At 37.9% G+C, this 72089-nt stretch overlaps 2 protein-coding genes across 2 annotated transcripts; one reads left to right on the top strand and one right to left on the bottom strand.

Moving 5' to 3' along the window:
• The first annotated feature begins 47895 nt into the window (after nucleotides 1-47895).
• On the top strand, nucleotides 47896-48656 carry LOC145033790 (uncharacterized). The gene is made up of 3 exons (XM_078982326.1): nucleotides 47896-48142; nucleotides 48277-48396; nucleotides 48481-48656. The coding sequence occupies exons 1-3, from the start codon at nucleotides 48070-48072 to the stop codon at nucleotides 48651-48653; spliced, it is 366 nt and encodes a 121-aa protein (XP_078838452.1). The 5' UTR covers nucleotides 47896-48069; the 3' UTR covers nucleotides 48654-48656.
• Nucleotides 48657-51159: 2503 nt separating this feature from the next.
• On the bottom strand, nucleotides 51160-52273 carry LOC145033791 (putative B3 domain-containing protein At3g49610). Its single transcript, XM_078982327.1, has 2 exons — nucleotides 51323-52273; nucleotides 51160-51227 (listed from the first exon to the last, which is right to left on the bottom strand). The coding sequence occupies exons 1-2, from the start codon at nucleotides 52182-52184 to the stop codon at nucleotides 51169-51171; spliced, it is 921 nt and encodes a 306-aa protein (XP_078838453.1). The 5' UTR covers nucleotides 52185-52273; the 3' UTR covers nucleotides 51160-51168.
• Between the last annotated feature and the right edge of the window lie 19816 nt (nucleotides 52274-72089).

The following is a 72089-nucleotide window of genomic DNA, read 5'->3' on the forward strand; positions in this document are numbered from 1 at the left end:
ATGAGCGTGCATAAAAAGAACGCCCAAATCTGACTTCGTATGAGGAAGTTATGATTTTTCGAAGTTTCGACTTAGCGGTATGCAGCCCGAATGCTCGATTTGAGACCGAGCGGTTTTTAGCCAAAACAATCTAAATGAGAATTGAAAATCTCATTAATTGTAGTAAAACGATAAAAAGATAGGCGAAAACGGACGTCGGATGAAGAAGTTATGATTTTATAACGGAGTTTTCCTGTCCGACCAACTAAAAATAAATAATAAAAAATAAATTCAAAATTAGCCAACGGAGTCTAAACGAAAGTTGTAGATCGTAGTCTCACCTACATGGGGATATAAAGAGCGTCGAAAACGGAGTTCGTATGAAGAAGATATGAATTTTTGAAGTTTATTTAATAATTTCGATATTAAATTTAAATAAAAATTGGCTGATATTATCCATGGGGGGAGTCACCGGCCTTATCCCCGTTACGCCCCGCGTAAGCAAAAATTACGCCCCGCGTAAATCGCAGATCCAGCCCCTATAAAAGGAAGTCGAGTGCAGCCGATTCAGTTGCTCATTTCTTCCCGTTTTCTCGCGTTTTTGCATCGTTTTTCGTGCAACAAATATCCCGAAGCAAGTCCCGAGATCCCGAAGAACCCGAGAAGTGCGATTCCCGAGCCGAAGCTCTGCCCTTGAGAAGCCGATTTTTGTGAATATCTTCCAGATCTACCGAAGAATACTACTTCTACAAGTCGTAGTGCTGTCCGATCATCTTCTGATCAAGTGAGTGTATACTACCTTTCATAAACACGATAATAATACAAGTATGATTTTAGTGTATTAAGTATATTGTTGTTTATATGTGTGAATGTGTTGTTACTTTCTTCTAACGCATAATTATGAAGTATTTTATACGAGATACGTATTATGTGTATATTTTGTTGTTATGTGTGTGAATGTATATTCACTTTCTTCTATCTTACAGATCTGATTATTTCTATATGAAATACGTGTTATTTCTATAATGATTTAATATTCCCGAAAAACCCTATATGCTCACCAGGCTCCCAAGCATGACCCACTCAGTTTTATTTGTATTACAGGAAGTGGCACAAGGGCGTAAGATGGATGAACCATCAAGCTGTTTTGTTTACAAGTCTGTATATGTATATATTTGTTGAATGACTTGTAATGTTATCGTTTATGCTTATTGGTCTGTATCGGAACATGACACCCCGAGTTTTGATTATATAATGAAAATACATTTCTTTTATGAAATGCTTTGGTAAACAATGTTTTATCATGATTTGTTTTTGGGAACAAGTTCCATAACTCTTTCAAATCAAAAGGATTTACTCTGAAATTATTTAAAAGCATAAATGAAAATCGGTCTTTTCTTGCCGAGATTTTGGGGATGTCAGAGAGAGAGAGAGAGAGGGTGGGACCCTTTAATATTAAATCATTATATTTTTTTTTCTTTTTTTTTAAATAAGGCAAAAACTTCATAAATGGTCCCTCTAGTAGTGAAATGACAGAAATGCCCTTCACTTAACGGCCAAAAGCTGACAGAGTTGGCGAAAATGACCATTTGTTAAAATTTTTGAAACCACATGAACCATTTGTGAGGTTTTTTGAACTTAGGGACTAAACTTGATATTTTTGGAAACCACAGGGACCATTTTTGAAGTTTGGTCTATATATATATTAATATATATATATATATATATATATATATATATATATATATATATATATATATATATAGGTTCAATAGAGAACCATAATTAACCAATGAACCAATCTATTTTTCAATTTTTAGAACTTATTTTTTATCAAAAAAAAAAAAAAAAAAAAAAAAAAACTAAAAATACCGAAATTCATAACTTTTTATCCTTTTTCCAATAATATCAAATTCGATTTTTTACGCCAAATTCACAATGTAAATTTTGAAAATTCACAACGTGAATTCGGATTCACACGGTGAATCCGAAAAATATTTTTCACATTCACAATGTTAATATATGAATTTAGATATTTTTAGATTTTTTTTCGATATAGAATAAACTTTAGAAATTGAAAAAAAAAAAGATTTGATTCCTTGAAGAACCGATTATTATGGTTCTCTATTGAATTATATATACATAATCATGCGTTATAAGCTTGATATTTTTAACCTAAACAGTTATAATTGTTTATTTGGCCCAAAAGCATTTAGATTGACCATTTTAGCCACTTTTTCTTTAAAAATGGCACTTTCAGTCCCTTTTTATGAAAATTGACATTTTTGGTACTTAAAATATTTTCGTGACATTTTCCACCCAAACTTTATTTGAATAAGAATTTCAATCCAAAACTATTGCATTTGTCATTTATAGCCTTTATTTGTAAAAACTTTACATTTGTGGCCCAGTTTCCGTAAGTTTTACAATTTTGACCCCAAAATCAAAAACTTTGCATTTTTAGTCGAATTTGGTAATAAAATCATTTTCAACTCCTAAAATAGTTTATTTCCATTTTAGACTCACGATTTCTTAAGTTTTATATTTCAGTCCCTTGAAACTTCATTTTTTCGCAACCTTGGGCCCAAAAACTCATGAGGCCCAATTTATAGCCCAATAAGCTAAAATTTATGTTTTTGACCCTTTGAAAAGTATTGTTTTCATAAAAAATCAGCTTTTATACAGATAAACACCTTGTAACCACCATAAAACAGATAATTTACAATTTACACCTAATCTTTGTTATTTTTGCAAAAATGACACTTGTAAGGTTCTTTGGCTTTGTTTTTCACTTTTTAAACTCAAGGACCCTTAGATCTACAATGTATGTGGTTTATTATGTTTTGTTTATGATTATTTCACCCTTTTTGCTATAGATCTCGAAATATCTCAAATATTTCATATTATCACAACCAAAAAGTAAAGAAATCACACATAACATGCAAACACACATAGATCATCACATAATACTTGTATTCTCCCCCCCCCCCCCCCCCCCCAAAAAAAAAAAAAGACAAGTAAAACCCGAAAACATGGGTGTATGAACTCACCTTGCTTAGTTGTTTCGGTTTTGAAGAAGATATGAAGAAGATTTTTGGTCCTAGCAACACCTTGATGTGGATCTCGAGCTTATGGAGCTTCTAAGGTGTGATCATGGAATAAAACTATGTAAGGAGGAGTTCTTGGTGTTAAAATGAAAGAAGGTGTTGGTTTTTGATAATAACTTACCAATAATAGTGATTGTGGTGAAAAATCCCCTTGGAAACACTCTAAATCTCGAAATTTTGAGGAAATGAAGGAGTTTATCTTGAAAACTTGAGAGAGTTTTGGAGGAAGTTTGAAGGTGTGTGTGTGTGTATTTTCCTCTTACTCTCAACCAAATAAGAAAAAGAGAGGGGGAAGGAAGAGAGTTGAAGTGATGGGTGTATGGATGCATGAAAAATGCATGGTTATTTGTTGTGTAATAAAGAGGTGGCAACATAAGTCAACTCTCTTAATCTCTTATATATATATATATATATATATATATATATATATATATATATATATATATAGGATATAGATCCGGTAAGAAATTTTTTTTGGTAGGAAGGTAAGAAGTTTTTTTTTCTACATATTTTTTTGACGAACAAAATAAATGAATCACTAGATGATTCATTTGTAAGATGATTCACAAGAAAAAATTCCCAAAAAAACATCTTTATGATTCATTTTTAAGTAAATTAAGAAAAAATTGATTTTTATGACAATTTTAGTGAATAACAACAAAATCATTGTATAAATGAATCATCGAGATGTTTTTTTGAGAATTTTTTCTCGTGAATCATCTTAAAAATGAATCATCTAATGATTCATTTTGTTTGTTCGCGAAAAAAATATGTAGAAAAAAAACTTCTTACCTTCTTACAAAAAATTTCATTCTTATTTGATCTTGACTATATATATATATATATATATATATATATATATATATATATATATATATATATATATAGTTGCACCGAGAGGGAGAAATGAGAGAAGTGGTTTGGGCCTTTAGTGCTTGAGTCGGATAATATGAAGCCTAAATTGTTGGTTTTCGGTCCATTGGTCCCTTAGGTGGGTTTACGGCCAAATGTAGCATGAAAGAATGGATTTGTGGCCCATTAGGATAAATTGGATTTGTTATGGGCCAACAAGGCCCATTAAGGTAAACCAATTCATTTGGGGTCCATTATGGCCCAAAATGTTAAGTTTCATAAAAGTGGATCCAATTAGGGCCCATTTAAGGATCCGAAGCCCAAAATAGTCAGATTGGAGGCTTATTGTTCCATTAGGCCCAATAAGGAAATCCTAGTCCATAATGGACTTAAACCGGGATTTTTAGGGTTTCCTATGTTTTGTTGACCATTTGAAGTGTTGTATAGAGTGTTTGATGGAATTTTGTTGTCACTGAGTAAACATCATGCATACTTTCAAGTTTTAGCCACAGATGTTACTCTTGTTAATGTTTACAAAAACCTTAGAATTCCTAACTTTGACATCATCCCCCCGTTAGAGGGAATTTTGTCCCGAAATTATTTTTGAAGCTAGATTTAAGAATGCAAGAATAGGTGAGGGTACTTTTGCTTCATCTGGTCTTCGCATTCCCATGGGAATTCCGGTCCACGTTTTGCGTTCCACCGAACTTTCACAATCGAAATGCGACTTTGCTTACTACGCTTCACTTCCCTATCCATGATTTCAACTGGTTCCTCGATGAACAGGAGATTCTCGTTGATTTCGATTTCTTCTGATGGGATGACGAAAGTTTCATCGGATAAGCACTTCTTCAAATTGGAAACATGGAACTCGGGGTGTTCACTACTAAGCTCGGCAGGTAGTTGCAATCTATAAGCCACTGGACCGATTCGGGCAAGAATCTCGAATGGTCCAATAATCACCCTTTTCCAGGGAGAGACTTTTAACAACACCCGATCCCCGACTTGAAATTCCAAGGGCTTTCTCCGTTTATCAGCGTAGCTCTTCTATCGGTCTCGTGATGCTTGAAGTCAAGCTCTGATTTGAACTATCTTCTCTGTCATTTTGCGTATGATTTCTGGTCCTGTTAATGCCTTTTTTGATGTCTGTCCTCTTGCTAGCTGAGTGTCACCTACCTCAGCCCAACACAATGACGATCCACATTTACGCACATATAATGCTTCAAAAGGAGCAACTTTGATGCTTGTGTGATAACTGTTATTGTATGAAAACTCAATTAAAGGCAACTGGGTATCCCACGACCTTACAAAGTCTATCACACATGTGCGAAGAATATCTTAAACTGTTTGAATGGTTCGTTCACTTTGACCATCCGTTTGTGGGTGGTAAGCAATGCTCATGTCGAGTTGTGTTCCCATAGCTTTCTGAAGCGATTTCCAGAAGATTGAAGTGAATATACTATCTCGATCTGAGATGATAGATATTGGTACTCCTTGGAGTCTCACAATTTCCATGATGTAGATTCTTGTCAATAGTTCTATCTTGTATGATTCCTTTATTGGCAGGAAATGAGTGGATTTTGTCAACCTATCCTCTATTACCCATATGGCATCCAATCCATCAGTTGTGTTGGGTAATTTGGTCATAAATTCCATGGTAATCCTTTCCCATTTCCACTCGGGTATTACCGGTTGTTGTAATAGTCCCGAGGACTTCTGATATTCTACTTTCTCTTTAACGCAAGTGAGGCACTTGCTAACGTAAGTGGAAATTTCTTCCTTCATGTTAGCCCACCAATAATGTTTCTTAATATCCAGGTACATTTTATCTGAACCCGGATAGATGGAGTATCGTGTTTTATGGGCCTCATCTTTGAGCACCTCTCTGAATCCCCCAATTTTAGGAACCCAAATTCGGTTCATGAAATAATGTGTTCCATCCTCCTTGACTTCGAAGTTCTTTTCCATTCCACGTAACGCTTCGCTTGTTCTGTTTTCTGTCTTCATGTCATCAAACTGGGCTGCTTTGCTTTGCGAGGTGATGAGTTGAGAACTCTTAGATCGATTAGATCTTCAATAGGTTAAACTCTCAAACAAACAAATAAATACTAAGAACACAAGATAGAATCAAAATCTAGCTTAATGATTCAAGAATAGCCACGCCTCAGCAGAGCTCGACGAAGAACTTCCACTGTAGAGGCGAGCTAGGTTTTGTAGTACAATACTCAGGAATAATAAATAAAAGTGATAATTGAAAAGGATGCATGCATACACGTTAAATACTAAAACCCTAAACAAAATAAACACCATTGGACAGGCCCAAACCGGTAACAAAACTGGGCCAAAGAGCGAGCCCCAGCCGCAACATATCGGGTCCCAACAATCTCCCCCTTTGCGTCAATTTGGGGCGACACTTCACTTTAGTTGATTTGCAGCAACACGCTTCACCACTTTGAACAGCTTGGGAATGATAGTGAACAAGACTTGACGAAAATTGATATACCATCTAATCATGTCAGGGAAATACTTCTTGTAACCTTCACTGTTTTGATTGCACCTATGAATGATATCTAAAACATGTTCCAAGAAAGCTATAGTGAAAAAATGTTTGTCAATTAGAGAGAACAAACACTTTTGACCCCCGCCTCTGGTGAACATCACAGAGTTGAGCTTCGGGTAAACCTTCCCCGTCGTCATTATGTTGATATCGCTAGCTGAACCAATGGGTAACACCGTTGGCTTCCTTTTAAGGATCGAAGCAATTTCTTGATCCGTCTTTGCCCTTTCTAGAATGTAGCACACCAACATCCTCTTGAGGTGATCAATGATCGGCTCACATTCAACTGGATTGGAGAGCAAAAAGTTGTATAGCAAAATCAAGTCGTGGGGATTGAGATTTAGTATATTAGCCAGAGAAATTGTATACTCAGAGTTAGTCGAAGCTCTGGTCACCTTGAATTTGACATTGATGAATTTCCCTGCTGCAATTGGTTTGAGAACCTTGACAGAAGTTATCTTTTGAGCGCTCCATGTAAGATACTAAGAGTGAGCGAACTCAAGATAAAAATTAATTAGATCCTTGTCGACTTTTGGATCAGGATGGGGAACTTCAGCTATAGGAAGGAAGCAATGAAAGATAAATGCCTTTCGGGTTATAGGCATGTCAAACTATGAATCTCAAGAGTTCTCACAGTCTAGAGACATAACCGGCTCAAGACAATGTGTGCTTCGACATTCAATGGTTTCCTTAATCAGCTTTTCCAACGACCAAAGAGGAAAAAGCAATTTCCTACTTTCCAAAAGATCGTGAGCTTCTTTCATTTTTCTCTCCTTCTCTCCTGCTTCCCTAGCAGCCTTAGCATAGAGATCAAGTTCCATATCCCTTTTTTTTCGCTTCAAAGCATCTGCAATGGTCTCTTATTCTTCGTGACTATCTACCAGAATTCTTTTTCCCTTGTCGTTCACACTAGGACCCGAAGCTTCATTACCCTTCGGTCCTTCAGTGGTGACTTTCGGTGGAGCAGTTGTGCGTGTAGGAGGAGGCTGAGTAGGACTAGTAATTCCTTCTCCCCCTTGTTTCGGAGGGACAATAGTCTCCGAAACACCCTCGATGCGACTTAACAAGTCGATGGTTGGGCGAAGCTTTTCACCAAGAGAACGTCTGACAGAAAAAGTGAGAATTACTGCGTGAGTTTCCAGAATCTTGGAGACAAGGTCATGAACATCCGAAACATAACTCTTGATGACAGTCCTCTCAGAGCGAAGGTTGTCAATCTTCTTGTTCTCCTGAGTAAGTTGTAGGGAATTGGTCTTTAGCTGAGTTGTTTTGAGAGCCAGTACAGCCATGATTTTGTTTTGCATGGCTAATTCGTCTTGAAGCTTCTGGAGACGCTCATTGATAGAGGTTCGCAATGCAACATTACCTATCTGGATAGTCTGATGCGTGGTGGAAAAGTGCTGCTTTTCTGTCTCAAGAGACACAACAAGATTTTACACTGTGGAGTTCATTTTGTTTGCATTCGACTCCGTTGCGCCCTGTAATGACTCTAGAAAAATGTTAGCATAATTAATTAGTTTTTCGACTTTTTTGGTCGCTTCTTTGCAGGCCTGGGTGGAGGCATCTACAACAGAGATTGTCTTAGAGATTGAAGCTTCATGCTCTTTTACAAAGGTGGCGATCATAGCCTTCACTGCAACTTCTGAAAATGTGTGTTGTGAAGAGGAGGAAGATGCCACAAGCTTGTTAAGCTTCTCGTGCAAATCCTTGAGGTGCCTCTTAGTTACGGGAGCATCATCATCATCATCACTCTACACCTTGTAAGGAATGTAGTAGAAGGTATCAAAATCGACATCCTCACCACCAAGAACGGTATTGGTTTCTGTGGAGTGGGTAGGGGATAGTGGTTTGGAAGTAAGATGGGTTTCGAGTGCTGAAGTAGGAACCTACGTATCAGATACGTTGGTCTGAAATCTAGTAGTGGTTGTGGTTGTAGCTTTAGAAAATATAGGAGTAAGAATGGTAATGGTATAGGAGGGTTAAGATATGATGATTTGATAAATAGGAGGAATTGAAATAGGTATGGAAATAGTTGGAGGAGAGGGTGATTGGGAGCGAACTGATACCTCTAGTGTAGGTGAACGAGGTGGTGTGTCTCCATGAACCGAATCTTCATCATCTGAGCTTTCGCTTTCAATGATGGGTGGATGACCAAAAGGCACGTACCCTATGTCTGAATCACTGGATAATGCAATAATAAGCTTCCTAACTGCTTTCTTGACCTTCTTCTATTTAGGATGGGAAGGAGCCGCCGTCTCAAACTTTTACTTCATTGGAATCTGCACCTGTGAGACTTTAACGCTTTTATCCCCCTTTTTAATTGCTTGCTTTTGTGCCCTCCTAGTAGGTTTGTCTACTTCTTCAATAGACCTCACCATATTTGGAGTGAGTTCCCTTGGACCAGATGAAGGGAGCTTCTTGTACTCCCAAATGATTTTGCTTTCAGCGGATACACAAGTGTACATTGACTCTGGAATAGAGCCAATGAAGAGATACTTCGAGGGATTACTAACAATTATCTTCATGGTGTGAAATGTAGAGATGGAGGAGATCAAGGAATCTGCCATGACCGCAACATGAAAATGGTACATTGTCCAGTGAGTGACAATGGTCCAAAACCGGGCACATGAAATGTCTGTGTGGCAAGAGGAAGATGACAAACTTTGTACCAGTTGAAGCCATAAAACCGAACCATAATCAAGGTTGATACCATGGTACAACCCATAAAGCAGAGTCATGAAAGACCTGCTAGCACCATTTGAGTCTGTACTGCATTCTGAAAGACCTTTGAAAAGTAGGGTGAACAGTCCATTCCATTGAGCAGGAATGCACGATTTCTTGACCTTGGTTACAGTAATTAGGGTTTCAGTATACCTCATGTTGTAGAACATCGAAAAGAGATGACATGTGGAGATGGAATCAGGATTCACCATGGATTCGTCATAAGAAAGCCCTAGTAGCGAGCATAATAGATTCTTTGAAAGTGAAGCCTTGTGGTTGAGAATATCAAAGTAAATCTTTTCTGCAGCTTTGTCGTAAGTAGCGGTGGAGTAGATTGTTGAAAGGCACACCATGGGAACGACTTCGACAGTTGATAGAGCATTAACAAGTGTGGAATATTGGAGACATTCCACCACTTGAATCATGTAAGTATCGTAAATGTAAGGTGTGAGATCGATCAACAAGTTTTGATTGGGCTTGATTGAGAGAAGAGTGAAGCGGGCAGAGGTTTCTTGAGCTAAAGACGAATCTGCCATTGCTGGAGCTTGAAGAAGAGGAAGATGAACCGTAAATGTTGAATTGCCTTATTTGCTTGAGAGAGTTGAAGAGTGATGAAGAATAAGATCACGGCAAGCAAATCTCTTATATACAATCCTATGGAGAGAGAAAAATCCGGAGCAATGATTCCACCTTTATAGGAAACGACGCCTAAAATGACGGGATTTGACAATAAGTAGCGCCACTAAAGTATGGGTGACGCATGACTGGGTAACGGTTCAAATTCACGCGTCTTTCCATACATATCCTCCTTTTCAAATTTACACTCGATTGAACTTCTTGCTGACTCAACCCTTGTACCTTTAATGGAATCGTTGATGCCATAATTAACCAAGGCAATATGCTAGCCCATCCCTTCATTTGAAAATAACTACATTACATCCTTAGGAACCAAAGCTACATATTTAGGAATAGCTTGTGAGTAACCAAACTAGACTTTTGGAAAATCCAAGATTTTCGTGCAAGATGGTGTCAAAGATAAAGAAGTAAATCAAATTATTTGTGGGATTTTATGATGTCATTTAAGACATAAAGCAATGGATCCCGAGCACGAATCTCTTCCTTTAAAGTTATGATAGACTTCAAAGTGCTTGTATGGATTCCCGTTGAATTACGATAAAATACTTGTTAAGAAGAATTGAAAGGCATCTTTTATATATAAGGCTATTAAGGATGGCTTCCACTTCTATTCAGGATTCGGTACTTGTCATAAGACCAAAAACTGAACGAAGTACTTGTGAGACTGACGTAGCCTTATAAACAAGTAGGTTTGGATAATTTTAAAGTAACTAGGTGATTATGAGGAATCCCCAAAAAAATGAAACTGGATCTTCTGTGAAGAAACGTCTTAGTGGAAGACAATTTCATAAAGATCACTAAAAAATAAAAGGAGATTCCATCTGGGTAAGAAGTAACAACTTGAACATTGTAGTGTTTACCGTCAATTCATTCAAGGTATTGGATTTTGCATTTCACTCAGCACGTGGTAAACGTATCTAAGATCATGAACACAAAAGTTGTACGACCATAAACCTCAGTGGTAATTGCTGAGAGTCTCAAGGGTTACAATTGTGGGACGAAACATGATGGAGAAAAATGAGGTTGTTAAAGAACGAATGTACCCCTACTATAAAATTGGACTGAGCAGAAAAACTCTTAGCTCAATTTGGAGAAGAGCAAGGTAGCTCATGATTAGAGTGAATTTTACAGCCTAATTTGGAAGATGTTGGGTATTTAGTGTTGCGTCATGGGCTCACTTTTGTATATCTGGATTGGGCCTATCTATTCGTGGTTTTAGATTAGGGTTACATTATTTATAGTGCATGCATGTATGCCTTAGAGACGATGGTCATTATTTTTCTCATTATTGCTTTGTAACCCTAAACACCTCTACAGTCGAAGTTCTTAATCGAGCTCTTCTGAGATCTTAAAGTTTAATCATTTGACACCGGTTAAACCATTCCAGTCTTCTTCATTGTGTTATCTATTATGTCGTCGTTCATTATTCTGCTTGAATCTATCGATCTTTAAGGAATATCATTCCAACAATTGGTATCAGAGCAGGAGATTCTGTTACTCATACACATTCCTTCTGTGTGAAGAATTCTATAAGGTTTCCACTTTTGTAAAATATATTAAAGTCGTCTTCTTCTTGTCGATGGTATTGCTAGTGTTTGATAAAACTCTAATCTCAAGTTTACAAGTCTGATTTTAGCATATCCAAGGAATAAGCTCATCATGTAACACGACGATTCTCAAACCAATCCCATTAACATCTCAAACAACATTGGATCCACTATAAGGGTTCCTATTCTCTACATCCAAGACTACAAAGTATGGGCGCATCACTTTGAAGACTACGTAATTGGATCTGAAGGTAATGGTTATCTCGTCTGGGAAGCTATCACGGTCGGTTCATTTATTCATGTTGGAACAAACCGGAAAGTGAAGACTCAAAAAGAATATAATCAGCTTTTAGTGGACGTAGATAAGATACCACAAGACGAAAAAGATAAGTTGTTGTGTAATCTCAAAGCCTTGAGGGTGATCAGATTTTCCTTACAAGCCAATACTTTCCGTTTGGTCAGTTCATGCACTACTACTAAAGAGATATGGGACAGGATGAAAGAGTTGTATTCAACCAACGAGGATCTAGAGCATTTGATCCAAACCTTATTCCTCTCGGATTTTGGAGCATTTTCACAAAAACCTGAAGAAACACTGCTTCAGACGTTTGATCGTTACAATCATCTGCTGAGAAAAATGATGAAGCATGGTATTGAAGGGAAGGAGATCGAATAGAAAGTAACATTCTTGAATGGTTTGAGACCTGAGTGGATGGCAGTGGTCTCAACAATAAAGGCTCATGAACAATTCAAATCATACTCTCTGGCAAATTAAACTGATGGGTATCCTAAAATCACATGAAAGCACAATAACTAAAGAAGCGAAGGTTGTGTCCGGTGTAGGTTCTCTGGCTATGCTTTCAAACAAAAAAAATGTTATTGAAGAAGAAGAAGAATCTTACATGTCATAATGTGATCTAACCAATAAGGAGTACGCATTGATGGTGTCAAACCCAACGAAGTTTGCTCGAAAGAAGTTTACAACCAATAAGAGCCGAAACTGGCAAGGAAGCTATAGTTCTGATAAGGTGAAGGAATAGAAGAAGAATAATTCTCAGAAGGAATATGAAAAGAAAGAAAGCAAGCTTATGGGAGATTCTAGATATGATTGTAACTATTGTGATGGCAAGAGCCACTTTGCCAAGGACTGTATGTTGAGAAAGATGGCTGAGAAAAGGGATGGTGAAGATGATGAAGCTTATTACATGCGAAAGTTGGAAGAAATAAAGAAAAAGAAGTCAACTAATGTTTCAATGTGTGCCCTGATTGTCCAGGAAAATGTTAATGGAGATGAGTTCGGTGGCGTTGAAGTCTGGTCGACCGATTCTGAGGATGAAGAAGTGAGAAAACCCTCACATGGAAGAGCATACGTGGCAAGAGAGGAAGCTACTAGCTCGGCTGGAAAATGTCTAATGGTTACTGCTGGAAGATCATCCGAAGATGAGCATAAGGAGCCGAATCTGATTGAGGGTAAGTGTTTTGCAGCCAATCCCGTGAGTGAAAGGATCAGCGACAGCGAACGGTTGATCAAAAAGGTACAAACGATCCTTGAATCACTTAAAGTTCCTGTTACTAATTATGAAAAAGAACTAAACGAACTAAAATTTAAATTTTCCAACTTAAGTGATAGTCTCATGCAAACTCACCTAGCAAATTCTAACCTAACTGACCATCTCAACAGGGAATCTTCCAAGAGTGAGGAAAGGAGGGCATGGAGATAACTGAAGGAGCAGGAGTTAGTTATAACTAGGAATAAGATTATTTATTTACAAAGAGACAACTTAAAGTTTTTGAAACAACAAAGTGTTTTTTGTGTGATTGCAAAACGCTTATATACCAATATAACTTAGTTGTACCTAGATTGTGAAATAAGGAAAAAGATTCATAAGATGATTTTACCCTTCTTGAATTTAAGGAGGATGAAGTCACTGCTGAATGTGAATCAATAATGTCCTCAGATGAGATTTCGGTCACTTATAAATATGGACTAGACAAGATTGAGACCTTCATTGACTCCAAGGAGCACAAATGTATGCTTAAAAATGTTTTGGATGAAAATGATGGGTTGAAAATTAAGTCCGAGCTATACAAAGATTTGACTCATCAAATGCCAAATTATGTTTAGATCATAAAATAAATGTAGAAAAAACGTCTGAAAGGAATAGGTACTGAACGTGTAACGCCCGTGTTTCTGGGCTTGTCATTAATAGCGATGTAATAGTCTAGGTTAACCATTTTAACCCATCTTTAAATAATAAAGATGTATTATTTGAGTATTATGTGTTTTGTGCTTAGTTGTGTGACTTACATAAGTTAAGGATAAAAATAAGCGTCAAGATGAAATGTTAGATAATACCGATATCTATGAAGGATGTGGTAGTGGTCGTAACGAGGTTTCCGAATATATAAAGAATGCTGAAATCCGAGTTATAACGAAGAAGTTATGACTTGTCGAAGTTTCGCGACAGAACAGGCACGACACTGAATGACATAAAATATGAATTTAAGATAGAACGATATATAGCCTTAGTAATATAAACAAAATTCATAGAATACGTTAAACTGAGAGCGTACATAAAAAGAACACCCATATCTGACTTCGTATGAGGAAGTTATGATTTTTTGAAGTTTCAGCTTAGCAGTAGACAGCCCAAAGTTCGAATATGAGATCGAGCGATATTTAGCCAAAACTTTCTAAATGAGAATTGAAGATCTCATCAATAGTAGTGCAACGACAGAAAGGCAGACGAAAATGGAGTTCAGATGAAGGAGTTATGAATTTTGAACGGAGTTTTTCTGTCCAGCCTATTAAAAATAATATATTTATACTATGTTAAAAATAAATTCAAAATTAGCCAACTGAGTCTAAACAAGAGTTGTAGAGTATAATCTCACCTATGCGTGGATATAAAGAATGTCGAAAATGGAGCTCGTTTGCAAAAGTTATGAATTTCTAAAGTCCAGGGCGTGAACCTCAAGGATGTGTCAGAGCTCACGAGGTGAAAATATGTAGTTCACGAAGTTAGCCTAGCTCACGAGGTGAGCATTAGTGGCTCACAAGGTGAACAAATGATGGACGTCTTTCAGGGCAAGTGGCCATGACGAACGCAATGATGTATCGAGCTCACGAGGTGAGCCTAACTCACGAGGTGAATATTAGAAACTCACGAGGTGAATCCAGAAAATTCACCCTATAAATCGAAATCAAGGGTCAGTCAATTTAGGTTGCTACTCACTTACTCTCCCATTCCCGATACTCTCTTTAAGCCCTATTTTAACCCCCCGAAGCCCCAATATCATCCCGAGACCCGAAGCGAATCCTGAAGCCCGAATATCCCAAGAAGAAAAGAGTTTCCGAGCCGAAGCTTTGCCTGCGAGAAGCCCGGTGTGTGAAGATCTTCCAGATCTACCGAAGAATACTACTTCTGCAAGCCGTAGTGCTGTCTGATCATCTTCTGATCAAGTGAGTGTATATTCCTTTTCTTCTAACACATAGATATAAAGTATCTCCGAGTGAATACGTGCTATGTGTATATAGATATATATTATCTGTTACCTGGAATGAATCTGTATATTTGGAACGAGTATTAAATGAATATCTTATCAGTTTTTAAGTTGCATATGTATGCATATGTATATTGTTATCTACAAAATTTTGGGTAGAACGTGGGTAGATAGTTGATGTGTTATAAACAGATGAGAGGCCTCGATGTTGTTGTTGTTGATCTAGTTATTCAGCAGAGTATGGATAACGACCACAGAATCTTTCTAGACAGTTATGTGCAATGCTAGTAGGTTCATAACCTTTAGGTGTTGTGAACGATCTGTTCACCGGTGTACTCTATCCCCCTCATGGTTGCCTTTAGGACATCTATTGTTGAGGAAACCCCTAGATTAGGTCCCTTGTTGAGGTGTACTCTATCCCCCTCATGGTTGCCTTTAGTATAGATAACGACCACAAACTCTTTCTAGATAGTAATGTCCTTCCCGATGAAAATAATAGATTAGGTCCCTTGTAATAGATGTTGCTTTAGGGACGTAAAGTGAGGATAACAGAAATGAGTAATCGTGGTATTGTTAGTTGATGAAATTAAATATAATTATTTATTGTGGGTTGAAAAACCTATATGCTCACCAGGTTCCCAAGCCCGACCCACTCAGTTTATTTGTATTACAGGAAGTGGCGCGAGGGCATAAGATGGATGAATCATCAAGTCGTTTTGTTTAGGAGCCTGTATATGTATATAACTGTTGTATGGCTTGTAGTATGTCGTTTATGCTTTTTGGCCTATATCGGAACATGACATCCCGAATATTGTTATATAATGAAAATGCATATCTTGATGAAATGCTTTGATAAACTTTATTTTATCATATTTTGTTTTGGGAACAAATTCCTCAACTCTTTTAAATCAATGGATTTACTCTGAAATTATTTTAAAAAGCATAAATGAAACCGGTCTTTTCTGGCCGAGATTTTGGGGATGTCACATTTGGCATCAGAGCATTAGTTTAAGCGAACTAGGAATTTGTAGGATTTCTAAACTTAAACTTAGAATGCTAAGTGGAGATTGTGAGATGTGTGTCTGTTATATTAATGACACGAGCACTAGTATATTTTAGGAAGCTGCATAAAAATGCTTTTATATGCTAAATGTTATATGTTGCCATATATGATATTATTTGTTTGGATCTATGGTCTGTTGCCAACCGGATCTTGAAACCTTATGTGTGTAGGATTCTTAGCGTACGTCTACGGTTTTAGAACTAACATGTAAACGTTTCAGAATGATAAGGATGATTTACTTATCTATCATGGATGAGGATCTAATTTCACCTTATTCGATGTGTAGATCAAAAATGGTAAGAACAAGGAGTGGAGTTGGAAACGTGGACAAAAATAGGAATCAAATACCTGTAATAGAGCAAGTAGCTATTGCAGCAGCGACACTTGAGCTAGTGACAATGGCTGGGGTGCAAGCCATGATTCGGGCTATGTTAGTCGAACAAAGGGATGAAATGCGAAAAATGTTGCATGATAATAGGGATGAACCTATCATGCCCATTGAGGAACCTGAATTGATTCTCGAGCAATCGGAGGAAGGGAACAATAGTCACATTATGAGTCAAGTTGGGACTCAAGGAGAACGAAGGGAAGACCCGAAAAGGGGAAACAACAAGGATGGGAGAATGTACAAGAATTTCTTGGGTGCCAAGCTGCCAAGTCTTTCTGGAAGCCCAAAGCCTTTTGAGATTATGGATTGGATCTCCTAAATGGAGATGGTGTTTGAAAGTTACGAATGTAGAAACAAAAAAAAGACTGTCTTTGCAGTTAGACAACTGAAGACCGGAGCCTTGAGTTGGTGGAAGCTGTTGGCAGATACTATGCCACGAGGAGAAGCCCTGAAAATGTCATGGGAGGAGTTCTTGTAACAATTAAGGGTGCAGTAATGTTCAGAGATAGATCTAATTGATCTGAACAATGAATTCTAAAACTTAAAGAAAGGGAAAATAAGCATAGAAGACTATGCTACTGCATTCTCTGAGAAAATGAAGTTATTTCCGTACCTAGTGCCAATGGAACTCTCTAAGATTGAGAGGTTCGCTAATAATTTAAAATTTTCAAAAATAACTATTATGTTTGGAACATGACATTTCAAAACGAACTTCAGGATATCGATATCGATTAAGTATTTTGTAGTAGCGTTCTGGAACAGTCAATTTGTTTTCTCAATTTTTTTTCTGTGTGTTTAGATATGTTTTGGTTTTATAAAATGTATATACTAAAAAAAAGAATAGTGTTTGATAATTTTTAAATCTTTCAAAACTAATAATTACAGAAAGGTAAATATCTTTTAAATAATTACATAAATCTAACAAAACTAATGATTTTTAAATATACCAAAACTAATAACTAGTGTTTCACATGTTTTAAATAATATTACATTGTTCAAATGGAACGCTATTTTTTCTTGTTTTCCTAAAAAAATATTCAGCAACTCGCTTGCGATATGTTGTTGCTTAGGTTTCGGCTGAACCCTCTATCTTATATGATTTCTCTGCGATCAAGATCTCAGTAAACAAACAAAAAAATAATCGACAATCATCTTTACTGTCACACTGTTGTGGTTTGCATGTGCCCTTTTCAAGGGTGAGTTTGAAACTCTTTGGGGTCAGTATGTCAATGGGTTTGTTACGCCAATAGTTGAAACCTACTAGGAGCTTGTGTACACAGGCTCGTATAGGTGAAAACAAATATGCATTTTCTATTCATAACCATCCACCTAGTGATTATCGTATATAGTCATTTTAATTGTCTTCAAATCCCGAACACCTAAAAACCAGTGAGAACTCAGTATATATTGATATGGATGTAAAGTTGTACAAAAGTTTTGAATTATGTAATGATCAAATAATATTTTATTATAAATAACTATTACATTGGCCATGTAATTGAAATAAAATTATACCTCATTACACTCTGACCAAGTTGGGTAAACGGATGAATCAGCCTTGTGACTCCAGTCATATAAATCTGTTCTGAAAGTTGACGGCACAAGCGTCCATCGAGCATCATCCGGTCTAAGCTCTATCAACAATGAGATCCACATCATGATGTGCTGCCAATCAACACATGTATACAATAAAGTAAGTATTGTTATCAGAGGTGTACTACGTAATGATTACAAGTTACATAACTTCAACCACATTCCAACCAGCCTAATTCACTATCCTCATATAAGTTCGTCCAAAACTCAATCTTTGGTATACCAGTAATATAAGTGTGTGAAAACAACAACAAATCATCCTGTTCTTTATATAGAATGTGAATGGCAGGATCTAAAAGATTATCCAATTGTGTTGGATGTTTTAGTGCAACACATTTGTTCTTCATCTATATCCATGGGGACTTACACCATGTGAATATAACTTTTTGGCATAGAATATTCCTATGAGGTGTTGTAGGCATTTTATATTCTTCCTAGGGAATCACTTTTATATGCGACGAGTCATTTTATATCGATATATGCTCGGGTCCGTCATTTGACAACTTTCACGCTAGAGAAAACCCTAGTCTCCATTATTGACCTTGTGAACTCGTGTGTTGGTTTTTGGTCCTTTGAAGTAGAATAAGGTATCTTTTGTGAACCATTCCAACAAGAAAATGTTCTCCTCATCATCTTATGTTGTTTCTAGACTCTTGTAAGTCCTTAATCTTCTACTTTTTTGTTCAAGCCTGCTAGATCTAGGATTTTATGCACTTCTCCATGTTTGGGACCGTTTGAGTAGATGGATTCCCTAAATTTGGCAACTTTTGACCTAACCAAGTTCAATACATACATCGGACACGCATGTACATAAAAAAGGGTTTTATGAAGCTAATGAACGTTAGGAAGCTTTCTAGAAGAGATGGGAGTGTGGCTTAATGGATTAAGGACTTAATCCATTAAGATGTCCAGAAGCAGTTCCCACGATGTGGCTAGTGGGTGGCCAAGACATGGTGGCTAGCTTTTGATCGTTGACTTTTTTTACCAAGTTGATTTTTCACCAACTTGAGGGTTTTTGTGTTGTAGATTAGGGGTGTTGATCGAGTAATTTTTTCGGGTTTCGTGTTATTTGGGTTGGGTAATTCAGGTTTTTCATGTTAAAAAAAATACCCATTACTCGACCCAAATTAAATTAAGGTAATTCAGGCTTAGGTAATTCGGGTAGTGGGCCGAGTTTGGGTAAATCGGGTATTACCCGAAATATATATATATATATATATATATATATATATATATATATATATATATATACACACACACACACACATATATATATTTGAATGGCACTTGAAAAAATTTAATGAAATAAATATGTCGTGCTCTATTAGTTTTGTTTATATAAACAAACGATGCATAAACGAAGTTACTCAAACTTTGAACATTGAGAGTTTTTAGTCAATAATACTTGAGATATTAAGTAATCTTTTAACAGATTAATCTAATATAATAAGATGATAAAAAAAATACTTAAAGATCTTAGTTTAAAAGTTTAAACTGTTTAAGATAATTGTATCCATAAGTTTTGCCATGTTCTCAAATTTCGTCAAGAATGAGTTTGTTAGTTACAAACATATATAATCTAGAAAACAGTTAAGTTTTAAAGAAAATGGTGATTTGTAAACAATTTCTTTTGATAGTTTTTTTTAATAAAGAACATGATGATATATATGATGTAGTCTTAGTAGAGCAGTCCAAGTGTATTGTGGGCCTTACGAGGCGATTTAGCCAGACTGTAGTCTGATGTGTGCATGCGTTGTATGTGTATTATTGTGTGGGGTATTTTGAAGGAACTCACTAAGATTTGGCTTACAGTTGTGGATCTAAATGTTTCAGATACTTTAGAGGATCGGGGAAAAGCAAAGATGTGATCGTACAGATCATCCTATTGATGTTTTCTTGAGATATGTTATTGGTACTCCGATTGTTTTATTATGTTTTGAAACAATGATTTGGATAATTTATGGTTTTTATAGAAATGTCTTTTGAAAATGAAAAAAAATACTATGGTTTTTAGGACATTACAAGTTGGCATCTGAGCCTTTGTTTGAGGGATTTCGATGAACAACCATGTGATTCCAAACTCAAACTATGGATCCACAAAATATTTTTCATAAATAATTTCTAAATAACTATGAAATAAGGTTGTGATGTGTACAATTAGTCGAAGCTCAAGAGAAAGTTATCCCCTAAGATTGGCACACTTGTTATATGTATATATTTGATATGCTAAGTGTCATATGTAGGGCTGTAAATGAACTGAACGTTCGATGTATTGTTTGTGAACTGTTCGGCGGGAAGTTCGTTTATGTTCGTTTATTTAATAAATGAACAAACATGAACAAAAATTATCGTTTGTTTAGTTAAATGAACGAACATGAACAATGGTCTCGTTTGTTTATTTATGTTCATGAACGTTCGTTTATGATGTTTGTTTACGTTCATTTATGTTCGTTAGTTTAAGTTTATTTATATTCATATATTTTCAATTATTCTTTATTATATTGCTATATTATATGTTCGTTTATGTTCATATATGTTCAATTGTGTTTTTTTATCTTTGTTCGTTTATGTTCGTTTAGAATGTTCACGAACATAAATGAACGAACATGAACAAAGTAATTTGTTAAACGAATGAACATGAACAAGAAAATCTCGTTCGTTTATCTGTTCATGTTCGTTTGTTGTTCGACTAACTTAAACGAACGAACATGAACAATACCTGGTTCGTGTTCGTTTGGTTTGTTTACAGCCCTAGTCATATGTCTCTGGCATTATGTATGATTACCATATGCAAGGAGACTGCAGTGTTAGTTGAGGTTTCATGAGTTGGTGTGTAAACGTTAGAGTGCTAGTAGAAGTAAGGAATTGGTAGTTACTCTTGAGAGAGTGGTTGTATGGTGTATTCATACCCGAGTTTCTCTACACCTAGTAGCCCATGATTTTTGCAGTGATCCTCTGAGACAAATATGGGTAGGTGTGGAAGGTAGTATGTGGTCGTACTACTGAAAGAATAAGACACATACCTGTATCAAGGAGGAAAACGCATTTGAAGTGATGAGTAGTCGAGTAGAGATGTTTTAAGGTATAATGTGATTTTTTTTGACTTGTTCCAATTTATTTTCAGTATAGTGACTACGAGAGGTTCATGATCAGGTGTTGGTGGCCTAGAGGGGTCAGGGTTGGGTGATGACGAGATCTATGAGTTCATCACTACTCAGATGACTTTGGCAATTAGGGAATCGATCCCAAAGGTGTCTAGGTATTTCAAAACAATTTTGATAGAGATTTTCAATGAGCGTTATGTTTTCGTCCTTGAGGCTGCTGCCACCACAACCACTACAGCCATCATAGGTGTAGTACTTCATGGAAGAGGGTCTATGCATTACTGGGAGTTCATAAATACGAAGCCACTAGAGTTTCATGGGTTCAAGGACCTGATTATCGCTAAGAGATGGACATCTGATGTTGAGGGGTGTTTTTACAGGTGTTCATGTCCAGAGAACCAAAATGTGAAGTTGACATTGAACCTTTTTTGCCTGGGGGCAAAACACTAGTGGAAGTTTCCCACTTAGGGATTTTCTACTACGGAGTAGGCCGTTGTGACATGGGAGGTGTTTACTGAGATGTTTTACACTGATTATTTTCCACTAGTAGAGAGAGAGAGAGAGATTAAATCAAGTGTTTCTGTCCTTGAAGAAGAAGATAGAATCTGTGATGAAGATCACCAATATGTTTTATTAGTGAGCCCTCTTTTTCCCCAATTATGCTGCTTCGGACCAGGTTTAGATGTCATGATACTTGAGAATGCTCAACATGGAGAGTCGAGAGTTTGTGTCAACTATGTAGTATCATTCCTTTTCAGAAGGAGATTGAGATTGAGACCCAAGCAATAGAGAAGAGGAAGGCTTCAGTCTAGAATCAGCCTATAGCTAAGCGGTTCAAGCCTATTGATTCCTAATCTAGAGGACAGAGAGGCAACACTTATGGCAAGTGCGGGAAGGTACACGAGGGAGTTAACAACCGGGTGCTATAAATGTGCCAATAACAGCCTCTTTCTCATAGATTGTCGTCAGCAGCAGCATCCCCAACAACAACGCACTCGAATTTGTTATCATTGTGATCAGGTTAGCCATTAAAAGACATCTATCCATTGCTTGCTTCTAGGCCCATGTAGGAACATCCTCCTACTACTCTTCGGATCACTGATGGCCATCATGGGAGGCCTGAGGCCCCACAGGTCAGAGGTTGTGCATTTCAACTGATTGCAGAGGAGGCCAGGGCGACTCTAGACCTCATTACTAGTATGCATTAATTTATATTTTGTCAAATTAATTTCTATATGCTTACATTTATTTTTATGTTAGGTTCCTTCATTGTGAATTCATTTCCGGCTTTGGTACTTTTTGACTCGGGTGCTAGTCATTCTTTTGTGTCTCGGTCTTTTAGAAGGGATTTTGATATGACCCATGGGGATTTGCAGTGTCTGTTGCGATTTTCCATCACATACAAGTACAAAGTTTTTCACTTCGAGCGTCTTTTATGGATTTACCTTAAAGATATTTAGGGTGCCTTACCCATTTGACCTGATTCCTATCCCTGTGAGGGATGTGAGCGTGAGTGTAGGGATGAATTGGCTGAGCAAATTTAGAGTTATTATTGACTATAAAAGGCAACTAGTGGTGGTTGGAACCCCAAGTAGGGGAGAATTAACTATGTATGGTGAGGGTACTAGGGTTGGTTCAACTTTCTATTATGCTATTAGGGTTAGGCAGTATCTGCAACATGGGTGTTCAGGTTATCTCGCATATGTGGTCGACACCCGAGTTGAGGAGAAGAACTTAGTTTTGGATGTGTCAGTGGTTAAGGAGTTTTTGGATTGTTTTGTGGAAAATCTACCCGGTGTACCTCGAGTGAGGTAAGTGGAGTTTAGAATCGATTGGATCCTTGGTGTGTCCCTAATTACTAAGGCGTCGTATCACCTCACACCAATTGAGATGCATAAGTTATCCTCTCTACTCCAAGAGTTGTTGGGCAAGTAATTTATCTAATTGAGAAGTTTACCTTGGGGAGCACCTTTTTTATTTGAGAAAAAGAAGGACGGTTCCCATCGAATGTGCATAAATTATCATGAGTTGAAAAAATTGTCTGTGAAGAACCGTTATCCATTTATGAGGATTGATGATATCTTCAATTAACTACATGGTACATCTTGGTTCTCCAAGATTGATTTGATGTTGGGATACCACTGGATGATATTCAGAGAGGAGGATGTGGAGAAGATAGCTTTCCGAACTTGATATGGCCACTTTGAGTTCGTAGTGATGTCGTTTGGGCTAAATGAACTTGTAGTATTTTATGGATTTGATTAATCATTTATCCAGGATGATGCTTGATAGGTCAATCTTTGTGTTCATTGATGATGTTTTGGTCTACTCTAAGAACAAATAGAAGCATGAGGAGTAACTACAAGAGTTACTTTGAGTGTTGAGGAAGGAGAGGTTGTATTCTAAGTTCTCCAAGTGTGAGTTTTTGTTAAAAGAGGTCCAATTCTTGGGGAAAATCATCAAGCTGAATGGCATTCCGGTCGATTCGGCCAAAATTGAGGTTGTTATGTAGTGGGAGGTCCCGAAGCTTCCATATGAGATCCAAAGTTTTCTTAGGCTGGCAGGTTACTATCGGAGGTTTATTTAGGATTTCGCAAAGATTGTTATTCATCTCACTTGCTTGATGAAGTAGAGTGTGTATTTTTGTTGTGGGGCCACAGCAGCAGGCTACATTTGAGACTTTGAGGCAGAGAATATGTGAGGCCTCGGTATTGACCCTTCCAGAGGTGTTGAGGACTTTGTGTTATGTTGTAATGCTTCAATAATTTGTTTAGAGGTGATGCTCATGCAATAAGGTAGGTTTATTGTGTATGCTTCTAGGCAATTGAAGCCTCACAAGGCTAGGTATCCGACGCATGGTTTGGAATTAGGGGCATTCACAATCTTTATGGTGTACGATGTACATTATACACGAATCACAAGAGTATGAGATATCTTATAGACCAGTCGAACCTGAATATGAGGAAACGTAGGTCGATTAGCGTGGTGAAGGATTATAGTTATGTGATCCTTTACCATTCGGGGAATTCCAATGTGATCGTTGATGCCTTGAGCCGTAAGATGGCTGCTGCTCCTATCTGAGACTTATGTTTGAGGATGACCATTAGTTCGCCACTTCAAGATTTGACCAAAGAGGCTAGAAAAGAGGGAAGCAAGAAGGAGAACTTGAAGAAGTAGAAGATCATGGGGCGATTGACAGATTCATCACCAACGATCATATTTTATTGACCCAGCGTCGAAGAGTTTGGGTTCCAGTTTCTAGTGGAGTCCATTAGACATTGTTAGAGGAAGCACATAAGTACATGTTCTATCAATACTTAAGGCTTAGCTATAGGTGGCATATCGGTTAGACCTACTTGAGGAGTTGAACAAAATTCATAGCAATTTCCATGTTTCTGAGGATTAGAGCAAGATTCCACCTGAGAAGTTATCCCAGATCCAATTATAGCACCATTGGCAAAATCTCCTTACCAATAAATGTAACGTACGTAGATTCGGTCTAGTCAATTAAGAGACAATAAGCATAAAAATGAGTTTTTTATGGAATATTATTTAGAAGTATTAATATTAACCAAGTTTTTGTATATGTTACAAGGGTTCTATACATATAAAGAACGCCGAAATCCGAGTTATAACAAACAAGTTATGACCCGTCGAAGTTTTTAGGCAAAACCGGTACGACACCGAGAGACGTAAATAGTGAATTTACGATAGAGGACTTTTTAGCTTTAGTAATATAAACAGAAGTCGTAGAATATCTTAAATTGAGAGCGTCCATAAAAACAACGCTCAAATCTGACTTTGTATGAGGAAGTTATGATTTTTCAAAGATTTAACATAAGAACACGCAACCTGGAAATTTGAATTTTAGATTGGTCGGTTTTCAGCCAAAATAATATAAACGAGAAATGAATATATCGTTATTAGGAGTTAAATGATAAAAAGACAGTCGAAAACGACGCTCGTATGCGAAAGATATGGACGCAACTTAGTGTCTACTTTTCGAGCGCGGCGAATTCGATATCGTTTTGTAAATCTAAGATAGAATGAGAATTAGCCAACATGATCTAAATGAAAATTGTAGTACTCATAAATACCAATGCGTGGATATAAAGAACGTCAATAATAGAGCTTGTATGTTAGATATTTGGACAAAACATAGTCTCTACTCTTCGAGCACGACGAATTCGACTACATTTTTGTAAATCTGAGATACAATTAGAATTAGCCGATGGGGTGTAAATGAAAGTTGTAGTACTTGTAAATACCAATGCGTGGATATAAAGAATGCTGAAAACGGAGCTTGTATGCGGAAGATGCGGATGAAGTTTATGGACTACTCTACGATAAAACTCCTATAAATAATAGATGAACTCTTCATAATTTCTTCACACCATAACCTTTCTTTATCTCTCTAAATTCTCTCTAGCCTCCCTAAACCCCTCCCAAGTCTAGGGAACCTCCCTAGCATGAGAAGGAAGTCCCGGAGCGCCCAATGGCTCAGAAAAGAAAAGCTTTCGACTCGGAAACGTTGTTCCAGCGAAGGTCGGTTTTTATTAAAAACCCACTGTAAGTGAGCTACGTCTACACTATTTCTAATATAGCTTTTATTTAAATATAGTAATGTTATTAGGACCTTATAATAATTATTTGGGCTATAACTATGAGTTATATAACTGTCGTTATAATATCTTTTTAACCACTCGCGATACGGAGAATCTGGTTTGGAGGGCTGCTTGGGTTGCTGGATTTCAGAAGTGTTATATGCCAAAATGATTATGCCCTCCGGTGTTCCTTGTTTGGCCCCTGTCTGTACATAGTGGGTGAAAAGTATTGTGTTAACGCTTATATAATAGTAATAATAGTTAGACTATTAATTAGTCTCATTGAGAATTAGACTAAACTCTAGTCGTAATGATAGTAGGTTATGTTAAAGGAGTTGTTTTTAGTAAACGAAGTGTCGTCTGAGTACCGAGTCACCATCTTATCAAGTGAGTGCATATTTACTTTTATCTTACATGTAGATATGAAGTATTTTAATATAAATTACATGCTATGTGTGCATATTTTTTGAATACTTGATGTCTATGCTGGGTGAAAGATTTTTATACATATTTTAAATGATTTAAACTATATATGTATTTGATATCTACAAAATGTGTTGGGTAAATCATGAGTAGATAAAATAGTTGTTGTGTGATAACACGATGAAAGATATCAATGTTGATAGTGATCCAATCATCTAGTGGAGTATAGATGACGACCACGGACTATACTAGACAGTCCAGTGGAATGCTAGCAGGCTCGTAACCTTTAGGTGTTCTTGAACTAGGTGCTCACTAGGTATTTTGAACTGAGTGTGGTCACTAGAAAATTTTGAACTAAGTGTGTTCACTAGTTATTTTTGAACTAAGTGTTCACTAGATGTTTTGGACTACGTGTTCACCAGTTGTAATCTATAAACCTTGGTAACGATGGACTCTGTGCCAATTCATTAGGATGATCCTTAGGAATAAATGAACGTTGAATAGTTGATTCTTAGGGTAGATCCTTAAGAGTAAAGAAGATAATGGGGATGGGTAATTAGGTTGATTAACTGTTTGAAGATTAAACATAATGATTATATTATTGTGGGTTGAAAATCCTATGTACTCACCAGGTTTCGCAACCTGACCCACTCAGTTTTATTTAAATCACAGGTGTTGATATGAAGTCACATTACACAAAGATATTAAGGAAATATAGATTACTTGTAATAACGAAAATGTAAGTTCTGTTTATGCTTATGTTTTTATATTGACGATGACATCCCAAATGTTTTAAAATGAATAAAAATACTTTTCTTCGGAAATGCCTTGATAACGTATTTATCATGTTTTACTGGGAACAAATTCCGCAATATTTTTATTAAAAAGGTACTCTGATTTTTATAAAGCATAAACAAAATCGTTCTTTTCTGGCCATGAAAATGAGGATGTGACAGTTGGTATCAGAGCATTAGTTTAAGCGAATTAGGAATAACGAATTATTTCTTGACTTATACATAGAATGCTAAGCGATGATCGTGAGGAGTGTGTCCAATATATTTTAGTGCACCTAAATAGACACAAGCAGTAGCTTAATTAGGGAAGATGCCTAAAATGCTTTTATGTGCTAAATGATTTGTGATGCTTTATTCTATTGTTCGATCGGATGTATGGTCTGTTGCCAACCGAATCTGGAAATTTTATGTGTTCAGATTTCTAAACGTTTAATTACGGTGTTAGAACTGGCATGTAACTTTTCGAAGTAATAAGGAGGAATACGCATCTAAATCTTCCTCTATCTATATTCTCGTCTCGATACATCGTACACCTGCTTTGGTGTGCAGAACATCTTGGTGAAGACTCGTAGTGAATTGAGTGAATGGAGGAAATGAGAAGGCTTACAATACTGAATGGTACCTATCGGAAGATATCGTAAGAGTAATATCATGCATTTAGAATGCGTCTAATAAATAATACGTCTAGTTTGGGAGACGTACACTTTCATTAGTAGAAACAAAGATTTTTGTTTAATCCATGAAGTTATCCCATCGTCTGACATTTCCATCACCAACCGAGTTCAAGTAGAATTGATGATTGAAGATATGCATGGAAGAAGTCCTAGTAGAGTCTAGAGAAAATTATATGATTGTTTGGACACATTTGTATGTGTTAAAATTGTTTTTGTAATAACGACTTGGAAAACTGCGAGACAATACTTGGGACGAATATGAGTAGGTGTGAAGGTAGTAGAGGCCTATACTACCGGAAGCACAGGACTCGCGCTTGGATCAGGAAAAGTTACAAGGTTACCACGAAGCTAGTAATTGATTTCTTTTTATTCAAGTATATCGTTACCATCATTTCAGTAATGACTAAGAAGATGATTGTTATTCCGACCCTAGTGGTCATATCAAACTGAGTCTGACTACGACGAGTATGTTACATCGTTCCGATGACCAAGTTCGATGTAGCACCTGACTTAAGCCAGAAGAATTAATCAAAGCTATCAGTAGAGGTATCGTGACGGTTGCTTGTCGCTAGAAATGCTACCTTTTAAGATGAGATTAGAACATGAAGGAAAGTATAGTTTGTTCTGGAAGACTCTAAGAGACCTGTGTCTAAGCGTTGCAACATACAGTGATACGTCATTAGAATATGACACGTTGTTCCATTGTAGTAATAAAAAGAACTTATCTTAAGTTTGTATCCAGTGAGGATCGAGATTATGACTTGAAGGGTCATAATTTAGAGTCTAACGTGAGATAGGGAGTAAGTGCAAGATCGAGCACCACCTGCAGTCAAGGAGTCCAACAGTTAGATACTCATTCGAAGGAACAAAGAAGTTACGATTATTACCTAGGATAAAGAGATAACGTATGGAGTCATTATACTGCCCTGTTTCATTGATGATTCTGGGACGTAATTATCCTAAGGGTGAGATAATTATAACGTCCGCAGATCCGGGTTAGTCAACTCAGAGACAATAAGCATCAAAAAAATGAGTTTATGATAGAAGATTATTTAGAATGATTAATCTTAACCAAGTTGTTGTATATGTTACAAGGGTCCGTACATATAAAGAACGCCGAAATCTGAGTTATAACAAAGAAGCAATCACCCGTCGAAGTTTTTAGGCAAAACCGGCATGACACCGGGAGACGTAAATAGTGAATTTAGGATAGATGACTTTTTAGCCTTAGTAATCTAAACAAAATTCGTAGAATATGTTAAACTGAGATCGTCCTTAAAAAGAATGCCCAAATCTGACTTTGTATGAGGAACTTATAAAAAGACAGTCAAAAATTGAGCTCGTATGTGAAAGATATGGATGCAGCTTAGTCTCTACTTTTCGAGTGCGACGAATTCGATACAATTTTGTAAATCTAAGATAGAATGAGAATTAGCCTACGGGATCTAAATGAAAATTTTAGTACTTATAAATATCAATGCGTGGATATAAAGAACATCGATAATAGAGCTTGTATGTTAGAGATATGGACAGAACATAGTCTCTACTCTTCGAGCGCGGCGAATTCGAATACAGATTTGTAAATCTGAGATATAATGAGAATTAGCCGGCTGGGTCTAAATGAATGTTGTAGTACTCGAAAATACCAATGCATAGATATAAAGAACGTAGAAAAATGAGCTCTTACACGGAAGATATGGACGAAGCTTAGGGTATACTGTACGATAAAACTCCTATAAATAAGAGATGAACTCTTCATAATTTCTTCACACCATAACCTTTTTTTTTTTTTTTTATCTCTCTAGCCTCCCTAAACCCCTCCCAAGTCTAGGGACCCTCCCTAGAACAAGAAGGAAGTCCCAGAGCGCCCGACGTCTCCGAGAAGAAAAGCTTTCAACTCGGAAACGCTGCTCCAGCGAAGCCCGGTTTTAAATAAAAACCCGCTGTAAGTTAGCTACGCCTACACTATTTAGAATATAGATTTTATTCAAATATAGTAATGTTATTAGGACCTTATAATATTTATTTGGGCTATTATTATGTGTTATATAAGTGTCGTTATAATATGTTTTTAACCACTCGCGGTACGGGGAATCTAGTTTGGAGGGCCGCTTGGGTTGTTGGATTTCAGAAGTGCTATAGGCCAAAATGATCCTACCCTCCGGTGTTCCTTGTCTAGCCCTTGTGTGTACATAGTGGGTGAAAATACTGTGTTAATGCTTATATAATAGTAATAATAGTTAGACTATTAATTAGTTTCGCCGAGCATTAAACTAAACTCTAGTCGTAATGATAGTAGGTTATGTCAAAGGAGTTGTTTAAAGTAAACGAAGTGTCGTCCGAGTACCGAGTCACCACCTTATCAGGTTAGTGAATAGTTAATTTTATCTTACACATAGATGTGAAGTATTTTAATATAAATTACGTGCTATGTGTGCATATTGTCTGAATACTTGCTGTCTATGATGGGTGAAATATTTTTATACATATTTTAAATGATTTAAACTGTATATGTATTTGATATCTACAAAATGTGTTGGGTAAAAAATGGGTAGATAAAATAGTTGTTGTGTGATAACACGATGAAAGACATCAATGTTGATAGTGATCCAGTCATCTAGTGGAGTATAGATGACGACCACGGACTATACTAGACAGTCCAGTGGAATGCTAGCAGGCTCGTAACCTGTAGGTCTTTTTGAACTAGGTGCTCACTAGGTATTTTGAACTGAGTGTGTTCACTAGGTATTTTTGAACTAAGTGTGTTTACTAGTTATTTTTGAACTAAGTGTTCACCAGATGTTTTGTACTACGTGTTCACCAGTTATAATATATAAACCTTAGTAACGATGGACTTCGTGCGAATTCCTTATGGTGATCCTTAGGAATAAATAAATGATGAATAGTTGATTCCTAGGGTGGATCCTTAAGTGTGAAGAAGATAATGCGGATGGATAATTAGGTTGATTAATTGTTTGAAGATTAAACATAATAATTATATTATTGTGGTTTGAAAACCCTCTGTACTCACCAGGTTTCCAACCTGACCCACTTAGTTTATTTATATCATAAATGTTGATATGAAGTCACATTACACTAAGAGATTAAGGAGATATAAATCACTAGTAATAGTGAATGTGAGTTCTGTTTATGCTTATGTTTCTGTATTTACGATGACATCCCAAATGTTTTTAAATGAATAAAAATACTTTTCTTTGGAAATGATTTGATAACGTATTTATCATGTTTTACTAGGAACAAATTCCGCAACATTTTTATTAAAAGAGGAACTCTGATTTTTATAAAGCATAAACAAAATCAGTCTTTTCTGGCCATGAAAATGGGGATGTCACAATAAGCCCCTTTGGACTTTCAAGAGCTGTTTGGCCAACTTGAAGAAATTATGGATAAGGTCTTCATAATACCAAGCTTCTCACCTTAGGGTCCCCACTTTTATTCATCAAGAAGATGGATGGAACCTTCAGAATGTATATCGATTACTGGGAGTTGAATAAATTGACAATCAAGAATAGATATCCACTCCCAAGGATTGACGATCTATTCAACCAACTATAAGGAACCAGCTTCTACTAAAAGATTGATTAATGGTCTAGGTACCGTCAACTTCGAGTATAAGAAGAAGACATCCCAAAAACAATGTTTTGAACTTGCTATAGCCATTATGAGTTCCTAGTTATGCCTCTCGGTTTAACCAACGCTCCAGCAGTCTTTGTGGATCTAATGAACCATGTCTGTAAACCATACTTGGACAAATTTGTGATTGTTTTTATTGATGATATATTGATATACTCACGAACCAAGGAAGAACACGGTCAACACTTGCATATCATCGTGGAATTGTTGAGGATAGAGAAATTATATGCCAAATTCTCAAAATGTGAATTTTAGATCAGAGACGCACATTTTCTCAGACATGTGGTTAGTAGCAAAGGCATTCACATAGACCCTTCTAAAATCAATGCCATAAAGAATTAGGAAGCACCTACCACGCCAACGAAGATTCACCAATTCTTAGATTAGCAGGATATTACCAGAGATTCATCGATAATTTCTCTGAAATAGCCAAACCCCTTACAACACTGATGCATAAGGACATAAAGTTCATATGCGAGGAGAAAGAAGAATATATGTTCCAGAAACTGAAAAACACGATATGTAGTGCATCGATCCTATCACTTTCAAAAGGATATGAGGTTTTTATCCGTCTATTGGGACGCCTGGCACTAGGGTATGGGGTGTGTGCTTATGCAAAGAGATAAGGTCATCCTCTACGCTTCACGCAAACTTAAGGTTCATGAGAATAATTACACCACCCACAACTTAGAGTTGGGAGCCGTAGTTTTTGCCATAAAAATATGGCTACACTACCTATATGGCGCCAAATGTACCATATAGACCGATCAAAAAAGTATTCAACACATTATCAACCAAAAAGAGCTCAACATGAGACAATGAAGATTACTAGAACTACTGAATGAGTTCGAGTGCCAGATTCGATACCACCCGGGCAAGGCTAAAATAGTAGCTGATGCCTTAAGCAGAAAAGAACAAGACAAACTTCGTAGAGTAAAGGCACTCACTCTAATAGTTCTGTCAAAGCTTCCTTCCCAAATTTAGGAAGCACAATTTGGAGCACTTAGGGAAGAGAACAAGGCAGATGAATGGCTGCAACGTATGCATAAATAGTTCGAGTCTAAGGAAGATGGAACTTTACGTTTCGTGGACCGAATTTGGGTGCCAAAATTTGGAGACCTCAAGGATCTAGTACTGCACAAATCTCACATGACAAGATACTTATTTCACCTAGGATTTGATATGATGTTCCTTGAATTAAGGAAGAGGTATTGGTGGCCAAACATGAAAGCGGTAATCGCCACCTACGTGAGAAAATGTCTGACCTGTGCAAAGTTTAAGGTAGAATACCAAAAACCCTCTAACCTACTACAACAACTAGAAACACCCGAGTGGAAATGGGAGCAAGTCGACATTGGCTTCTTCACAAAAATAGCCAAAACAACTAGCAGTTACGACACGATTTGAGTAGTAATCATTCGTCTGACTAAGTGTACCCATTTCCTACCCATCAAATAGACAGAAAAAATGGAAAAGATAGCTAGGACTTACGTCAAGGAGATAGTTCGGCTACACGGAATACCGACTCTATGATCTCAAATAGAGATAATAGATTGGCATCTTAGATTTGGCAAACTATTTGATGAGGATTAGGAACCCAACACGATATGAGCACAACCTACCACCCACAGACAGATGATAAAAGTGAAATGACCATACAAACACTAGAGGATATGCTCAGATCATATGTGATAGACTTTGCAGATGCTTGGGATACTCACCTACCTTAGGTTGATTTCTTTTATAACAATTCACACCAACATAAAGGTTGCACCCTTTAAAGCACTTTACGATAGAAAGTTTCATTCACAGATATGTTTGGTAGAAGTCGGTGATACCCAACTAACACAGAAACATGCATAGAGCACTTTGCTAGTTGGACCAGAAATTGTTCACAAAACCAATAAGAAGATCGTGCATATCAAGGAATGATTAAAAACAGCTCGATATCATCAATAGAAATATGTCGACTTTCAACGAAAACCACTTGAACTTCGGGTTGGAGATAGTGTCATGCTAAGAATATCTCCTTGGAATAAAGTTATAAGATTTGGAAAAAGGGGAAAACTCAACCCGAGATCCATAGGACCTTTTGAGATCCTTGCTAAAATAGGCTCGGTATCCTATCGACTTGTAAGTCCCAAAAATTGCTTGTGTATCAATCAGATCCAACTGATGGTGCGGAATCCCAATCAATTGGATGATGTCAGATCATATAGAAGTAAAGGAAAAGAAGAATTAAGATGAATCTATGATGTATTGATGATATTGAATGATGCTCCTTACAATAGATTCTCTCACATACACACTTCTTCTCTCTAGCTTTCTCTCTCTCTACACTAGCTCTCTTCTCCAACCGTACACTTATATGTACTCCTCACCCTATATATATGAGACATGGGCCACCAGCAGCACACGAGTGTACAGCTGCACACGCGTGTGCGGCCGCAAACACATGTGCAGCCGTACATAGCCACAATATTACATATTATATTATAGAAAAAAATATATTTTCCTAGAAAAGCAAAGTATAAACCAATAATTATGACCCAATAATCTCCCCCTTGGTTTATAGCTTTCTTTTCTAAATGACCCAACAAGCTCCCCCTAAAAAATAGCTAGCTTTTCTTGTTAATCTTCATTGGGAACTTGGGTTCAGCATTAATCTTCAAATTCTTCACAGCTTCAGGATGAACATATGAATCTTCTATGAATGACTTCATCTTGAGCGGTTGGTCATTTCTTCAAGAATTTGATATTTAACGCACATTGGGTGAGGAGGCTTGTTGTACTGATTCTTGAAAGATAGTGATTTCAGCATGAGAATATTTAGAGAGAATAGAGAGAACGAATCTTCTGGATCACTTCAGCAGGTACAAAGATAGCAGCAGACTGATTGAGGAGGATTCAATGCAATCTGTCACATATTCTTCGATTTCAGCTTCACCTTGCTTCTGGGGTTGAAGGATGGAATGTCAAAAGAATAATCTTCATTTCTTGCTCCTCCGAATGCAAATTCTTCGATGCTCACAGATGAAGCCTTGGCTCAGAAATCTTCAACACAAACTTCATGAGTCTTATCTATACCAGAAATCACTTTTCAAGACAAAACAAAACTAAAAGAAAAATTAACACACAAAATAAAAATAGAAACAAAAATATTTTTGGATTTTCTGATTTTTCTGAACAAGAAATAACACTATTTTTTGGATTTTTAATTTTCTGATTTTTGTTTGATTTTTGAATTATTTTTAATTCTTCGCCTAAAATTTATGCATAGAGGAAAACTATGAACAAATTTAACAAAAATAAAATAATATCTAACTTTAAGGATGATTTGGGATCAAAGTTTTTAGACAACCTTTATCCGCTTGTCGGTACCTTCTATCTTCTCGTCTTTGTCTGGTCGATCGCTAGTATTGTTGTCCACTTAAACACGAAAAATTGTGACAAAATAAGGACATACTATAAGTGACAAGACAATGTGATCCTAAGTTCCTAGATATTATATCTGATCCTAAGTTTCTAGATACTATATCTTAAGGACCATTCAGTTGACGACGACCAGGGATATTGTTGTCCACCTAAATTGAGCAGCGAGATCTATAGACAATCTTTGAGTGTTCAATTTTAATTGTAGTGGAACATGTTTCCCGCTTCCAGATATGCCCCCGTAATCAAAGACTTCCAGAGTACTCCTTACATCGGATGAGCAGACCATCATTTAGGGGAGAAGGTAGATTCAGAGTATTATCACTTACAGTGCATATGCTGTGTACCAGGTCGGATTGTTAGTCACGCAAAGGAGACAACATATGGCTAACAGATAAGAGGAATTTCATATATGTATATGTATAATATACAGAGAAATAGAGTTGCATATGTTACAGTCCAGGTCGGATCTCTTCCAATCACGCATAGGAGGCAACATATGACTAATAGTAAGAAAGAAAGAAAATGATTTTCTACAGACCTAATTCATCGGAATTTACCAGTCGCCCCATCAATACCGGAATTAAGGACAGAATCCGCACATCGAGGAAAAGTTAAACCATGGTTCCAGATACGGGTTCATTTAATGTGACAAGTAGATTCTCATATATCTCTCCCTGCTCAACCTATCTGAGCGACGTATTGTCAGGCTAAACGGAACTATCTAGATCAAGATTTGTCAAGTTATTTGATTTCCTAAGCTCAATTCTGCCTAGTCATGTCCATTTGGATTTCTTTCGTGCCTACCGACACATCGAACCAGAGCATAGACCCTTCAACTTTAGGTACGTTACGTAGACTTAGATTGTCTGTTATCACTTAATAATATCACTTCCCAAAACATCTCTCGCAAGCACATTCCATGACCAACATATTATTTTTTGATTTTTTTTTTTAAATTTTAAAATTTTTGTTTTGTTTTTATTTCTCTTTAATGCGAATCAGCTTAAGAAAAAGTCAGGAGTATAGAGAAGAAAACTCAAACTGTAAGTCACCCATTGAATTTGCGTCAAGAAGGTCTGAGAACAGCACGCGTAATCTCAAAATAGATCTGAAAATTCTTCATGTCATTAAGCACAAACACCATGAGTGATCACTTCCTTTCTTCCTTTCCCGCAAGGACACATACTCTCAAACAATGTTTAGAGTGTTGTACAGTTGAGAGATGCCTCCTATCATGTGCCTGGAGCAACCACTATCAACAAACCGAAGTTTGATGACATGCCTCCATAGCTGATCCAGCACAAAGCGGGATCAGTTGGTCTTTGGAACCCAGTCCATTTTGAAGCTGGGTCGACCTTTGTCATCAGTGCAAGGAACCCTCTCCCAAGACATATCCTGTTTATCACAAACAGAAGATAAAGAAACGTTAGAAGCATTAGGAAATTTGGGAGATTGAACCTTTGGTACCCATCTGTAGTCAGGTTTAACCCATTTCTTTTTCGATCTGATGGGTGACTCAATACTTTCTTTCGATCTTGATGTCAGCCGTTAAGATGACTTTGATTTTGGCTTCACGAGAGCATGTCTTGGATTTGGCTTCTTGGCCGACATTTCCTTCTTGACCTTGGGAGTTGGTTTCTTGGCCGTGGGAGTTGAACTCTTGCCCTTCGTATCATTCCAGTTGCCATTACCTGAACGTGACCTGGAGGGGTTCCTTTCAGAAAATCTCCCTCTTGGCGCGTTCTGCCAGCCTTGTGCATAGTAGGGAACGTATGCGCGATTAGGAAAATTTATGGCAATGTGTCCAGGTGTTCCACAGTGAAAACATGTCTTTTTCTTTACTGTGGAGTTGTTTCTTCCTGCCCCTGGTGGCGTATCCTTGCCTTGTTTCTGATTGTTCCCACACGCACAGTTGCAACAGGTCGGCTGTTTCACTTGAAATGGTGGCCTGTATTTCCCAACAACAGGTTGATCAGAAGCTACTGAGTTTGAAGCAACAGATCCAGAGTTCAAGGAGATGTTGGTTTGTTCAATGGTGTTCTCCTTGTTCTCATCCTCTGCTACTTTACCTGCACATGAAGTAGAAGCATTAGTATCGTTCAGCTCAACATACTCAGTTGGCCCTAATTGTTCAGTCTTAGCTGAAGCTGGAGCAGTGTTTTGGCCATACTAAGCAGGCATTTCTTCCTTATTGGTCTCAAGGGTTGGGTTATAATTGTGATTAAAAGGAGGTGACACACTGTGATACCCTAGACCCTTGGTTTGATTATCTTTAAAACTCAATTGATTTTCTACTAAGGACTCGACTGTCTTACTTGATGCAGTATAATTTTTGAAACTAACATTTGTTTTTCCACACTTTATTTTCAAAGAATCAAGTTCTTCAGTTATAACAACAAGTTTGCGTTTAATGTGATCATAATTTTCACACTTGTTGCTGTAATCTTCTTGGAGTTTTCGGAAATCCTTGATTTTGGTTTCTAATTGAGCTTTTAACGGTTTCTGTCCTTTCCTAAGAGTATATCCTTCGTATTTGAGGTCCTCATTTTCTCTTTTTAATAAATCGATTTGATCTCGGAGAAATTTAATTGTAGCTTTACAAGATGGAGTACATGAAATTTCATTTACCGGAATTGATGTGGAACTCATTTAGATATATATATATATATATATATATATATATATATATATATATATATATATATATATTATTTTTTTTTGTATTTTTTAATTGCCCTTTGACTTAAAAACCGAGAAAGTCAACCTTAAAAGTCAAACTCAAAAGTCAAACACAAAATCCAAATTTGAAAAATTAAAAGTCAAACGAGAAAGTCAAAATTTAAAGTCAAATGTCAACCTTTAAAAGTCAAAGTTAAAATTTTAACTAAAAAGTCAAAAATAAAAGTTAAAAGTTAAAAACTAAAATTTTTGGGTTGAAAAAGTATTTTAAAAATAAAGAAAATTGATTTTTGGGTTGATTTTGTCAAAATGCGAAATTAGACTCGAACAACACGAGTTATATTTAAAATTTCGGAAGAATGAAACAAAGATCCTCCCAGACGAGTTGGTTAAGGCGTGCTTGTTAATGACCGGGACGTCCAAGTTTCGATTCCTGGCACCTTAACTTCGTTTCCCTTTTTTTAATGAAAGGGTTGTTGTGCGAGGTTGCTGCTTGCGAGGACTAGAGCTGCAAAGCGAGGACGAAGCCGCGAAGCCGAGACTGATTCTGCTGAGCCGTGAACCAGATGCGAGGCATTGAGCCGCACACCGAGGCGCAAACTCTGAGCCGCACACACCAAGCTGTATACTCTGAGCAGCACACCTTCAACCGGGCTGCTCACCTTCAACAGATTCGTGAAAAAAACGACGTTTTTCACCCTTTTTTGCTCTAAAACTCGATTAAAAACTCATTTTTATGAAAAATGCAAAGATGTAACCCCCCTTATTTTTGCGAGATCTATCCAAAAACACTATTCTCTTTTCAAAATAAGATCAAATAAGCTCCAGACCTGACAAAAATGATTGATACAACCAAGCTCTGATACCAATTGTAAGTCCCCAAAATTGCTTGTGTATCAATCAGATCCAACTGATGGTGCGGAATCTCAATCAATTGGATGATGTCCGATCATATAAAGAAAAGGAGAAGAAGAATTAAGATGAATGTATGATGTATTGATGATATTGAATGATGCTCCTTACAATAGATTCTCTCTCTCACACACACTTCTTCTCTTTAGCTTTCTCTCTCTACACTAGCTCTCTTCTCCAACCATACACTTACATGTACTCCTCACCCTATATATATGAGACATGGGCCACCAACAACACACGAGTGTACAGCTGCACACGCGTGTGCGGCCGTACACAGGGTGTGCGGCCGCACACACATGTGCAGCCGTACACAGCCATAATATTACATATTATATTATAGAAAAAATATATTTTCCTAGAAAAGCAAAGTATAAACCAATAATTATGACCCAACACGACTCGCATTGCCCCAAGAGCTCAGTAGCATACAAATTTTGTTCTATGTATCGAACCTCAATAAAAGTCTCTCCGAGGACATGTTAGTTATACCTCTCGACGAAATCCAGATTGACACAAAACTCAACTTCTTCAAAGAACCAATTAAGATCATGGATCGTGATGTCATGAGACTTAAGCAAAGTCGCATTCCTATATTCAAGGTACGATGGAACTCTAAGTGAGGACTGGAGTACACATGGGAATGTAAAGATCAAATGAAAATCTAGTGTCCCCACTTGTTTGAAAACACCCCTACTACAAGCTAAAATTTTCAGGATGAAATTTCTTTTAACGACGGGTGGATGTGAAAAAGTAGAAAATACGTCATGGACCGACGTTAGTATTTAATGATAAAACACAAAAATGTGGTATGGACAATCTTGTAACCATCCAATATATTTCAATATATTAAAATTTTCGTCCTTTATTTCGTCAACCTTTAGGCTAAAAAATAAGTTTTCAAAAAGTCGCATCACTTCGAGAGAAGGTTAGTGTTTTTAGATTATATAAGCTACCGCGATCCCAAATATAAATTTCACATAGATTCAACTCGGTATGGATGATATATGACTCTTGTAGTAAACAATATCTATCATACGTAAGAATTTGCAACGGTGAAAACTATGGGGAAAATGCTTGAGTTTTGGAAAAAGTCACCAACAAGACAATTGTAGTACTACTCAAAGTAGGAATGTTGAGACAAAGGACACCTACACTGGAAATCATATGAGAAAGCTATGTTTTTTGTAACACTGTAAAATTGAAGACAATTTTTCGCATTTTAAAACACTAGAAATCGTATGAGAAAGCTATGTTTCAACCTGCCTCTCGGGAGGCACACTCGGTAACTCCTCCGGAAATACATCCGGGAACTCACGCACTATCGGAACCTCATCAACAGACCTCGGTCTCTCTGAATCAACCCTCGTATCCATCACATACGCTACAAAACCCTTACAGCCTTCCTGTAGACTCTGCCTCGCTCTAGCGGTTGAACAAAATGCCGACCCAGAACGCGTACCCTTATCATACACCGTAAGAATTTCCCCCCACTAGGGTCTCATATGGTCACCAGCTGTCTCTTGCAGCCGATAACTACTCCAAATTTGCTCAACCAGTCCATGCCCACTATGACACAAACATCACCCATCGCGATAGGAACTAGATCAATCGGAAACTCAATGCTGAAAATCTCGAGTACACACCCTTGGATCACCTCGGTGGCATACACCGCTCTCTAGTCAGCTATGGAAACTCTCACGGGTCGACTCAACGCCTCTCGACTCATACTGATGTGCTGACTAAAAGTCAAAGATACAAAATACCGACTCGCCCCCGAGTCAAATAACACCAAGGCAGGTACGAAACTCACAAGAAAAGTACCAGCCATGACATCGGGCACTGCACAGACCTCCTCCTCAGTCAATTGGAAGGCTCTCCCTCATGCCTTCGGTGCCTCGACCTTCACGGGCCGACTGTGTGTAGCTCTCACTGCAGCAGGGGCAGACCATTGAGATGCTCCCTAAGCTGTCCCTCGCAACTGTGGACTCTGCCTTCTGGTGTCCGGTCTGGTTGCAGTGAAAACATACTACAAACCCCTTGGGGAAATCCTTGGCCATATGCCCCTCCTTGCCACATTTGTAACAAGACCCTATTCTGCACACCTCATCGTGACTCTTGTCGCATTTGCCACAAGTGTGGCCCTTCTGGCTCCCAGATCTCGAATCAGCGGGTTTGGCCCACTTAGCTGTCAGTTGGGACTGAGTCGGCCGCCGATCCCTCCCCTGAGACTCAGCCTCCTCCCTAGCTTGGGTCTCCAACTCTATCTTCCTCTTCCGGGCATTTTCCTGAAGCTCAGCAAATGTCCGGTACGTTGAGTTCGCCACGAACTCTCGTATATCCCTCTTCAACACACTCAAATATCAGCTCATACGTGCCTGCTCGAAGGACACGTGCTCTGGGAAAAACATTTCCCTCTCATGAAACATCCGAGTAATCGCTGTAACAGACTCGGTACCCTGCTTGAGGGTCAGAAACTCCTATGCCAATCGCTCCCTCTCCACCTGGGGAACGTACTCGTCTCAAAACATAGCAGTGAACCTCTCCTAGGTCACTGCAACAAGCTCAGTAGGCGTGTAGTGTACCGTCACAAACTTCCACCAGTCCTTCCCTCCCAAGAGAAGCTGGTTCAGCGCAAACCGGACTCTCAAATGATTAGGAGATGAGCAAGTAAAGAAACACCCCTCTATGTCTGATATCCACCTCATTGCTGCAATCGGCTCCTGGGTCCCATCGAACTATGTCGGTTTTGTGTTGCTGAATTCTTGGAACAGCAATGCATCACCACTCTGCGGCCTCGTCGCAGCTATAGCTGCAGTGGCCACAATAACAGCAGCCTCAGAAAGAGCAGCGTATCTCTCGTCGAATGTCTCGATCAGGGTGGTCTTGATAGACCCGAATGTCTCTAGAATCTCATCGCAGATGGAAACAGCCACCTCATCATGTATCATCTGGCGGAGCTCCTCGTCGCTCACATCCCCTCCACTGGTCCCTGGTCTGTGGCATGTTCCTACCATGATGCCTCTCTGAAATACAACATAAGATATCAGTAATTCGGTTGGATGTACACACACTCGATATCCCAATCCTACTTGATCTTTGGTACCCTAAGGATTCTTACTTGGACTGCGTATTAACCCGGTATCTTCAGTATTACGGGCCCAATACTACTGTCCATACCGCATCGGCATTCATCCCAAGTCCTCCTCCCAGAGTCCCAAATCCCAAGTACGCTACTCTATCTAATCATGTGCTACTCACTAGTAGATCTCTCATAAGCTCCTCACTGCTATCTAAACACTCTCAAGCATCTCTAGCAGCAAAACCCCTAGGCTAAGGCATCATATATCAGGCCACTCTAGTCCTAATAAGAATACCTAGTCTACTCTAGCATGCATAACATAATTCATCATATAGCATAACATAACGTATCTTTTAACACTTATTGTAAGGGTATTTTAGGAAATCACCGTTTGGCCCTGGCTGATCGTTCACACGGCTCTCCTCTATTTGTCTCAAAACTCTTTTTACTCTTTTAAAAATTTACTTTATTAATTTTCCTCAAATCCTCAGTTTGAGTTCAGATATGCCCGACGATGCATCCGAATCCCTCAAACCAAGGCTTTGATACCAACTTGTAACACCGTAAAATTTAAGACAGTTTTTCGCATTTTAAAACACATTTCGAATCACATTTATTAACAAAATCTCATTGTATCATATCTTGGTTTCACAAAACATTTCTGAAGATCAAAATACATAAACTTGTATGGGTATTTTGGGGTACTTACTTGAGCTCGGTTGATTGCATGCACCACACCTCTTTTTCTTTCTGAATTCTTTTTGCTTTTTTAAAACCGTTTTCTTTCTCAAAACTCTTTTTTTTTTAATAACAAAACTATCTTTCTATTTTGAAAACTTCTTTACCAATTCCTCAGTTTGAGTTCAGACACACCCGAGAGCATGTCCGAATCCCTCAAACCAAGGCTCTGATACCAACTTGTAACAACCCAAAATTTAAGACCAAAAATTTCTTTTAATAAATCATTACCTAAAGTAAAGTCATCATTCCAAAACATAATATGAGTATAAGTTTTCAAAACACATGTTCATTATTAGAGTAAACATTCCCAGGCTATCTAATCTATGGTGTGTGCCATGCGATCACCCCGAGCTCTTCCCTCCGCTACCGGAAGTACCTGAAACCAAAACTGAAAACCGTAAGCACAAAGCTTAGTGAGTTCCCCACCCTACCACATACCATGCATAACCACATACTGCACATACTGGGCCACGCCCACTATCTTGGGCCTCGCCCCTACCTCGGGCCTTGCCCGCTACAACGGCCCCACCGCTCCAGGCCCCGCCTGGCTTCGAGCCCTGCTCGGTTACATATCTGTTTTACTTAGGCCTCGCCTGCCACAGGGCCTCGCCCACCAACAAATAATAACACATAAACATTTCACAACACATAACTAACATATGCAACTAGTTATGTCCTAAGACCTCGCCTATCCTGGGCCTTGCCCATGTCCTGCTACTGATGAGTCATGGGACCCCGTCCACGCTCCTAATGGTAGTGAGGTATGGGCCTAGCCCACTCTCACTCCTGTTCTAGTTTGGGCCTCGCCCCTATTCTGCTACTAATGAGATATGGAACCCCATCCACACTCTTCTATTGGTGAGATACGAGACCCCACCCACACTCATCCCCTACCAGGCACATACATGTATCACACAGACAACAAGTATAAACTATCATATAAACAATTCCTTGGGCACCCGCCCGCTATGACTGGACCTCGTCCTGAAAATCATACTAGCATATTGTGCCTTGGGCTAAGCCCCGAGTCTTCTACTCATAACTACATGGGCCGGCATTGTGGCCTTAGACCCATTCACACAAAGGGAAACTCACCTGCACTGGCTGAACTTGCTGATGATCTCACTAGTTGCTGCCCGACAACTCATGGAACTCCTGCTCCCCTTGCTCCCGAACTACCAATATCAATGCAACACTGAGTCTAACTAACCCCCGAAAGACAACCAAGTCAACCCTGGTCCAAGGTCAAAGTCAACCTTCCAGGTCAACCCTACTCGCCGAGTCACCCTACTGACTCGCCGAGTTCTAAATGATCAAATTCCTTCCATTCGCGACCCGACTCGCCGAGTCAGTCCATGACTCGCCGAGTCTACCGATCTCTGAGTCCAAACCTGTCCAACTCACTGAGTCTCCACCCGACTCACTGATTCGAGTATCAACTCGAAGGGTTTGGGGTTTCGCGACCTGACTCGCCGAGTACAAGGCAATCTTCATACGACTCAACGAGTTGTTCATCCCACTCGTCGAGTTTCTCCACAACTTCATGCTACTCGCTGAGTCCACTCAAAGGACTCACCGAGTCCCTTCAGTTCTCCTTACATGCAGAGGACTTTTGAGTCATGCATGGATTCCAAATTGTAGATCTACCCTTCCCAAGCCTATTCCTCACGTAAAGTTGCAAACTTTACGTGTAGAGAAGGAGATCTAGGCAAAATATGCTATAAACTAGGGTTTAAGGCCAAGGGGCTTCAAAATCAATTCAAGGGCTGATACTTTACGGGGTTTTAGATTAAAATAAGCATGGATCTGAGGTGACAACCTCAGATCTGAACCCCTAGCTCGAAAGGTCACTCTAATGCCATGAATGCCCAAATACACACATAGATCTAGGTGCAAATGAGGGGAAATAGCAGCTTGTTACCTCCAAGATGAACACCACTGAAGTAGATCTCGAATCTACACCTCCTCCTTGAAGCAACCTTCTTGATCTTCAAGTTCCTTTCCCCAAAGTTCCTTCCTCCAAGCTAATCCTCTCAATGATGGAAGCTCTCACGAAATCAAGGGTGCACTGGCTCTCTAGGGTGATATGGGGGCTGAGGGAGGGACATAACACCCTTTAAATAGGATACAACTCCCGGGATTCGGGTTTTCCTTGTTCAGACCAGACTCGCCGAGTCACCTTGGCCGACTCGCCGAGTCGGCCACTTACACCTTGACCCGGATCCCGCTCGGACTCACCGAGTCGACCCTTAAAATTAGGGCTTTCTTTCCTTTCTTGGCCTTTAAAACTTTGGGTGTTACAGATTGAAGAACCCTTTGGAGACCTAAAGAACCCTAACCTTTGATCTTTTGAAGACTCAAGGCGAATTAGGTTACATTTTCCACTTAATCTTAGGATTGAATCATGTTTAGCTTAGTCCAATTCGTGTTTGAGCTTGTTTTCACTGTAATTATGAGCTAAATTCATATTGTTTCTGTTTAGGAAGAACCAAATTACTCCTATGGTTTAATAATTACTTTTGTTAATTGTTTATTGGTGATTTTATTAAATTAAGTTTGTTAAAGAACCTTATGCATTAACCATAACTATTTTCTGTTAATTGGAAGACAATTAAGATGCATGGACATCTCTTAGTTGTTAACCTCATATGTTTATGTGACCACTTTATCATATGTCTAGGAATAATGAACATGAAACTAGAATTAATGAGAGAATGGGTAAAAAAATTTGTGAGCTTGTTTGAGAAACCAACAAACAAGAGGTTAATTGAAACACCCACTTAATTAACCAATTACAAATCTTATTTAATCCAAATAATTGAACTAGGGAGTTAATTAGTTTAAACAATTGGCCACTGCTTGAATTGATTAATTGTCTAAGGGTTAGTTTGGGTGAACATGAATCTAACCACTATAGTTGGTAACCAATAACAATTAATTTATCATATTATTATACAAATAACCATAGGAGTGAATTGTTTGGACCTAAACATAAACTCTTTATCAAATTTGGTGAATTTTTACTTGTTTTAGTTTTTAGTTAATCACTTGTTAAGTGGTGTGTTTAAGTTTCTAGTCTTGTAAAACTAGAGAAAACCTTTACTTTTATTGCTTGGTTAGTTAAAATTAGTTATTAGTTTAATTTCCGTTCCTTGAGTTCGACACTGTACTTATCCAGCTATACGACTAAAAGACAGGTTCACTGCCTTTATGTGCTAAATTTATAATTTAAAAGTAGGATTAAAACCAATGCATTTTACACACATCAATATCAAATCACAGAAATGACTAACACATAAACCATAATCACATAATGAGTCAGCCTTGGTGCCTTAGACCCATAGGTATGGTGAGAAGACGCATCTCTGTCTGCTGAATGCGAAAACTGCTCTCCTAACAGTCCGTAACCTTTCGAGCTAAATAATAATATTAATCAATGTTAGGACTTTACTTCAGCAAAAGGGAACCCAACCCTAAGTCCTTCCAAAAAGACCTAATTATCCTTTCTGTAACATCCCAAAATTCATGTCCGAAAATTTCATTTTGAATTAATAATTTTTAAAACATTTTACCATAACATTGTCAATAAATCCACACATTACAAAATCATAATATTGTGTCCCAAATCACGACATCAAAATAATGAAAATCAGAGTGCAATTTCTGAAAATCCGATGCGGAATCATGTGTGTGTATGTGATGCGATGCTACGTTGCCGGCTCCTTCCCCTTAGACAAAGAGGTACCTGAAACCAAAACAGAAACCGTAAGCGCAAAGCTTAGTAAGTTCCCCCATCATACCAGATACCATACAATATCATTGGTATCTTTTAATCGGTAATCATCATCGGTATCTTAACCGGTAATCATCGTCGATATCTTTCAACCGGTAATCAGCATCGGTATCTTTCAACCGGTAACCATCATTGATATCTTTTAACCGGTAACTGGGGACTATTCCACCCCTACCTCTAGCATACTACTTCAAGATATAAACATACAATCAGGCATATCCGGGTACTAACCTACCTTTCGGTCTTAAGGACCACTATCAGGGAAACTGATCCTTACTATACACATAACATATCATAGAGATAAATCTCATAACCAAGGCACATAATCAGACCAAGATAATTATCACAAAGACAATCATCTCCTAAATATTCCTCTTTGGTGAGATAACATTGTGGTCTTAGACCCACCCCTACTGGAAGGTAGCTCACCTCGTACGAGTAGCTGCTGATAATCTGCATGGCAACGACTCGACGAGTTCCCCTTCTTTACGAACATCAATGAACCTTCATACAACTCATCGAGTTGTATGAGCAACTCGTCGAGATCACCTTCATTTGATGAACAAGTCCTGACCTTGACTCGCCGAGTTGTATGAACAACTCATCGAGTTCATCTTCAAACATACGAAGATTGCCTTGGACTCGCCGAGTCTGTTCTAGCACTCGTCAAGTGTCATGAACTCCAGGTCTAAAACTAAGTCCAATGTGTTGGGTCACTCCTTCTGTCTTACTACAACCCTTCTAATACCCAACTGAGTTCATTTGACCCTCAACAGATATGGGACTCAAAGCCTTAGAATCATCGAGTCCCAAGAACGGACTCGCTAAGTCAATAACATCCACACCCTAAATCCTCGATTTCTTATGTACAACACTTGTCAAAATAATAGATCCAAGCCCCTAAGCTCGATCTAGCACGTAAAGTTACGAACTTTATGTGCATGCATGAGACTTTTGAGCCAAAAAGGCTCTAAAATCGCTCTTTTGTTGCATGGGGCCTTCCTTGGGTGCAAAAGCAACCAAAATTTGTCTTGTGACTCTTCCCAAGTGCTAGATCCGAAGTATTGACCCCCAACCATGTTTGCATATCATGGTTGGTCACCTCATATGGCTTAAAAGCCCCAAATCTTCCCCAAAAAGGGATCTAACAAATAAACAAGCAAGGTACAGACTTTATACTTTTCAAAGACTGCAAATGATGAACCAAACTCGAATCCTTCAGCCTCCTCTTGATCCTTCTATGCGCTTCCTTCTTCCTTGAGATCAAAACCCACAAAAATCACTCAAAATCCTTAGATCTTGCACCAAAACACTTAGGGTTTGCTATGAAGGGTCTTTGGGAGCATTAGGGACGAGTGGTAGCTGAAAGAGATGATTAAATAGGGTGCAAACCCTCATATTAGGGTTTTGTCCAGTCAGAGCCTACTCGTCGAGTCTGGATGCGGACTCGACGAGTCCATCACTTAAGTCCCGTGTCCAATCTCACTCCTACTCGACGAGTTGGGCCTTCAACTCGCCGAGTCCCAGGCCAAAAATGCAAATACAAAAAAAATAAATTACATATCAAGAACCTAGTGCTACACCAATATCAACAAATAGTGGTGCCTCTAACATCGTCATCTTCATCTAATGGTAGTAGCACCTCTGATTTAACATTTCTTTGATTTTTAAATCACACGGATCCTGGTGGCATCGACGGATGAAGTTGACAAAAAAAAAAAAAGAATTGAAAAGAGGAGTTGTTTGCAGCAGGTAGCAATTTATTACATTTCAATACTCGATTTTTGTTCTTGCTATATTTTTGTTGCTGTTAGCGATGGAACAAGTAATCTGATATATCTCATTTTTCTATTATTTCTCGTTTTCACTTGCTTAATATGTGTTCGGGTGTTCTAAATCTTTGTGTGTGTGTTTGATATGTGAAGAGTATGAAACAGGTTGTGACTTTTCAAGGCGTGAGTTACGCTAATTTCATAGGTTCCCACTTTTGGAACTTCCAGGTAAATCTACACCCTTGCTTTTTGTGGATCTAATGATACATTCATGAAACATTACCATCGATCTATTCAACTATGTAGCTTCTCTCATCAATGATTTTTCTGAAGCTTCTCGTTTCATTTTGTTGTTTCCCTTTTTAAGGATGGATTGTTGTGTCATTCAAATGTGGTTTATGAATCTGTGATTCATTCTATTTCTCTTCCTTTTCAGATGAAAAGAATCGGTCCTAATGGTGAATCGTGGAATGAATGTGGAGCCATCTATTTATATGAAGGGATACAAATTATATCATGGAAAGGGAGGTAAGATTTTGTTACTATCCTCAATGGTGCAATGACAACACCATCATTAGTGGGTATATTTTTGTCCAAAATCAGTAAATTAATTTTTTTTATCATAATTGTATTGTTTATAATATGGTGATTTATTAATCCAGGTAGACAATTTAAGAAATCTTTGCATGAAAACTTGCAATTTTTGACCCCTGAAATGGAACATGATGTGGAAGACTTGAAAGCCATTGAATCAGTTATTGTGCAGGGATCTCTTGGATCTGGTATGCAGACATGTTTGTTTTGTGTTTTTTAAGCACATTGACATATCCTTTTTGTATTGATCTGTTTTCTTGTTCTTGAAATAGGTATTGTAGATACAAAAGTGTTAGGTATTGTAGATACAAAAGTGTTGGTAGAATTGTTCTCAATGTACGAAGAATGGCAAGAAAAGTTGGGTGAAATAAAATCCAAAGAACTTTTCATTATAGAATTAAGGGATTTAGAAAGAGTAAGAAATATGTTTTTTTTATCTCTTTGAAAATATTAGTCGTATGTTTGGATACATACAAGTATATACTTGATTATGTACCAAAAATTCTCTAATTTAAATTGATTCTATAGGATCATGTTATGCATTGAATTAAGCCTTAGACTGTTGGTGTATGTGTTTATTTGGTTGTATTTCAAGATTTTATTTTTAGTTATACTGATACTTGAAGAATGTGAAGTGATTGCCTCCTTTTTCTAGTTGTGAATTGGAACCATAATGTATTGGCATTACCGATTTAATAAAAATGTCAAAAAAGTTAAAAACAGTAAAAGGACCAGGTTATATGTTAGAGAACCGGGGTACATGGTTATACAAAAATGCTTCTGCTTAGCATGAAAGGACCCAATTTTGTTCAAAGGAACCAGGTTATATTATATTAATAGGCCCCGGTTGTTGAACCGGGTCTTATTAGTTTTTTGAAATATGACTTGCCTATAAGAAACCCGGTTGAGAACCAGGTTCTTTTAAGCTTTTAACCGGGTTCTTTTACCAATTTTGTAGTAGTGCCTCCACCTCCTCCAACACCCACCACCTACCACCACCGCTACACACCACCACCACCGGTATCTCCGTTACCACCAGCTTCCACGCACTAGTACCATCACCTCCACCACCGCGACCACTGTCACTGTGACCCACCACCTTATCACTACCTTCGCTATGACCACCACCACACATCACCATCGTTACCACTCGCTACACACCACCTCTACACCACCCACCACAACCACAACCACCCAAAACCACCACTATTACCATCACTCTCCACCTCCACCATCATCATCACCTCTACCACCACACTACCTTCCATCACCACCATCATTCACGACCCTGATCATACCATCATTGCCACCACCACTGTCATCACCATCGCCACCACCACCAACACATTCGCCACCACCTTCATCACCACCACCGTTACTACCATCACTGCCACCTCCATCACTGCACCACCCACCACCTCTACCACTACTCATGACTGCCACCATCACCATCACAATTACTACCACCACCACTATCATCACCTCTACCACTACCCAACATCACCGTCGTCGCCATCATCACTGCTATTTCCACCATAAACATCATCGGCACCATCACCATCATTTACTAATTTTATAATATATATTATATATTTTTACGTATAAGTTAAAAAACAAAGTAAAAAAAGGAAAAAAAAATCTTGTTATTTTATATTATTTCAGTTTTATTTTCTATCAACCAAACATATAATATAAAATTTGATTTAAATTTCATTTCTATCAACCAAACAAAATATAGAATTAGATTGCAATTCATGACAGATTTTAATTCATTAACAAATTTCGATTCCATCAAAAACATTTTGCGAATCAAACGCTACCTTATTCAACTTATACCGACATAAAACCAATAATATATATATATATATATATATATATATATATATATATATATATATATATATATATATTTTTTTTTTTTTTTTTTTGCTTTGTCAAACATAGCCTAGGTTAGGGTCAACTTAAAGCCCAAATCCCTTTATGTAGATAAGTCGATTAATTTATACTTTTTTTTTTTACCTTCGAGAATTCACATTAAAAGGATTGATGTAGATAAATACAAAACCCACAACCTTCAAGGGTAACGGTTGAATTTTTTTAACACGATAGCTATTGTGTAGCTGTCTTTAAATATCTATACCGCTCATATATATCCATATCTTATAAAGAGTAAATTGCATGGTAATAATCCATAATATAAGGGAATTTTGTTTTACTATTTATATATTTAAAATCAGTAATTTACTATTCAAATTTCAAAAAAACAATTGAAATAAGTCTTGACAGACCTTAACTGTGAGGATGCCTTATTTGGTATTTGGATTCGGATCCAATTCCAAACCCATTTATATGAAACTGGTTCGATTTATTTGGACGGGTCTCATTTAAATGGATTATATTTAAAGTTGGAAACCCAATTAAGACGAAATTAATTGAAATTGATCACGAGATCGTGTAAAAAAATCAGAAAAATCTGTTGGAAAGTCGAATAAAACTGGTTCAAACTGGCGACACCTTTCTACATAAAAATCTCAAAACCAGTTTAGAAGCATCTTGGTTTTTCTTTATAAGACAAAGGAAAAAAAAAATTGAACAGGTTTAAAAACTATTCAGAATTTAATAGATATCCAGTTTCCCACCTGTTAAAATGCCATTAAACAAAACACTCCAATTTATTATATATGTTCATTAATAGATTTCATGGATATATTACACTATATTCACTAATCTTATAATCTTTGTATTTCCATATTCATTCATATATTTCCTGAGCTTTCAACTAATCTCACACATAGAAATTATGTCCAACAGAAAAAAGACCTAATGCAACTCAAGATAATAATCGATATCGTTTAATTCAATAAACAATTAATATCATTGTTTAAATGACTCCAAAAAAGAACTATAAAAATTGATCAATCTTTATCAAACAGATCGTTTTACTATATCTTCTCCGGCTTCTACAACTCATGCAACTTCCTTTTCCCTTTTCTTGATCTCAAACTTTTTTCATCTTCGCCTGTAAAAAACAAGATATTCTCCATATGAATACTAAATTCAAATACAAAACTAGCAATTGTAAATTGTAAACACATATAACTTATATATACTTACTTGTAGATGAGGTCACACCTATCGTGGATTCCCGAATGATCACTCCACGAGATCTTGGAACGCCATTGATCCCACCATCATCGTCACTTTCATCACCATTGTCGCAATCCACAAGAACAAGTAGAAGGGATGGAGTATCTCCGACTTGAAACGACCATAATTGCACAACCTTAGTCTCCTCAAGTCCATTCTCGTTAACAACCTGATTCCAACCGGACTTCAACACAAAGTTTTGATTTCCGTTCATATCCCATTGTGTCAAACACACTTCGTAATATTCTTCCCTTGATGGCACATAAACACGCACCACTTCTCTTAATTTCGCCATTTGAAACAAAATATCTCGTCTTTTAACTTGCTTTAATGGCATCAATAAGCGGCCTTGCCCCTTGTTCACATCGCTTTTTGTTAACAGCTTTTCAAACACGAATTCCACCTTCTCTGAACCATTTATCTTCTTTATATAACTCTTCACTTTCGGTGGAAGGTCAGTGTGCTGTATCGTATTCTCATCATGGTTAAGTTTACGACATTTCTCACCACGATTATGTGATCTTGACGTTGATGGGTCTTTCGTTAGGTTTGAATCAAAACCATAAACCCTACCTGTTGTTGAGGGTTTTCTTTTCTTGATTTCACAAGCGACGATGTTTAAAGAACTGGAATCTTGATGAATGTGTTTTCTTTCTTTGATTTCATTCAGCTTGCGTTCGGCTTCTGCACGTAGAGTAGCGGAATCAGTAGTAGGGCATTGATACCCAATCAATTGTAGTAAACCCTTAATCCTTCTTTTACAATTTATATCTTTCTCTTCATCGCTTTTTTCTCTTTTACGAGAAACACTAGTTTTGTTCTTCGCCATGGGAGGTAATTGGTTTGTATTGTGAAAGAAATCAAATGAAAAGACGAGGGAGTGATTGTGATGAACTGATGATCAACGTCTTTGGCGACGATTTTAGTCGGAGAAGAAGGAATATATTTATATTAGTTTTTATGAATTATGAATATCTAATCCAACTGGAAAATCTAGATATGCTATAATTGGAATTTTGATATGTTAAATGTTTATCCTCCTATATCTTCTCCAATATTTTAGTTGGTGTATATTTATATTTAATCATCTGATTTATATGATTTATGGTTTTTTGAACTTCTGAAAACGTAATGATTCGTGAGATCATATCATTTAACGCTGATGCACCTTAATATTTCCTAATTGTATGTGAAATCAAGTAATTTGCATGCTGGACCCCAAACTATAATCAATCCGGAAAAGGCTTTAAGATTTTTTTTATTTTTTTTGGAAAACAAAGGCTTTAACATTCTTTACAAATTAACAATTTGAAATCAATAAGAGTATTCACTATTTAAAAAAAAAAAAAAAATTGAATTGTTTCATTGGACAATCTTGATTGTACTATTTGATTCGGAATATATAATCATGTACTAATTTGCCAAATAACTTTTAATACAGTATCACATAATAATATCCTTAATACATATATTTTTCTAAAAAAAATGTTTCTTTTTTATATGTAATATATAAAATTATAATGTACTTTTTAGTAGTTGTATATAAATTTTAATATTCAACTAAATTTTGCTTTTTTTAAGGTGGCTAATGTTGAAGTTATGTATTTTTTTTAAGCCAACACTTGAAAACTAAATTGTAAAAATAGATGTAACCAAATTGTGTTTGGATTTATTTGGTTATTTTAGAATTTGGTTTAGACTATCCATGTTGTCGCTACAACTTTTTCACATATTCCGATCGAATACCTATTGCACCGACTAGTCATTGGGATAGACACTAGGCGCATATTTTTTTTTTTTTTTTTTTTTTTTTTTTTTTTTTTTTTAGATTCATTACATTTATCATTCGTTCATTTTTAAAAAATCCAAACATTTTGCAACATATATTACTTATATAAAATAACTAGCTACTATTGTTTAAATTTAAAACATCAAATTCAAGTTTAATTTTACAAAACAAATTACATAGAATAAGTATTTAACATTGTACAAAATAACACAAAACATCAACCATCATTATCATATTCTTCTTCTTCATCTTCTTCTTCTATCCTCTTGGGTCGATATTTTGTTGAGAAGTATTTCCTTGCGTGGTACCTTCTTATGTGTTAGAGTTGAATAGAAAGCTAGGAAATGGTAGTGGTTGGAGGTTAGAAAAACATGCCCCCAATGATGCATTATATTGTTGCAAGTATTCTTGCATTTGTCGTGCATCAAATGGTGATTGAGATCTGGATTGAGATTGGGAAGCTATGGTACTGGAAGCCCGTTCATTTGGAATTAAACTAAAGTTGGCGGTTGGCCTCCCATCCACTCTACAAGCATGCCCACGTCGCGTCCCGAGGGCATGTACTATACATTCTTCCTCATTTACTTCTCCTCCTTCCCCGACCTCGCTTTGTATTTTCTCATATTCATCTTGAGTTTTCTCTTTAAATAAAGAAAACAATAAACATACAATAATTAAAACAAATAACCAAACTTAAACATTAAAATAATAATAATAATATACCTTAAACAAAAAAATTATACTTAATAATAACAATATATTTAAACAATGTTTTAATTTCATTTATCACTTACCCAATCTTATTATGATCAACTTATATACCAATTTGAGCTTTCTTTGTAGTGTATCTGTCTCCAACCTTCAATATGTTGCGACTTCAGTCTTAGTTTTCCTATAATAAGTCAAAAACAATAAATATATTTATACAAGTGTTAATAACAATTTTAAATAATACCAATATATTTTATTACCTCTAAATGACGTCGTTAAGTATAGGACCTACATCCGTGAGCACTTGTGTGCGTAAGTTTCAACCTAGGAATTTTATTTTTAGCCGATGTGCGCATATATTCATCAGTCAAGAACAACATATCAATCATCTTATTCCAAGTTTCGCAGACCAATCAGTATGTAGATGTCTTCAAGCCCTTTCCACGTCTACACATCCACCGACTCTATCAAAATGTTTTTTCATGTCATGCTTGCGATCTCAATAAGCTCTTTGCGTGTCTTCTTGGACACCTATATAATATTCATATTTCTTGAATGTTTATCCTCTCTAATTTTAGTCATTATCATCTCCTTTGTTTTTGTTAGTTTTGATTCCTCTTGTATCTATTTAAGCCTATCGGCTGTTTAATGAGAAAATAGATAAAAACCATCAATTTCTAGTGTAACATCCCGAGTTCAGGAGTGCAAGTTCAAGGTTCAAAGTGTAAATGTGGAAAAGCAACTCGGCGAGTCCATGGTTAGACTCAGCGAGTTGAGTCGCATTCAGGTCGAGTGATAAGTGACCAACTCGGCGAGTCTCATGGGTGGACTCGGCGAGTTGGTGCTGTATGGAGAAAACCCTAATCACGGGGGTTGAGCCCTATATAATGAACATAATACCCTCTCCCTAGCCTCTTTACCCTCTCTTGAAGTCCAGGAAACCCTAATGCACCTTTGTGAGTAATTTGAGAGCATTTGAACCTTGGAGAAGAGATTTTGGAAGAGATCTTGGAGAGTTAGGAGGCTTGGAGCAAGGGGCTTTGCTAGGATTCGAATTTCTCTTTTGTTGGAGCTTCCTTTTGAGGTATTATTTCGTTGCTTGGGCTGTTATTCATCTAGATTCATCATTTTGGAGTATTTGGAAAGAATAGCTTGTGATATTTCGAGTTTGGAGGTTAGATCTGGGGTTGCTACCTCAGATCTGGAATGGAGAAGGTCTAGAGTGCATTAAAGTCCCTGTTCCTGAGTGATTGGTTAAGCCATCTTGTCCCAAACCCTAACCCTAGAATGTTATATACTTAGATCTCTTTGGATTCACGTAAAGTTAGCCACTTTACGTGATGGATGGGTTGTATAAGGGTAGATCTATATTTTGGATCATCTGCGTGGCCTTGAAAGCTTCTGTATGGATTAAGATCTAGGGGTACTCGACGAGTCACAAGGGTATACTCGGCGAGTTGCATGAAGGTGGGCAGGAACTCGACGAGTTGGAAGAACAACTCCGCGAGTTAGTTGAAGATAGCCTTGGACTCGGCGAGTCTGTTCTTGGACTCGGCGAATCTGGTCTTGACGTCCTAGCCTTTTCTGGTTAAGCTAAGAATCGGTGAGTCAAGGGATGACTCAGTGATTTGAGATGGGACTTTTCAGAGTTGAGGGACTCGGCGAGTCAGCGGGCTGACTCGGCGAGTAGGGTAAGTCATGAAGTTTGACTTTAACTGAGGACTTTGACTTTGACCAAGAGTTGACTAGTTGATTTCCAAGGGCATTTTGGTAATTTTTGGTATTTATTGGCTTTAGTCTTTTGACATTATCAGGGGTGGAGTTCGTGTCGGAGGTTGGAGCAGCGTGATGTTATCTTTTCAGTCAGCAGTTGCAAGGTGAGTTATCCTCACTATATCGACAGGGTCTAAGGCACCAAGGCTGGCCCCTTTATCGGATTGTAATCCGGGTATCGTTGTTATGTTGTTGCTTTGCTATGTTTGCATCCTGGTAGTTAGGATGGTATATGTTAGAGACCTGGTTAAGGTCGGTATCCTGGTATATAGGATGATGCTATGCTAGTGACCGGTTAGGTCGGTATCCTGTTTAGAGTCTGTTATGTGATCTGCTAGATCGGTTTGATTGGATGTGAATTGTTATATGATTGTATGTTTATGTGCACATGGTTGTTTGACTGGGGTTGGGTTGAGGCGGGTTTTACTTTTTGCTGTAGGCCAACATACCCAGGGTGGACCGGTTATTCTGAAGGCCCAGCGAGCGATCCGGATAGGTTGTAGGCCTCACGAGGGCGGACCAGACGTGCCGAGGCTTGCAGAGTGGACCAGGCCAACTGAAGGCCCGATGCGAGCAGACCAGTCATATTGTAGACTCAGAGAGTGGACTAGTTAGGTTGAAGGCCAGTTATGGGCGGACCAACCACACTGCATACTCGAGGGATATGGCTAGACTCGGAGGGTGGACCAGGTGGACTGAACGCCCGGTGCGGCGGACCAGTCACACAGTAGACCCGAAGTGCTTGGCTGTTCTGTTTGGTTATGATATGTTATGCGTAGTATACGTGGTTGGTATTTTGGGGGTATCTCACTAAGCTTTCAGGCTTACAGTTGTGATTTAATGTTTTTCAGGTACTTCAGGAGACCGTGTCAAGGCGAAGGCGTGATCGTACCGCTTCTCATGTTATTTTCTACAATATGGTTCTGGGAAGACTCTGATAACAATTTTATTGAAAACCTTTTTGTAATAATTTAACGAAACTAGGTTGTTTTTGAAAAGTTTAAATTGGCTTGAATTTTTAGAGTGTTACAAGTTGGTATCAGATCCTTGGTTTGAGTGAATTGGAGGAACATTCGTGTGAATCTAGTCTCAAATCAAGGAGAGTTTTCAAAAGAGAATTTAAAATGGTTTTCAAAATGAGTAAAAGAGGACGCGGAGGTACGATCAGCCAGAGCTAGTAAGTAGCCCCAAAATACCATGCAAGTTATATGTTTATGTGTTATGATAGAACAGCATGCTGGTACTAGGTTAGGGATCTCCAGGAATTGCATGATAGTATGGCCTGATTTGTGATGGCTGCTAGCCTAGGGTTTTTTTCTGTATGGGATTTCCTCTAGGAGTGAGGGTTGAGTGCTTGGCATGCCTGTTCTTCTCTTTGGTGTTGTGGTGATACTGGGTATAAATATGGGTAGGTGTGGAAGGTAGTATAGGATCGTACTACTGAAAGCACAGGACCCATACGCGTACCAAGGAAGTCACAACCCCTAGGGCGGTGTTTATAGTCAGTTCCCGGGTTAGTAGGAGGTATCTGATGTCTGCGGTGTTTTTCAGTATAGTAGTTAAGAGGCATGTTGGGAGCGGATCCGGATCAGGATCGAGAGCAGGAGAGGGCAGTCAGGGTGGGTTAGCACCACCCGAAGTTATCGGTCAGATGAGCATAGATGAGTTGGATGCTAGGATTCGCGAGATCCTGCATGATGAGGTTGCTGCAATGTTCCGGGCCGAGTTGCCGTAACTGTTTTGGTCGATCAAGATCGCTATGGTTGAGTATTTTGATGAGCGTTATGCAGCTCTTGTAGAGATGGCTGCCGCAGCAGCTACAGCAGCAGAGGGAGGAGCTGGTAGAGTTTTCAGTATCGGGACTTCGATAATATGAAGCCCCCTACCTTCGATGGAGTTCAGGACCCGATATTTGCTATGATATGGTTGTCAGACATGGAGGGGTGTTTCTTTACGTGTTCATGCCCTGCTGATCAGAGGGTGAGGTGTGCTCAGAACCTTTTGAGGCTCGGGGCAAAGGATTGGTGGAGGTTGACCATGAGATCGTATTCTGATACGCAGCGAGCTGCGGTTTCTTGGGATCAGTTCAGGGAGATGTTTAGTACTCGTAATGTTCCGCGAGTGGAAAGGGAGAGATTAGCCCAGGAGTTCCTGGAGCTAAAGCAGGATTCCGAGTCGGTGACGGATCTCACCAGGACGTTCACTGAGAGGGCGATGTTTTGCCCTGAGTTTGCTTCTGAGCAGGCCCAGATGTCCCGATATCTGAGTATGCTAAAGAGGGATATCAGACAGTTTGTGTCTACGCAGAGGTGCGAGACGTTGTTGGAATTGCAGGAAGCCGCTAGGCTGCGGGAGTTGGAGATCGAGTTGTAGTTGAGAGAATAGAGGTAGGCTCCGGTACAGTCACAGCCGGCGTCGAAACGGTCTAAGACCGTTAATCTCAGTTTGAGTAGTCAGGGCTGATGGGTTTTGGTCATAAGACATCCTATGTGCTCATACAAACCCTAATGCTTGGATCTAGGTTTCTCTATTGTACATGCAAGTTATCCAAGGCTATAAACCCTAATTCTAGCATGCAAGTAATCATATTAACATGTAATTAGGTTTAAGATCATACCTTGATTGTTATGTAGCAATAACAATCCCAATTCCTCCTTGTATTGACTTTGGAAGGCTTAGAGTCACAAGTGTCACTCCTCTAATTGTTCACAAACACCATAAGCAAGAGGATGAAGAGGAGAGAGGTTGGAGGCTGCCAAAAACGTGTGTAAACCCTTACAAGAACATTAGCCACGTTTTTGAGCCTTAAGGGGTCTTTATATAGTTGGGCTATTAGGGTTATCTAACAAGGAAACCCTAATTTGGATGCTTAAGCCCTAAGCAACCCATAGACTCCTTTAATTAAGCCCATGGACGATTTCCTTATGGGTTTCCCATTAGAATTCGTCCATCCCTTAATATAAGGCAATCCATGGCCCAAATTGCAATTATCCTATAATTACAATTCCAGTCCCTTAAGTTTAATTAATCTCTTTTAGTCACAAAACTAATTACCAATTAATTATTGACTAATATTAATTAAACAATATGATTTCTCCTTTAATATATTATTCTCATAATACATTAATAAATCATATTTAATCCTTACTCTCCATAAATCATCCTATCAAGTTGCTTTGGTGAAGGCAACCCAAAAGGACCATGCACCATCGGGTCAAGTACATACCAAAATAGTTATGGACTTAGACACTAATCCAACAGTCTCCCACTTGGATAAGTCTAACAACTATTATGCGTATGACTTCAGATCCTGATCTGCAATCGTAGCTTTCCAAAGCCGCTGTCAACTCTGATCATATCAGATACGCGTGTCCTTAGATAAGGGATCATATATTCCTCCATTCTAGATATCGTCTGAGATATGATTTCAAATCATTCTCTTTGTACTATATCTCGATTTCCGATTTATGACGACAGACTAATTGAACAAATCAAATTAGCCCTAGCCCGGCCGAGCATTTACATATGTCATCACTAAACCATCGAGGGGCCCAAAGATATCGCTTTTATCCTACTTTGGATAAAAGGAACGGACAAACTTTGATACAATGGTCGCTTGCACTCACTCAGCAAATTACACACAACAATATGTTTTATAACACCAAGTTACTGGTGCGTTTACATATTATCAATGTGCAACCGATTCGCAAGATACAACTCACACATCTCGGTTTCAAGAATATAAGATGTTATCGTCTCACTAATCACTCGTAATACAATTCATGGAGTGATCCAAGTGAGCGTGGGTTTAATCCAATGCTCAAATCATATTCATAAGCACTCATGAACGTTGCAGCAAACATTTGCTTATCTCTAATACTCTTCTAGACAATCCACACACCAATTCACGACAATCTTCATTCATATCTACTTCCAACATATGAACGACTGTGGCCCGTTTGAATAATTCGATTATTCTTAATAAACTCAATTATTCTGGAAGTCAAAACATGCAAGGTGAAACACAAGAATAATACTAATCCCATATGGCCTCAAACCTTTGAGTATAAACAAAACACGTTTTATTTATCACCATATCGATTACTCATTATTTGTCGTTTCGGGTAATCAACTTTTTACTTGAATCATTACACTTGTCCCATGCTCCTAGCATGCACACAATGTTTACCTATGGTTCTTACTTTTTTGAAATAGACAAATTGAACACATTTCCAATCATTCTCATTTCACAACTCCAAATCCATTTTCTTAAGTGTAAGAATATCAAATTCTTGTTACTTATAGAATATACTAGATTCTAACACTTTATGCAACGATCCTTTTGTAATGTCACTGCACCAAAGTCTCAAAGACTATTGCCAATGATATTACTAATTCCTCTATCGGAGATTGTTACAAGACAATTCCTTAGATATGATGTCTCTCACTCAAAGTACATTCCTTTGAACATCCTTTTGCATAAAAGTTTCTAATCTAGACATAGATTTTCAATATTTACTTCCCAATATGGACACGCTTCCATATTTTCCATATGACAACTCATTCTTAATAGAATCTTATCTATTCGTAATTATGTCGATATTGTCCATGGAAACATTTCCATAATTTCCAATACTATACTTCCAACTACTTCACAAGCAACCAATCCTCGGCGAACTTTGGATTGTCCTTTGATAGTTGTTTAATTATTTTAGTCAAAACCAATTCTAGTCCCTTTTCCCTCTAAATGCACTAGACATTTGGAAAATTTTAGAATGGTCAAACATTAAATCATTTGCAATCGATCCTATACTCGAAGCGTATGGGACACGACGCAAAATGTTTTATTTGCTATGTTCTCAAAATTCGAATTGTGAAGAGGAATGCCGTAATCATAATCGAAACTTTAAGAACACACTATGTACCCTTGACTAAATTTATTAACATTCCACAACCTAATCCTTTAGATTTGAAATGAAGCATAATATTCTCTCCCTTAATTATAGCAAAACAACCTTTCAACTCTTACAACTTTGCAAAGTATGACTCTTGTTTTCTATAATTAATATTGCCAACTATGCAATACGTGCCTTAATAATCATACAATCATAACATTTATGCTCCCACTATCATGATGATTATTATAAAACATAACACTTATGCTCCCACTAGCTTTGAGATGTATTCATAAACATCTTAACTTCCAGAAAGACAATACCTATTGAATTTCTTAAGTCCATGTTTTTAATACTTAGTGCTTTGATAATCTTTTATCAAGACTTCTTGAACTTATACACTTTTGCCTTAGATAGTTCATATGTGTGTCTTAACAATTAATACTAATTGCCAAACCTCACAATTCAAATTATGGAAAGGGATGCCGTAACCATGATCGAATTCGAGAATGCAATTTTACAATCACTATCTTTTAAAATCTTTCTTAGTGAAAGCATTTTCTCACAATCATTTTCATGAAGGAGGAAATCTTATGACACTTAGATTTAAACGGTGTATGTGTTCCTATCCATGTGAATTTGTTAAAACCAAAGTTTACGACAAATTCAAACTCATATGGATCGAACTTCCTTTAATCTTGATTTCTTGCCTTATGGTAGCACAGCTGCCCACCACGTCTTCCAAGTAGTTAAGCATCTTACCTTTTTCCTATCAATGCACCTTTCATTGATCAAGGTCCTTGCCTTTTACGCATTCAAATGAGAACTCATAGGACTCACATGCATAATTAACTCGATTGGATTGGAACAGAAACAAAATAATGTCTTCACGATAGGTTGTAAACCTCAACTCGTGTGCTAGTGATGATCGATAAGGTTTATTTGATTTGTTCTTGAAACTTTTCGAGACCATTAAGACTCCCACTGACTCCTTGACATATAAGATTCTTTTGTCAATAAACATTTCTTAACAAACAAATTTTCAAGAGTTAATGTAGCTTGTATCAAAACACTTCATAAATTGGTCATAGTTGGTCTTTGTCTTATCCAAGACATCACAACTTTCCACATTTGATGAATGTTATAAACCTTTGATACTTTTCACTCATTGTCACAATCTTAACTTTAAGACTTGTTATTGGAACGAAGTATGATTGACTTCTTGATTTGACCATTTCTTCAATCTTTGATTCCTCTTCTTAGACATATAATTGTACTAAGATTCACTTAGAGGATCAATGGAGATATGGTTCTTAATCATTAAGATATATTATAAAGCACAAAAGCTACTCTCCCTTCTTCTTAGAATGGAGAAACTTTTATCTTTCTGCCTACATGATTCTTCTTATTCGTTCTACTATTGATCTAAACTCTTTAATCAATTCAGAATTACACTTAATCTTGTAAGTGTAATCATATTTACTAAGCCTTTAGTAAATCATGACGAATATATTTGTTACTCTTATGGTGAACTTGATCAACACACAACTTTGTGTACTCGATCTCCTAGTCCTTCACTTGACACTTTGTCAATGAATTAGTCCAATTTCCAAATACGAAATTTCTCATTCATCGTGCATCCACGTTGCATGATTCCAAGTTTCTATCCAATTGAAACTTGGGCGATGAGAAACTCTCCCTATTTGGTAAATTCTTGACATTTCCATAAATAACATAACTAAGAATCATATCCATTCGTTGTAGAAATATTCAAACATCAATTTTAACATAATGATTTCATTGCAAGGAAGTAAACAAAATAAATAAGTCAAACAAAATTTATTTTATTTATAAAAGCAGTGGAAAAACATTTGTCCTTACAATGCAAAATCTATTGAAAACTATGTAAAAAGAAAATTTCTAACAACTCTATCATGACTATCCAAGCTCAAAATCTAATCTTCAAGTCCATGCGATCAAGATCCATCTCTTGTGATTAGATTCATCTTGCTCTCTTATCAAGCTTCCTTTCTTTTCACCGATCCTTCAAAACATTCAAATGCAATCTTATCACATCATGTATTAAGAATCAATGAATAGGAACTTAATGGAGTTAGATAGTGGATTCTTACCTAAAGCGTAGTCATACTTTTGACTCTCCCATCTCTTAGATCTCTTAGGTAAATAGGGCAACTTCGTCTCCAATGCCCCTTCTTTTGGCAATAAAAGCAAATTGACTCTTTTGGAACAACACATGGAACTACTTTAGACATCGCCTTTCTCTTATGATCAAACTTTTTGATCATTGCATGTCTTCATTTCCATTGTCTATATCCATAGAGGTCATGAAGGCAGATTCACCAATCAACTTTGCTTTTCTATTGTGCCAAACCATTGCTGATTCAGCAGCAACAAGCATATAGGTGAAAACTATAAGGGTCACGTCGTAGCTCATCATATAGTACTCTCTTACGAACTTACTATATGAGTTGGGAAGTGACTGAAGGACCCAATCAACAGCCATTTCCTCACAGACAACGGATCCCAACATTCTTAACCTATCAATGTGTGACATCATCCCTAAGACGTGTGCACACACCGACTTGCCCTCTTTATGTTTACTTGCCAAAAGGGCTTGAGTGATATTGAACCTTTCAATTTTACAATCTTGTGGGTTAGGGAGAATAATTGGAGGAGGAGGAGGAAGTGAAGCATGATGTCTTGTTCCTCGATCGAATCGTGGAATATCATCTTCACGTGGAATGCTTGTTCCACGGGATTTGAGAAGACCATAGTTGTCGAACTTTGACATCGGGAGAAAAACGAATTCAAGTTAGTTGATTGATTGAGTCCTTGGTAAATCACCCAAATGAAATTCCAAGTGTGACGATTCACTAATTTCCACCATGAAAAACGAAAAAGAAATTTAAGTTTTAAATCTATGAAAACTCCTAGATCCTTTGAGATTCATTGAACATTTCAATGGCATGTTTAAATCTCGATATGCCCCTCTAGTTTGCGACTGGGATGCCGAGGATCACAAAGCGGGTGTGAATAACCATGCAAACTACATGGTGCCCTCACATGTTACAATCACCTATTCGATGTGCCGGTAAACCACACACGCTCCACCGAACTATGACAAACATTGAGTCACCCTTTGCTACCTTTGCTTAGAACCATTTAGTGTGCCGGTAAACCACACACGCTCCACTAACGTCTTCGCAAGGGCACAAAGTGTAATTTCATGGAATTGCATCAATTCACTTTTGCCTAAGTAACTAAGATTGGGAATTTGAAAAACATTTAGTTACTTTGTATTTCATTATACTTATAATGGAAGGTTTCGTCCTATCCTACCCGTTCGGCTAACGACCCTCCACTAGTCAAGAGTGCGGTGGGTAAGAATGGATACCCATTCAATCGCTATTTTATAGGCAATTTCCTTAAACACCCCTTATAGACCAGCTTCGTGAATGAAGCCTACTAACGGTAAGACTGACTTTTAGTTATACATATATATATATAATGTTAGACTTTTAATGTTATATATAGTATAGGGTGTATTTTATAACTTTTAAAATACTGTGTGGTTAAATTTAACAATTACACCTTTAATTCTATTAAATAGTTAACCTAAACTTTTATGAATTTATTAAACCTCTTTTAATTATACTCCTTAATTAATTAATAAAACCATAAGGGTGTGATTTGAACTTTTCAAAACATTACTAGAGTTTTAGAATTTAACATTTCTAATTAAACCTTTTAATCAACTTTTAAATTCCAAAACTTGAGGGCAAGTTTTGAAACCTTTTTCAAAACATTAGGGTTTTAACTATTTAAATTTCAAAACAACAAAACTTTTGGGGTTTAAATTTAAACTATAAAACCTAAAAGGATTAATTTGAAACTATTCCAAACTTTGTCAAGAATATTCTAGATCACATAATTCAAATAAGGCAATTAACTATAATTGGTGGTTATCTAATTAGATCTAGTTCAAATTCTTGCAAGATAATGATCAAATAATTTCCATAACTTCACATATATCAAATAAGGTAACAATTATCTAATTAGATGACCAAAATCTTTTATTTTGACAAGGATAATCATGAGGGATTAATAAAATTCGAATTTTATTAAGTTTAAACAATTATGGTAATTACCCTAAGTCATAATAGGTAAAAATCCCGAAAATCCGCCTGTCTGACGAGTTGACTCGTCGAGTCAGCCTTGGACTCGTCGAGTCTGCATGGACTCGGCGAGTTCAGCCATGGACTCGGCGAGTCCAGCCTCCAGAATCCAAAAATTCGAATTTTCTAGTTATATCAAGCATCAATACAATAGAAACCAATCTAGGCTCTGATACCACTGATGGGTTTTGGTCATAAGACATCCTATGTGCTCATACAAACCCTAATGCTTGGATCTAGGTTTCTCTATTGTACATGCAAGTTATCCAAGGCTATAAACCCTAATTCTAGCATGCAAGTAATCATATTAACATGTAATTAGGTTTAAGATCATACCTTGATTGTTATGTAGCAATAACAATCCCAATTCCTCCTTGTATTGACTTTGGAAGGCTTAGAGTCACAAGTGTCACTCCTCTAATGGTTCACAAACACCATAAGCAAGAGGATGAAGAGGAGAGAGGTTGGAGGCTGCCAAAAACATGTGTAAACCCTTACAAGAACATTAGCCACCTTTTTGAGCCTTAAGGAGTCTTTATATAGTTGGGCTATTAGGGTTATCTAACAAGGAAACCCTAATTTGGATGCTTAAGCCCTAAGCAACCCATAGACTCCTTTAATTAAGCCCATGGACGATTTCTTTATGGGTTTCCCATTAGAATTCGTCCATCCCTTAATATAAGGCAATCCATGGCCCAAATTGCAATTATCCTATAATTACAATTCCAGTCCCTTAAGTTTAATTAATCTCTTTTAGTCACAAAACTAATTACCAATTAATTATTGACTAATATTAATTAAACAATATGATTTCTCCTTTAATATATTATTCTCATAATACATTAATAAATCATATTTAATCCTTACTCTCCATAAATCATCCTATCAAGTTGCTTTGGCGAAGGCAACCCAAAAGGACCATGCACCATCGGGTCAAGTACATACCAAAATAGTTATGGACTTAGACACTAATCCAACAAGGGCAACCACACTTGTGGGAAGTGCGAGAAGGGTCACATCGGAGTTTATAGGACTGGAGGTACGTGCCGCAAGTGCAGGAGAGAGGGGCATTATGCGAGGGATTGTCGTCAGTCAGCCCCGGTTCAGGATATGAGGATTTGTTACCAGTGCCATCAGGTTGGTCACTTAAGGGCCAACTATCCACAGCTTACTGCAAGACCGGTGCAGGCTCCAGCACCGGCCACGTTGAGGATTACGGGTGGAGGTCAGGGTGGAGCAGAGCCCCCGAGGACTCAGGGTCGTGCTTTTCAGCTTACAGTAGGGGAGGTCAGGGAAGTGCCGGATGCAGCTGCGGGTATGTTTTCTTCTTGATATTTGTTTATCTGGTAATTATTATGGGTATTGTATATCTTCTAGTCTCGTGGTGTGATTGTTGGTATTGTAATTATTGTTCCTCGAGGGTTATGGTATGGTTTAGGGTTTTGGTATTGGGAGTTTCATTGGTTATCATCCATGGGGATTGTCAGTGGGGAATTAGGTTCATGGTATGAATGTCGGGTAGCATATGCGGTCTGAGGAATGATTAGCTAAAGGTCAGACTTCTTTCAAGTTCGAGATGATCGGTATTGATATGGGATTTTGTGAAGGATGTTAGTGCTAGTGGGGATCGGTTCGCGTGTAAAGGAATATGTTGTGTAGGGATGCTAAGGGAGGTCGGTTATGGCGAATGGTGGTTCATAGTTAGAGCTCTAAGTGGGGAGAATTGGAAAATTCTCCAGAAGGTCGGCAAGCATGAGAGGTTGATTAGCTACCTGGGATTCAACAATGGTTCTGTCAGCCTAGTGTAGGCTGGTTTGAGCAAGTGTCGGACAGATGGGGCGGGATGCAGACCAAGGGTGATTGATTGTGGAAGCCCTGGGATCGGGCTGGGATTGAGTATGTAGGATGGATATAGAGTTCGGAACCCCTGGAGGGCTAGAACAGTATGCATGGGAGGGTTTTCCTGGAGGGATAACGCAGGATGATGAATGCTAGTTGAGCGGTCCAGATAGATTGAAGGCCGGTGGGCATACCAGTCAGGCCGAAGGCTCGGAGAAAGGTCCAATCAGGATGAAGGCCCTGGAGGGTGGTCCAGACCTACTGAAGGTTCTGAGAGTGGTCCAGATGGGCTGAAGGCCTGGTAAGGCGGTCCAGTCATGCTGAAGACTCTGCATGGGTTGATAAATCAGTATGGGGGAATGAAATGAGTATGTCGCGATGTGATAGTATCAAAAGGTCTGGCCCCGGGTATTAATCATGATTAGTAAAAGATATTGCATGGACTCGAGAGCCCTTGCGAGCAGATTCAAAGCATGCGGGGTGCAAGGGATAGCGGTTGTGCTATAAGGGAATGGTGTAGCGTTGGGCGACCACCGTGGCACTTGTCCTATCAGCATGGAGTGGATAAAGTTGGACTCAGATCGGGATTCCGGTGGTTCAGGGTTATTTCTAGCTCGTATGAGCCAAGTGATTGTTGTGATTTGGAGCGAGTGAAGTATCATGGAGCGGTACTCGGTTGATAAGTGTGGTTATCGGAGGATGAAGCCAGTGGTCGGCTTGAAGCGGTGGTTAGGATGCCGCAAGAAGGAAAGTTGGGTTTTGGGTTTCGATGGTTGCGTTTGAGAAACCTGGTCTAGTTAATGCTTGGAGGTGCATTGTGAGAGTAGTTCTGGAATTGTGTTGCCGTAGGCTTTGAGGACGAATCCTAATTTAAGTGGGGGAAAATTGTAACATGCCGAGTTCAGGAGTGCAAGTTCAGGGTTCAAAGTGTAAATGTGGAAGAGCAACTCAGCGAGTCCATGGTTAGACTCGGCGAGTTGAGTCGCATTCAGGTCGAGTGATAAGTGGCCAACTTGGCGAGTCTCATGGGTGGACTCAACGAGTTGGTGTTGTATGGAGAAAACCATAATCCCGGGGTTTGAGCCCTATATAATGAACATAATACCCTATCCCTAGCCTCTTTACCCTCTCTTGAAGTCCAGAAAACCCTAATGCATGTTTGTGAGTAATTTGAGAGCATTTGAACCTTGGAGAAGAGATTTTGGAAGAAATCTTGGAGAGTTAGGAGGCTTGGAGCAAGGGGCTTTGCTAGGATTCGAATTTCTCTTTTGTTGGAGCTTCCTTTTGAGGTATTATTTCGTTGCTTGGGCTGTTATTCATCTAGATTCATCATTTTGGAGTATTTGGAAAGAATAGCTTGTGATATTTTGAGTTTGGAGGTTAGATCTGGGGTTGCTACCTCAGATCTGGAATGGAGAAGGTCTAGAGTGCAATAAAGTCCCTGTTCTTGAGTGATTGGTGAAGCCATCTTGTCCCAAACCCTAACCCTAGAGTGTTATATGCTTAGATCTCTTTGGATTCACGTAAAGTTTGCCACTTTACGTGATGGATGGTTTATATAAGGGTAAATCTATGTTTTGGATCATCTACATGGCCTAGAAAGCTTCTGTATGGATTAAGATCTAGGGGTACTCGGCGAGTCACAAGGGTGTACTCGACGAGTTGCATGAAGGTGGGCAAGAACTCGACAAGCTGGAAGAACAACTCCGCGAGTTGGTTGAAGATAGCCTTGGACTCGACAAGTTTGGTCTTGAGGTCCTAGCCTGTCACACGCCCAAACCAAGCATGGCGGAGATGTCCGGGGGTGGAGGACTTCATGTATAGTATCATAACCACAATTGCAATAGTAATTTAAGCAAACGCAACCAACATATATATAATTGAAACAGTTACATCAATGTATCAGTTACATGTTTCCAAATCAATTACAATATGTTAACAAAACATGATATGTTGATGCCTTGACGTCCCATCCTCAAAATGCACTTTGGTACCTGTTTAGTGATTTCCTGAGAATACAAGTTGTTTGAAAAAGTTTCAACACAAAGGTTGGTGAGTTCGTAAGTTTTTGTTTCTGAACTTGATAAAAGTCTTTCTCTTGTAGATGTCACGTTTGTTTCAAAAAAATCCGATATTTTCCTTAAAATCTGTGTAATGTAGTCTTATAACCGAAGACCAAAATGTATAAGTAACCTCTCTTACTAATAGAAAATGATATGTGTTTAAATCGACATAAACGCGTTTGAATTAAATGAAATTCCCTTAAATTCTTATGTTTGTTAATACTTTCTGTGAGTTTATTATAACCATACTATGACCTAGTTGGCTTGAAACGACGTTCTTCAGGCGTCAGAACTGTTAATGGCATTTGTCACCCCAGACCTGCCGGTCTAATTATTGCATGTAGTTAAGGTGTGGGTTTGTCAAACCCAATATAGCTCTATACACAACTATCACATTCTCCCTACAGGAGACTCTGGTTACAATACAAGACTTAATGGTAAGTGTGAAGCGAATGTCTCACAAAGTCCTTAACGAATTTACATGAACGTAATGAAAATCCCTTATTGTATGAATGTACAATCTTTTTATGAGTGTGTTATGTAGTGTATCATAGACCGTACCTATTATAGTTTATCAAAACAAGGGTAGTAATGGTAACGTACGTAATCGTAGTTCGTTCAATTGTTTGAATAAAATGGATGTACTTTGATTATAACAATCGTGCTATCCTTTATATTTCATATGTATATCTATATCAAAATCCGTTTATTAACTGATGCATGCTCATATACCAAGATAAAATATCATTCGTTTGTAATAACAGACATTCAAATAAGGATATACACCTTGCTTAACATGATACAAGGTGATAATAATATGTTAGCATTTTTCTGTTTGTAACAGCTTTGATCACTGTTATTATAAAATTTATGAAAACTTAATAAAAGATCCAAATCAGAATCCGTAAATTCTTGGAGTTTGGTTAATGAGTCTATTTTGTTCATAATTTTCTCCATGATTTTTAGTGACCTCCAACTTAAGTGAAAACATCCATAAACACAGTCTGGTCCAGTTTGGTTCTTAAAATGATAGGCAGTTTTGCAAAAATCACCATAAATTGTAGAAAACTCGTATGGAGATGTGCAAGTAGTCATTTTAAAGCTAAGAACTTGAACTACTTGAAACTTGTACTGTTTTGAAAACAAAAATGTTTTAGTTTACCAAAACAGTCCGTGAATGGAGTCCAACTTTTCTGATGTAAGCTGTTAGAAATATTTAGTTGTGTTCTAGATGATTTGACTTGTATTCTCCCCCTTAAAACATAACAAAATATGAAAATGTAGGGGTATGAACTCATCTTATGTGATTTCAGTAGATGATTGTTGAAAAAAATGGAAGTCATTAATTCAAGAATACTTGAAGATGCCTTGAAGATTTTCGAGAATCTAACATCGAAGTGATGGAGTTTGTGTAAGCAATCAATGATTGAGTAGAATGAAGTGAAAATATCAAAAGGAGGATGAATTATAATTACCAAGAGGGGGATAAAGCTTAAAGATCAGCCTTGGAGTCTTGAAATAGAAAGAAAAAGTTTGAGAGAAAAGTTGTGTTGTATCTTTGGTGAAATGAGAGAAAATGAGGGAAGTGAGGAGAGAGGATGGGTTGTTCCAGATCTAAGAATGTGGGGAAGGCTGATAATTGAGTGGAAAGGACATTGAAGTGACCTAGGTAAGGTGGGGAGGTGTGGCTGGTCATAGAGTGGGTATGGGGGTGGTTGCTTGTGTCATAAGGTAAAGTAAAGTCAACACTCAACCTTTGTACTTCACCCACTCATTTATTGGATAAGATTTGCACCAAAAACGTGGAAATTAATGACTTTTGGGGATTTAATTGATAAAATAAAGTTTTGGGTGAAAATTCCGCGTTAAAATGCTGAAAAACGAAGCTAAAATGAAGTCGTAGTCGAAAACCGGAAAGAATTGGTCTTCCAGCGAGACCTCTCAGTCCTGGCCGGAGGTTCGGTCCTCCTGAGGCTGGGCGAGAGGCGAAACGAAGCGAAACGGTAAGAAGCGAAATGGAAAGAAGCAAAGCAGCCAGAAGCGAAGGTAGGCTCGGTCCAAAAGCATCCGAAGCGAAGTGGGCCGAGAGAGCGAAATGAACCGAAATGAACAGTAACTTCATGTTCGGGCGTGTGCGAGGTTCGGGCATGAGAGCATCCTTCGGGTTCGGTCCTGCTAGTTTCGGTTTAGCAGCCTTCATGTCTGACTAGGAGGGTTCGGTTCTTGCTGCTTTTGGTCCAAGGAGTCCGGCCCTAAGAGGCTTCGGCCCTATAAAGGGTTTTCGGTTCTTTTAGGGTATTTTACTCGTTCTAACCCCGTTTTAAGCGGTTTTCGACCTAGTTCAAAGGTCGGTATGACCCGAATGACTTCAAAAAGTTACGAGAACCACTGAGAGAGATTTGGGAGAGATTTCAAATAGAAAGAGATAGAGTGAAAACGATTGAGAGAGGTTTCGTTTGTGCCCTTTTTGAGTGTCCGGCTTCGCAATGCAAGGTCCGTAAACCTCATTAAGCCATGTTTTAATGTCTTACACACTCCCGATGAGTGTGCATTTGTGTTTTATCGCTTTGGTTCATTATTTACCGCATTTAAGGCTTAGGAAGAATTCAATCACATGGATTTTTCAAATGATGCTTTCTCATTAAAATAGCGGATTGTTTAGTAAATACACCACGTAAACCCTAATACGCAAGAGCTAATTGAGTTGTCCTATTTAACTTATTGACTTTGTTTGACTTTGACTTGACCCGAATTTGACTATTGTCACATCATCCCCCCGTTAGAGGGAATTTGATCCCGAAATTTACATTTTGACTGGGACTTCAAGAGTTAGGAAAAAGATTCGGGTATTTTGTTTCATTTGATCTTCACGTTCCCAGGTCAACTCAGGCCCCCGTTTAGCGTTCCGGTGGACCCTTACAATGGGAATACGTCTCTATTTTGTTCGCTTGATCTCTCGAGCCATAACTTCGACTGGTTCTTCCACGAAGTGGGGATTTTCGTTAACTTCGATTTCGTCGAGAGGTATTACAAGTGTCTCATCCAATAGGCACTTTTTCAAGTTTGATACGTGGAAGGTACGGTGTACGTTACTAAGTTCTTGTGGTAATCGGAGTTTGTATGCCACAGGACCAATCCTGGCAAGGATTTCAAATGGCCCAATGTACCTCGGGTTTAGTTTCCCACGCTTACCGAAGTGTATCATTCCTTTCCAAGGGGACACTTTTATTAGTACCCGATCTCCGACTTGGAATTCTAAGGGTTTGCGTCCCTTGTCTGCGTAACTCTTTTGTCGATCACGAGACGCCTTCAGTCTTTCCCAAATTTGAACAATCTTTTATGTGGTCTCCCTTATGATTTCAGGTCCGGTAAGGGTGCTATCAGGGACTTGCCCCCTACCTAGCTGAGTATCCCCCACTTCGGCCCAACACAGAGGTGATCTACACTTGCGACCGTAGAGAGCTTCGA

This window comes from Lactuca saligna, chromosome 3 (assembly GCF_052625555.1).
Source record: "Lactuca saligna cultivar CGN05327 chromosome 3, ASM5262555v1, whole genome shotgun sequence".
NCBI classification, from domain to species: domain Eukaryota; kingdom Viridiplantae; phylum Streptophyta; class Magnoliopsida; order Asterales; family Asteraceae; genus Lactuca; species Lactuca saligna.

Excerpts from the sequence above, each read along its gene's own strand:
- LOC145033790 (XM_078982326.1), top strand. The coding sequence starts at position 48,070 with ATGGTGAATCGTGGAATGAATGTGGAGCCATCTATTTATATGAAGGGA. Across the intron at positions 48,143-48,276 it reads ATTATATCATGGAAAGGGAG|GTAGACAATTTAAGAAATCT; the intron begins GTAAGATTTTGT and ends TTATTAATCCAG. Across the intron at positions 48,397-48,480 it reads GCAGGGATCTCTTGGATCTG|GTATTGTAGATACAAAAGTG; the intron begins GTATGCAGACAT and ends TTCTTGAAATAG.
- LOC145033791 (XM_078982327.1), bottom strand. The coding sequence starts at position 52,184 with ATGGCGAAGAACAAAACTAGTGTTTCTCGTAAAAGAGAAAAAAGCGAT. Across the intron at positions 51,228-51,322 it reads AGGTGTGACCTCATCTACAA|GCGAAGATGAAAAAAGTTTG; the intron begins GTAAGTATATAT and ends TGTTTTTTACAG.